We start from the raw sequence: 72,089 nt of genomic DNA, 5'->3' as shown, positions 1-72,089 counted from the left end.
ACTACATCGTATCGTACGCACCGGCTCTCGGCAAATCCGTCCACGTTTCTCGGATGAGCAACTTTTCCTATGCGTGCGATCATGGCCTTCTTTAATAAAACAATTTTAATTGGTCAACTGTTACTATTATGGTGTGTCACGTTCAGTGTCGCGCCAAAATGGCAGACGGAAAACTTATTTCGCTTGTAGAAAATTGCAAAGAATATATAATTTAATGCATTTCCATTATAGTAATTAAGTCGTTTCTTACATATATAATATGTAACCAATATTTCTTTCGTTTCTTCCTCTTCAATTAAGACGCATGAAGGAATTACAAATTCTTATTCGCTAACACTCATAAATAATAGCCCTAGCCTCAAACTCCTCTCTTTTCAGTAATGTCAATATCGTACGACGTCATGTTTTAAACAGCTGATAGGGGAATCCGATGAGGCGATAATATGGAGCCGTTACAGTGAACGCACTGCACCTAAAATATCCGTTGCGTGCGATTCATACGAGGAGTGCGATACGATGTACTGAACGCTTACCTTCATAGGCTGTTCCTTCATCCTTTGTAGAACAAAATAGTCACATATTTTGAATATGTTTACTTCCTTTTTATGTTGTGGTGTTCTCAAAACATTATAGGTCTACTCAACTTATTAGTTATTACCAGGGAAAGGATTTATATGTAAATACATATTTACTTATAAAGCTAATATAATTTATATTTTGCATTATCTTTATGTTTCACAATGTGTAGGGTTGAAAAATCCTACTTTTATTTTCCATATTTTTCCATATTTTAGAGTTTAGTACATATTTTCGTTAATTTCCATATATTTTCCATATTTCATATAAAACAGTCCATATTATATTAGGTTTAACAATAAAACAAAACAAAATTCCATTAACTTTTAAAAATACATTTCAACAATAGAGATTTAAACACATGTTCAGTAATCCCTTTAACATCAGAGTTATTTGAAAATTAGCAGTCCTATCAACAATGGGAAAGTAAGTTACAAAACTGTATTAATTTAATTTAAAATTTTTAACAGACTTCAGTTGTGCAGCTCAACAGTTAAATGCCAGTCAGAGTACACATAGGTTCAGTTTTGTAAATCATACTATAAAGACGGTAAATATGCCAAAAGTACGTCATTCAGTCAATTTAAAATCAAAACTAACAAGTTACATTTCAGAATTTAAAGAAGATGGTTTATCAACTGACAATAAAATATTATTTTGTAATTTGTGTCAGTGTGCAGTATCATCTACACAAAAGTTCCTGGTGCAACAACACATTACAACTAGTAAACATCAGGCCAACAAACAACTAAATTCCAAGCAGAGACAATTGTTTTTAACACAACCAACAACATCGAATGTAAGATCTGAGTTTAACATCGACCTGTGCCGTTCTCTCATCTCTGCTGATATTCCTCTCTACAAACTAAAGAATAAGGTCTTCAGGGAATTCCTTGAAAAATATACTCAACATACAATCCCGGATGAGTCAACACTTAGGAAGACGTATGCTCCATCCATCTACGATGAGACAATACAGAAGATAAGAGATGAAATTAAAGATAGTTCAATTTGGGTTTCCATTGATGAGACTCCCGACAAAGAAGGTAGACTTGTTGGTAATGTAGTTATCGGTTTGTTAAGTGAACAATATTCTGAACGAATTCTTTTACATTGTGATGTTCTAGAAAAGTGCAATAACAAAACTATAGTTAAACTGTTCAACGAAGCTATGGGTATCCTGTGGCCAAAGGGTATTATGTACGATAATGTGTTATTCTTTATTAGCGATGCTGCCCCTTATATGGTCAAAGCTGGACAAGCATTATCTGTTGTATATCCTAAATTGACTCATTTTACTTGTGTGGCGCATGCATTTCATCGTGTGGCAGAAGTGGTCAGAGACAATTTCCCTAAAGTAGATTTGTTGATTTCATCAGTGAAAAAAGTATTTCTCAAAGCTCCCAGTAGAGTTAACGTGTTGAAAGAAATGTACCCTGAAATTCCATTGCCACCAAAGCCAATTTTAACTAGATGGGGTACATGGCTAGAAGCAGTTGAATATTATGCCGAACATATAGACTCTATTAACAATGTTCTCCTTGCATTGGACTCTGAAGATGCAGTCTCAATTGATACTGCGAAAACAGTTACCTGTGACATAAGTGTGAAGAATGACTTAGCTCACATTCAGCATACATTTTCATGCATCATAAAAACGCTCAAAAGTCTCCAAAATAGGCACCTTTCACTATCTGAAAGTTTTGAAATTATAAATAGTACTGTGGAACAACTGAATCGTGGTAGAGGTAAAGTTGCAGATGCAGTAAGAGCTAAGGTGGACACTGTACTTTCAAAAAACCCTGGATATGAAGAACTACAAAAGGTTGTTGCTGTGATGAGTGGTGAATCAACAGTGAAGATTAACTTGGACTTATCCCCAGCAGACATTGTGAAATTGAATTATGTACCAGTTACTTCTTGTGACGTCGAACGCTCTTTTAGTCAGTATAAATCTATCCTCAGAGACAATAGAAGAAGATTCACTTTTCAGCACTTGAAAGAAATGTTTGTAACCTATTGTTATGGTAACAGACAATAAAAATTGTGTTTTGTTGAAACTACATTGGAAGATAAGGTACGTCCATTATATTTTTTGTTTAGTTTGATTAAAATGTACCAATATTTAACGTACATAGTCATTTTTTTATAATTTTAAGTCCATATTTAATTCCATATTTTGGTAAAAATCCATATTTAATTCCATATTTTGGTAAAAATAACTACATATATATTTACATATTTCATATATTTTTAGTCCATATAAATCCGTTCCCTGGTTATTACATTCTTACATGGCAACAGTAATTATGTTTAGACTATTAACCCTCAACTGGTATCTATGGGTCAATATAGACCCATATGGATAGGTATCGTTAACGTACATTTAAAAAGCAATACCAGTTGTGGGTTAAGAAGACTGGAGAGACCATTTCTCTGAGATATTTGAAAATAAACAAAGGAATGTTTGTCAACATCATTTTTGATTAGTCACAAGTAACGTACACTACGTGATTTCTTGTTACTATAATAATGTTGACCAAAATCAAGCTGACTTGTTGCCTGGACTTGGAGAGATAAGCGAGCAATGTTTATAGAAATAGCACAGTCTAGTACATACAGTCACGAAGCTCAATACGTAGGGAATATGCATCCAATGAGAGTTGAACTTTAGTTGCTAGCCATTATGATCGCTACTATCGCACAGTCAATTCTTCCAAGTACTCTCAGTTGCTAACCGCTTGGAGCATTGTATCGCGAGAAATGCAAAAAATCACCTCAAGCTTCGTGGCTGTATTTAGCCTACTAGACTGTGAAAATACTGTAGTATGTTTTGCGACAATCGACTGTACAGTGCTTGAAACGCAGAAGTGCTAGTTACGTGCAGAAATTACTTCAAATTTATAAGTGAAATATACCTGTAATATTCCAGAAATGTATATATAAAATTTAAAATTTAAATTGTAATGACTGTTTAAAATCCTCCCTTTTTGATATATTTTACCCTCTTCGTTGACAGGCGTAGGCCTACTATCCGCGGGTTGGATCGTACGATCGTACAAAATATCAAATTATCGCATTTGTACGATCCAGATCGTAACACTGGTGCGCTCTGATTTCATAGAAACAAAACTGAATGTATTTGAAGACTTGCGACAGTGAAGTCTCGTGGAGAGTAAATTTTCATTTGAATAAGCTTTACAGCACACTCTAGCGTAGAACTAGTAGACCTACATGATCGTTCTGCTTGCTAGTCTAAATACTGACATGCCGAAAGAAAAAAGTACAAAAAAAGATTTATTGAAAAAATGGGTTTGTGAAGACAAATGTGTTTCTATAGATGGGATAATAGTCTTCTGTGCAATAGGGCTTCTTAACACATTACTTTAAACAATTTTCATTTATATCGTATTATTAAACTTCTAAAATGTATTTTTACTGCATATATTTCAATTTTTAGCGCATATTTCAACGGGTTTTACTGCATAGTTGCATGCATAGATTCAGGTTTTTTTAGTGCATAAAGTTCCGTTGTCTAGTCTTCACTATCATCACTAGCCAGTAGGAGTATGCGCGTGACGTGATACGATGTCTGGGAGATGTCAAAACTCCATCCTTTTGTTTACCTAAATATTTTTATTATCAGGTATTCAATATAAGTGAAGTTGCTGTTTAATTGCTTAACGGTTAATGCTTACCATTATCCCATAGTCTACACGTCAAGGGAAAAAAAACGTATCGGAAACAAGCACAGAGGTGGCAAGTCTGTCTCGGAACGAGAAAAATAGAGAACCCAATCCTTGATTAATGTATGTATGTATGTATGTATGTATGTATGTATGTATGTATGTATGTATGTATGTATGTATGTATTTATTCACACTGCAATGGGTATATACCCGGTGGCAGTGGTAACTAATTGCACTCAATAATGACAATAATAAACTTATTAATTAAAAATACAATTAATGATAATACTAATAATTAATACTAATAATAATAATAATAATAATAATAATAATAATAATAATAATAATAATAACAACAGGGAATATACTAAATTAAATGAAACGATCACTTAAAATAACATTTGAAATATTCTAATTTGTATCTTAAAACTAAGATCGAACAAAAACCCACGAGTATATGTTCATATCTGCACAAGTACCTTTCAACATTACACTCATTTCGCTGTCAACTCACTCACTGCACTGGAACTACGACACATTTCACTGATTCTATCCTGATTTCACTAACACTTCAAAAACATTTCACTGTTCAAATACTTTGCACTGCCACTATAACCTATACAGCTTCACTGACAGGAACACGTTTCACTTATACAGCACACTTCACTGACACGACATACTTCTTCACTGATACAACACTTCAATAACAACATATCATTTACACCCTAGGAAGAGGAGGAGGAAGAAGAAGAAGAAGAAGAAGAAGAAGAAGGTTTACAAGAAGACATGACAGGAACTTCGGATAGCATTAACGGTATTATAGCACAAAACTGTTCTGTTGGAATGGAAAGCACTCAACTGATAGCTTTCGTGATATAATTAAATTGTATGCATTTATCTTTTATAGTTGCCGGCCAAGATTTTATGAAGTTCCTCGTTTAATGCCAAATTGTCACAGATATTATCTGAGGTGGTACTGAATTAATGAAGAATCATTTCGAGAACTGAATGAAATCGTAAAATTCCAAGTACAGACTGTGTTTAAGTTAACGATCTAAATGAAGATATTTTTGAGCGCGCAAAATTTAATGGTCTTCCGCAATAAAAAATACATGATCACTCGTATCATTACTACATTACTCATGAACACAGTTCTTCTTGCAACTGACGGTCGTAGCGCCTTTATATAGAAATATATGTTGCCATAAATGATTATAACAATAAACTTATAGACAGCTTTCTTATATTAGGCTAAGAAGGAGTAGGAATTTTCAAAAGAGACACTTCCTAGATAGAGTTGACTAAAGTGACGAGAAGAATTCAATCAAAATAGTTCTTCCTTCACGTCTATAGAAACTCCATCCCTTTGTTTTACAATTGACCTCGATAAACATTTATCACAATCTTGCAGTATTATTAGGGAGACAAGGTAGTCTAGTGTTTTCATAGTACGCAATGCTGATTTTAAGTGGTTATTTCTCCGAAAGTATAAAAGCTGTTATTTTAAAATTTTTACATGTTACTCTACATGCTTTCAGGATTATATTCATGGTTCGTTTGTTATATTAACTGCTATAATCGAGTTTTTAAAAAGTTGTATTCGAATAAAAGAAGAAAAAAAAACAAAAAAAAAAAAATAAACAAACAAAAATTGTTATATTCATGCACCATTCTCATGAAAACTGGTTAATATACATACATACATACATACATACATACATACATACATACATACATACATACATACATACATACATACACTGTGCATAAATATTTGTAATACATTTGTCTACGTTCACTAACAAAATTATAAATCTAGCTCGATTTTATAAAAAAAAAAATAGTATACTTTTATAAACATTTTACCGAAAAAAACCTGAAATTTCCAACACAAGAATGCATCTAAATCTTGTAATACATATTATATCAATGTAAAAATGCTACATTGTCATTATATGAGCCGTTCAGAACAAAAATGGTGTAAGTCAAAATTGGGTAATGAGGTTTAAAGTAAAAATTCTGTAAACTATAGCGCAAAGTAGCAATTAATATGTCCTTCGTGCTATCCACTGACTACTAATAGTGTAAATAAATTCAATATTAATCGCTACTTTGCGTTGTATTTTAAAGAATGTTTACTTCAACCCTCATTACCCATTTTGAACTTACACCACTTCTGCTCTCAACGGCTCATGTAATGCACAATGAGTGTGCATAATTTCAGCTCTGCAACACTAATAGTTTCTGAGATATAGATACATAAATACATAAAAAAGTTGTTGTAAGGAAACCGCGTTCAAAAATTAACATCACTTACAAATCTACAATAATTATAATATTATCAATACTATTTAGGCCTACATCATTACTGTTATTTACATTATCACTACTGGCATTTACACCCTGCACAACGTTTTCACTTTCATGCAGGTAGGAGAGTTTTCTCTTGGAGAAACTAGACACTGAAGGGCAGAGTTCCTTCCCTCCATTTGGATTAGTACATGGAATTTGGACATTATGTTCTTCATTATTCTTCTTAGTGTACGTACACGTTGGAGCAAGGATAAACGATAAAAGAAATTACCTAGAGACGCTTTGGTATTATCAAAGAATCAAGTGTTCATATCGGAGCAACGAGAACGAGGGAAGCGAACATTTTGATCTATCAGAAGAAGATATTCTATGCATCCACTTAATGAAAGAAGATAACTTATATAGAAAATATCAGCTGGTAGGTTCAAGGTTAATATAACTTAAATACGTACAAAATTGAACTCGATTCTCATCCCAAAGCTAGTATAAAATCATTGTGTTGTGATTGGTTCTTGTTATCACATAACGTATCACGAATAAATAAATAACTGATCAATTTACCAATATCTATGATAATTAATTTAATATGCCGAAATAATAATAAATCGATTAATATTAGGATATATTAATAACCACCGGTGATTATATAGACTAATATTGTCTTAATCAGAGATCATATGAAAGACAAGAGCGAAGAAAATGGAACTTTGCTTTTTCGTCGCTTTTATCGTGTATCTTCGCTTTTATCGTTACTCCAATATGCACACCTCAATGACAATGCATGCTTCAATTCTCTCTGATATATCAACGCTGCTTCTTTTATCGTTACAGAGCGCACTAACAGCAGCAATTTCATGACGTCACTTTATTGTCGTACAGGTGTAAATACGAGTACATTAATTTTTGGTTATAGAAATCAGAGTAAAAATCTCAATGTCATCTAGGAGCGTATTTTCGCCCTGACTCCTGAAACATTATACTTAACACGGAAAAATATTATTGGAGAGGCCTGATTAAAACACTAAAAACTCGGATTGCTATTGCAGTGGGCGGACTAAAATACCACTGTCGCTAAATAAAAGGATTTTTCAGATGGTTAATGACGAAAACGCGTCGATAATACACAGATTTAGCCTAATGTTAAAGTGGAAAACGACCCAACTTATACACCAGGGAGAAGTAACTGTAATTACCTAATATTGAAGATTTTACGGAGACGGTGTTGCTGCCAATACCGAAGAAAAATAATGCCAAGAAATGTAAGGAGTTCAGGACTATCAGCATGGTATCGCACTCGGTGAAGTTTCTACTGCGAATACTGAATCGACGTTTATATTCTAAGATGGAAGGACAGTTGGAAGAAGAACAGTTTGGCTTCAGAAAAGGAAAAGGTACAAAGGATGCAATTGGACTACTACCAACAATCGGCGAAAGATACCTGGAGAAGAATAAAAAGTGTATATAGTATTTGTAGACCTAGAAAAGGCGTTAGACACAGTAGACTGGAACAAACTGGTGAACATCCTGAAGAAAATAATTGTGGATTGAAAAGACAGGAGACTGTTCAGTAAAACACACACACACAGATATATATATATATATATATATATATATATATATATATATATATATGAAACAACGAGTCAAAGTCAGGATAGGAGAAGAAATGTCTGAAGGAAGTGAAATAGGGAGAGAACTACAAGCTTGCCCTTTATCATTTACCATGTTGAACATCTACTGTGAGTATTTGGTGAAAAACTGTTTTCAGAACATGAGAGGGGTAAAAGTAGGAGGAAGAAGAATAAAGTGCATAAGTTTTGCTGATGATATGTCGTTGTTAACAGAAGAGGAGACGATACTAAGGGAAATGCTACTGGAGCTAAATGATATCTATGAGCATTATGGGATGAAGATAAATGCAAACAAGACGAAGTCCGTGGTCATAGGAAGAAAAATAAGGAAGGTAAACTTTCGAATTCTACATGAGACAGTAGAGCAAGTGAACAGCTTCGAATACTTGGGCTGTATTGTAAGCAGTAACATGAGCTGCTTCCAGGAAATGAGAAGGAGGATAACAATGGCAAAGGAAGCTTTTAATAGAAAAAGAAGCATCTTCTGCTGACCTCTGGAAAAAGAACTAAGGAAGAGACTAGTGATGTGCTTTGTGTGGAATGTGACATTGTATGGGGCAGAAACATAGACATTACGACGAAATGAAGAGAAAAGACTGGAAGCATTTGAAATGTGGATATAGAGAAAAATGGAGCGTGTGAAGTGGACAGATAGAATAAGAAATGAAGTTGTGTTGGAAAGAGTGATTGAAGAAAGAATGATGCTGAAACTGATCAGAGAGACAAAAAGGAATTGGTTGGGTCATTGGCTGGGAAGAAACTGCCTGCTGAAGGATGCACTGGAGAAAATGGTGAACGGGAGAATAGTTCGGGGCAGAAGAAGATATCAGATAATAGACGACATTCAGATATGTGGATCACATGCGGAGACTAAGAGAAAGGCAGAAAGTAGGAAAGACTGGAGAATGTTGGGTTTGCAGTGAAAGATCTGCCCATTTGCAGAACACTTATGTATATTCGTATTGCTTTTATTTCTCGAATAATTTTTATATTTCTTGGGAATTATTCTTATTTTTATAAGAGAAACATTTTTAAATTAGGTAATAAATCGGGAAAAACAAGGAAAAAGTTTCATTATACGCACTTAAATATGCAAAATAAAAATATATATGCATTTAAAAGAGAAAACCCTCGAAATATGTATTTATGCAAAATTAAGTTGGCTTCAATCGAATGTAAAAACCACGTTTGGCAAAGATCCACTTCTAATTTTACAATAGGTCTATCCCAAATCAGTAAAAACATGCAATTGCATGAAGTTCCGCGGTCTAGATATGACTCAAGATGCATTGGAGGTGATTTTACTCTGGAAAACTAAAGCATAGTGTTAAAGTAACGTTACAAATGAAACATTGAAACCAACAAAAATGCAGTTTTATTGTCGAAACAGGGTGATGTAGTCTACGTCCGGGTGTACCACCCATACAATCCCGATTTTTTTTGTAGTTTTCTTCTTTTTTGTCTTTCGACCAATAATTGTTATACTCTCACTGAGATCTCTATTTCTTGTAAAGAAATAGTTTACTAATTCTCTTGATTCTTTCAGTTGGAGTCCATTCAAAAACTATCCTAGGCATTACTTTTTCAATAGTGTTTCAACATAACCATATCACTGAAATCTGTTGCATTATACATACATACACACACCGAGTATATTAACTCATTTATCTTAGAAATTAATAGTTTAAAATATTTTATAACAAACTACTATAGTCTAACGTTGATGAGAAAGTAATAAAACCGGGAACAGATGCAAAACCTGAACACCACGGCGGAGAGTAGAGGCGTCCAATTCCAACTTCGCGTGAAGGAAAGTGACAAGGGTAAGGTTATCTAAGTGGAGCTAACGCAACAAATCATGTGCGAGCACACGTCATTTACGCACAGCTCGATGAACACGGTGATGATGTAATATGGGAAGAGGATAGTCCGGGGAAGGGGTTGATGAACCTTGTTACTCTTATAAACACGGAAGGATCGTCAGTTTCGCAAAAATCATACCTTTCATCCATGAAACACAGACATTACACAATGTCAAGAAAATTGGAAGTATTTTGTGAAAATGGTAAAAAGTAGACAAGTATATAAAATGGAGCATACTTCTCAGTTTATACGCGCTAGTTTAGAAGCTATAAATTAAAAAAAAAAAAACATTGTAGTCGTCGTCACCACCACCACCACCACCACTACCCCATCACCATTATCCATCTTATGATTGTCATAATTTTAACATAAGCGCATCAATCGTCAGCATTATTATTTCCATTTCTAAAGTTTTGTTCTTACGATCCATTTAAAACTGGTCCTACGCTCTTCATGCGAATTTTCCACTACTTTGTTTTCATTCGAACTTAAGACAGAAAGATTTCATTAAAACATCAGCCCTCCAGGGAGCGTGACCACAAGAATCCTGAATACAGAGCAGTTATATTTTTTTAGTCGTTAGTTAAATAAAAAAAAAATACTAACTTTTGAATTTGAGATTGAAACACGAAATAATATACGAAGTAACGTCAAGAAGATGTGAGGTAAAGTCATGGTCCATGTATATAATGCCTGAAAATAGCTATTGATCCTTTGCATTTTGTTTTTAAAATAATTTGTTTAATCTGTAACTACAGTCAGTGTATTGTTATTAGTATCTCTTTGTTGTTATCTATTGCTTTAAAAAGAATGTGTTTAACTTGCAATTTTAAGTCAATTTTTCTACTATTCCTTTACTGTACTGTTTACATTTGCTTTTAAATCTTTTGTATTGCCCCTACTATTATATATTGCCCTTCAAGAATTTCTTTATTTGTTAATTGTAAGTCATTACTTGTCTTATTATTTTAATTATTGTACTTGTTCCTGAATCACTTATGTAACTTGTAATCTTAAATCATCGCTTGTAATGTCCCTTTATTACTCTTAACTGTTCCATTGTTCATGAATTAAGTATTAATTTGAAAGTGAAAATCGAACTTTGTTATATTAATCTACTATTGATTATCTTTTTAGGTCGTGTATTTACTCTGAAATGGTTAGACATTCTTGTATATTTTTGCATCGATTACTCCTCAAACATCTCATTAATCTTTAACAGGATCCATTTTTCATTAAGTTGCATTCTTCTATATAATTCATGTGAATTGTAAGTGTGACCACTATTTTATATTACAACTTTACTGTTGTTTATTGGTTATAAAATATGTATTTTGATGCCAACTATAACCCTAGTATACCTCAGAGTGAAATAGGGTTTATTAAATTGGATAATAATAAAAGAAATAAACTTTTGAATTTAGGATTCGCTTGATGCCAAAATGCCATATTGACAAAATTATCTTTCTTGACAATATAAATGATATTGGATGATGTGTAAAGAGTCCCTAAGAATTTGTAATAGGATGCTTTTCATTTGAAAGACTTAGAATTTCAATTTCACTAATAGTTTGATACTTTGGAAGGGAACATCTCGCTCCTCTGACGACCCAATAATTAATAGGTATGTTATATTTCTGGAGTCGATTTGCAAAACGGGACATGTCCAAAATAACAAAGTGTTGGAAAATCGCAAAAACTATAACTAAGTTAACCAAGTGAAATGTACGTAAATTTTTTTCTAATTAGATCACTATGGATACATACATTCACGATCCATGAATATTTTGATTGTCTAAGTATGTTATGTTTTTTTTTTTTTTTTTTTTTTTTTTTTTTTTGCGATTTCCCAACACTCTGTTATTTTGGATGTGTCGCCTTTTGCAAATCGACAACAGATTTAGAAGAGAGAAAAGCTAAGCATGGTCCATATATTTCTTATTTTTCTTTGTTGGCTTAGTCCGCTTGTGGAAGGTTTCTCTCAAAACGGGTAGTTGGATCTAATAACATGCCCTTATCCTTAACCCTGTCGACGGCTATGATATCCTTACGCGCCTGATGGAATCTGCGTCCGAAATGCAATGAACATCTTCATGAACCTCCCAGGACTTCTGCAGTACTTGTCCTCATTATATGATGTCTGTTGTTCTGTAACAGCTCGCTTTTCCTGCAGGATCCCAATACGTGACCAGTATCCCATATCTAGTAATTTTACATAATCCATTCTACACGCACGCACCCACAAAAAAAAAACACACACACACAAATACTGTCGTCCGTTTGCCTACGTCGCATCCCGGTTTCCCCCACCCGCTTCTGCTCGCCCCTCTGTAGAGGTTAGTGGTTGGGCTGTCTTAGCTCTTTTCTGAAAACATTAATTTCTGTTAGGAATTGGATATCTACGTAATATTATACAACTGTTTAAAATAACTTAAATAAAAGGGTCTCGCTAAGTAATAAACTGTTACGTGATTTTCCCACTTTCTACGACACTGCGACAAAACAACATGGACGGACAGTAGATAGCATCTCTGAGTAATTTTATCTTTTCGGATCAGGCAGAAGTGAAGGTTGAATTTACAGTATGTAAGGTATTCTTTTATAGAGTAGGTACAGAATTATTTCAACATGAGTTACTAGTACGAAGGAAGAAACTGCTAATTGGAATTAGGTACAACAGCATATAGTGCGATAATATGCACAAAGGAACTGAAGCCTGTATCGAAATGAACGGTCACCATTTTTTGAAATATCATTTTTTAAATATCATATTATGATTATTTTTAAATTAACTTCATTCTCTATATTGTACGCTAATTTGCTGTAGACAGTAGGCCTATAATATGCACTGCATAATGAATACGTCCGCATGGACAGCTCAGTTCGTGAGTAAAAACAGTTATTGTTAATACAGTACTGTATTTTGATTAAACAAAAACCTAATGAAAATTATCAAACTCAAAATTGCGATACTTCCTACTTTACGTGAACTATTTTTCTTCCCTCCTATACCTAGTAAAGTGATTTGTTTGTATTTTACGCCAGTATCATCGAACTCCAGTCGTAGAAGGAGGTAGCAAACTTGTGTCCGGTTCTTAACCGTTAATCCAAAGGTATAGCCAGGTTAATATTATAAATGTTAGTAAAAATAAAATGATGTCCCTGTATTATGCAGTTAACTAAAGCGGCGCACGGAGGTTTACGGTAGTGAAGTGCGCGCTCACCCGAAGGGACTTAGAAAATGTTCACTGGTTAAGAGACCGGCCACTTTCATTTTGACCAAGTGTACAATCTTCGGAATTTTCACACTATGAATTAAAAAAGAGACCAGTGTTCTGTGTATCTGTTTGCGCTGCTGTTCTTTATGTAAGCTACATCATGACGCATTTCTTTTAAGGCAAGATAAAATTTGTGATAGTCATATTACAGTCCATTTCAATTAAAGTATCGAAATGAATCTTATATTCCATAATTAGAATTTAATCCAATATATTTCACTCTGCATATACTTCTACCTTCAATGTGTTGAATAGTATTATCCAAGTGTCTTTTAAAAAGATAAAGCTGTCCGAATTCTCGCGAATCTCGAATTACTGAAGTCCGAATTAGCGGGATTTCACCGCGTGTGTATAACTTGAAGTACTGTAAATATATGTACACCTATATCTACAAATGGCTGTTTAAAAGTGAACTCCCCAATTTGGTTAATCTACATTTTAAGTTGTTTAATTAATTTTCCGTCGTACAATACTACGTGGCATGTCCCATTATGTATCGTGGAAGAGGAAGTAGAAGTAGGAAGGAAACAACACATCTATTTAATTTGTTACTTGTCTTGTATACAGTTACTCCTTCCCGCAGAAAGATACTAAAATAATTAAACATTTAAATTGGCCATGAAATTGGACGGCCTGATAAGAAAGGAAACTTTGCTGACTTATGGAAGCGGTCGTAGCAGAAACTTATCTGCGTTGAACCACAGCCAAGCTGTATAGTTTAAAAGTCACTTCTACAGTTCAAACCTAGGTTTCCGCAACATAATACGCACAGTATTTTTCTTCATTGTAAGTATTTTATCCTTATCACACCGCGTCTACTGTCGGCCGTATACGATAAATAAGTAGCTTTGAGTATGAGGAAAGATCAACGTCCTGACTTGCATGTGTAGGCTATGTAGTCTGTGTCAATTGTCATTTCCTTGTATTGTGCAAGTGGAGACATTTCGTTGATCTATCTCAATGTCACACAATTTCTACCATGTTTCTGAAAGCTTTTATAATAATAATAATAATAATAATAATAATAATAATAATAATATTGGTTTATTTAACCTGGCAGAGTTAAGGCCATACAGCCTTTTGTAACACTCAACCAGGAGTAAAAATGCGATATAAACAACATTACAAATTTATAGAATACTAGTGGCTTGTAGAGCAAATGCTGCAAACTAAGTTCATTAGACGTTCAAATAAACATTTTTCAGATTTATTTTCAATGAAGAATACTAGATATATTGAAAGTTATTTGCTTCCGTAATAATGAAACATACTCCATCTAAATGTTTTCTTATGCCAAATACTTTTTCTTGAACCAATCCACCTTCAGTTTTTGAGTTCCAACGCGAAAACGCAAGTAACAATGTCAGGACGATTAGTGTGTTTTTCATACGAGAGTAAAGAAATAGCTATTTAAGGTCATTGTGGATTGTAGGTGAAAGTTAAAAAAGTGTCAGGTTTGCTAAGTTTTCGAAAATATACATAGCATATTGGTATATCTGCTGGATGCAGAGCTTGAAATAGGCCTATACAGGGTAAAATCATTTTATCCTGCTAAGTGATCCTGTTGAAATGATCGGGAGACTACATAATTTCGTAGGCTTCTTATTTTATCATTAAGCAACACCTTTTGGTCTTTCCTTAGGAACTGTAATTTTTGCGCTCTCTCGAGGCAATACTGAAGAAAATGACGCATATAAATATCTAAACCATGCCGCCATTAACCCTTTCTTACCTATAGATACCATATGTCACTAATTAACTTTATAGCATTTATATACTTTTGTGTTACATAATAATACGAAGGTAAATTTTGCTATTTCAATACATTTTCATCAATATAGTTTTGTTTCAAATGTTGCCACTCCCGTAACTTGGTCACTGAATTGGTCCTAATACAGCTATTTGTTTCAACATGGACTGCTTGTAAATTTAATTTGGGTTAGAAAGGGTTAAGTATATGAAAAAGACCCAACCCCATATGATTAATAACTGTAAAAATATTTGATTTGTAATGATTCTCTTACGTAAGTTTTGTAGTTATATATATAATATAGCCGCCACTCAATAAATTATAGACATGAAGATCTAATTTAATATATCCTCCACATCTACTTATATAACCCCAAAACGTTTTCTTTCATATCATCAATGTACAATTAATGAAAAATAGTAACATCGTGGCATTCACTATAATAATATTTCATTTCTAATGGTAATAATATCATCAAACCACCTCAAGTTTTGTAGGTTTTAATATCCAATACACAACTGTACTCAGAAAATTACACATTCCAGAATCAGACCTGTAAATTATTTTCAGTAAATTTTGAAGTTTTTAATAACCAATTGAATTTGAGCTCTACAAAATTATGCCAGCAATCCTGCAGGTCATGGCCTTCGTGTAACAGCCTATTGTTTATTGTAGTGTGTGTTTTGTTTTATAGTGAAGTTCCGGCCGACTTGATGCTCGCTTCGCTTCTGCTTTACAAAGAAGAGAAGGGAGCATCAAGCCGGCCGTGCTGAAATGCAATTAGTTCTCAAAACTGACGAAAGATGGATTTTGGAAAATAAGAAAATTATGTAGGAAAACTAACGCTTCACCGAAAGTTACTATTATTCTGAAAATCCTTGGATGCCAAGCTTCAAAATGACGGGTCATTCATTAAAATCCGTTTAGCCGCTTTCCCGTAATTTCCATTAGCAGTTCAAATTATACATATAGATAGCACACAAAAAAGCTGAAGTCAATAATCGCAACGCAATATAAACAACAGGAAGACGGTAGTCTGTGTACAGACCAAGAAACAAAATTCAGGTGGCCCAAATTTTTATTTCTGGGTCTGTACAAAAATTAAGTCTGTAGCTTAAAATTTACGTACAAAGAGAAATTTAACCTTCACCCCCTTAACAATAACTAGAAACATTAAAAAAAAATTTGGATAGAGCATTTAAGAAACACACAGAATAAGAAATGAAGCTGTGCTAGAAAGAGTGGGAGCTACTAGCGTAGCTCAGTCGCCTAAGACGCTTACTTGCCGATCCGGAGTTGCGCTCGGGCACGGGTTCGATTCTCGCTTGGGTTTTTTCCGAAGTTTTTCCCAACCGTAAGGCAAATGTCAGATAATCTATGGCGAATCCTCGGCCTTATCTCGCCAAATATCATCTCACAATAACCAATCTCATTGATGCTTAATAACTTCCCAGTTGACACAGCGTCGTTAAATAACCAAGTAAAAGAAAAGGAAAGAGTGGGTGAAAAAGAATAATACAGAAAATGATCAGGAATAGAAAAAGAAACTACCTGGGTCAAGAGTGAGAGGAAGTTGCCTACTGAAGGATGCAGTAAAAGGAATGAAGAACGGGAGATAAATTCGGGGCTGAGGAAGGTAAAGCCTATCAGATGACAGCAACATAAAACTTAAATGAATCGTATGCGGAGTCAAAGAGGAAAGCGGAAAATATGGAAGACTGGAGCTTGAAGAATGCTGGATTTGCAGTGAAGAATCTGCCCTTGTGCAGGAAACTATGAATAAATTCTGGCAATCCGCACAGTTTTTCAATGATGAGGATATTAATTATTGGCGTAAGAAACATGAAATTCGTGCAAACGTGAACAGTTCGTGGTAACTCGTATAAAACTTATAACTAGGGAACGGAATTTGGAGCAGTAAAAGGTAGTATTGGCATCTACACAGCCATTTGTTTACAACCCTTTATACCAAGTCCTCCCCTCCATGACATGCAGATCTCTGCACGTCAACAACAGGTGAACGGGACAGTTGTCGCATAAGAACTTCAACATGCAGGTTTGCAGTTCAGAGTAGTGAAGTGCAGGTACAATGCCGAAAGTGAAACCAACTAACAATACATAATTGAAAGACTATATTTGTAAAACCTCCACATCGAGTATCAAAATTCAGGGAACAATTCCCTAAATTGTCGCTTCCCCCATGTCCAGTTCTTAAGAGCTTGGGGTCATGATTAGAAGCTTGCAATGATTACGCACATCACCTCCAATCTGTGAAGAAAGTGGTCCAGTCTTTCGTTCTCGATGACGCGGCTGCGATTCAAATTCGCCAGGAACTGCTAAATGATAGAGTAATAAAAAAAGAAGTCATGGATATTAAGTCAAATTTGTTATATTTACCGGATGCCATTAGAAAAGTCAGGAGTAGAACTAGTTGAGCAAATAAATATTATGAGGAATATTGTAAATAAACTGAGTGCAGCAGATGGTGAAGTAGGAAAAGGTGTCTGTGAAAAAATGAACAGAGTTTTGATTAAAAATGATGGGTACAGTATTCTTAGTCGGATTTCAGATATACTAACAAAGACGTGTCCCAATGACGTCATTCAACATGTGAATTTAATTGACTTATCTTGATTCAAGTACTTATTCTCCAATTGTCTCTGCAGATGTAGAGCGGAGTTTTTCCATGTTAAAACATTTTCTTCCTTGCAACAGAAAATTTGAAAATAATATTTATAATTTATTATAACAATGAACAGCAGGAATAATTGTTTCATCAACAAAACATAGCATTAATTTAAAATGCCATTTCGTTTGGTTGTACATATTCAGAGGCGAGTTCCATACTGAAGACAATTGTCTATCAGCCATCAATATTTCCACGCGAGGATGCAGAGATTGATATTTAATTATGTATATTTGTAATATTGTTTATTGGTGTCTTCATTTTTTTATTCTGAAATAGGTTTACACAACATTGTGTGTAAGTTTGTATGAAGTGGACTGTACTCGTCCATGCTCTGTGACGCAGCTCGCTTGACAGTCACTGAGCTACAAATATCTACACTACGTTTCACCATTCGTTATAATACTCCAAATCCCTTTCCCTGTTTGTAACACAACTACAGTATGTTAGTCCCATTAACAGTAGGAGGCGGAAAAAATTTGAAATACCACGTAGCAAATTTCTACAGACAAAATATAACCTATATAGATGATAATATTCTCACTCAAAAGAAAAGAACATATTAGAAATCTTTAAAAAGAATGAACCAACTTCTGAAATCGTGATAAGTGCTTTATTTAATCCCTGAGTGAAGGCGAAGGGGAAACGGAAGTATTCTAACGATTCTTTACCTTATATGAGATATTCAAATTAAATCCGGACTTTAATTTCGTTTTTTATCCCTATGAAGAGCATGAATAAAACTTCTTCATTCCAATGGAGGACCGCCTTCAGAGGAACGGTTGTCATGCAATAAGCTTTTACAAAACGTGAACAGAACAACACTTCGTGTATTATACTCAGCCTCATAAAGTTGTAAGTATAGATGGAACGAAAAGAATACAATAAGAAGTCGGCAGTGAGGAAAAGATGCAATAAAACATGCAAACGAAATAGAGAACGGAAAACGACATTTTGTAACTTTGGTTTGTGAAAACTTATCTTATGAAACTCTTGAAAACCTATAATAGTAGAAAAAGGCAAAAGAAATAGCATATGTGTGCCACACTATACAATGCAGTGTGTCGGGTTTAATTATTAGGAGAATTGGCTACAATTCAGGGGTTTCCAACTCACGGTCCCCGGGCCACATGCGACCCGTTGACCTATTTTAAGCGTCACGGGATAAAATATTGTTAACTGGTGAACAATTACGTTTATTACATGAAATAAATAATTTAACTAGGTATATAAACTGTGATGTTATTTTGCCCGATTGATTAGTCTCGATGTAATTTCAATCATTATCTGAATTGCAGTGAGTTCTCGGTCTATCATCTGGCTTCCTGTTACGGTTGGGTGTATCCATGACTGGTAGATTTTAACGAAAATGATGTGTGTTCTGAAATTTATTTGAGTGTAGAAAATGTGTTGTCGGTGTATTTTTGTGTGTCTATAAATTTCGTATTGTTCAAGAGTATCAAGTTTCTGTTTTTTTTTTTTTTTTGGGTTGAATATGTGTAGTATTTTCATGTCAATTTTTCTGTTGCTGCACTCGTACTTATGGTTGGAGTTTGTTATATATTGTGTGTAGGTTGAGTTCCAGTGTAATTTAGTTAAGTATGGCTGTGATTCATTATGTTCTTTATAACATGACTGAAAAGATCTTCAGTTTGTCTTATGCAAAATTATTACGACAATTGTATGTTAGTTTGTATACACCTGTGAGGTTATATTTGTATTGGAAGTTGCAGATCAACATTAAAAGATAAGTTCTTAAGAAGATCTCTTATTGATTTCTATTCTGTTTACGTTTCTTCAAAAAAAATATCCTGAAGTATGAAGAAAAACAAGACGAAATCTGCTGAAGCTATAGAGCTGACGTTTTTTTACAACATATTATGGGCACATATATTTTATTTATGATGCAACAGTAGTTGCTTTGTTAATTCATTTCCTTACAAACATTTTTCATGGGAATATTTTCAAAAATTTCAATACACTATATCTTCAGTAATACGGATTTATGATAAATTACATTTACGAAAACATTGTTTCAGTACTTTAAGGCTAATAAATAAACATATCTGAAAACTTCACTTTTCTGTAAAAAAAAAGATTGATAAAATATTCCTTTTAAATAAAAGAGAAAAAAATGAACATTAACATTAAAACTTACATTCTTATAATGCACTTATACTTCTCAGGCAAATATAAAAATTAACATGGACACAGTTTTAATAAGTTCTCTTCTATTTATCTATTGAATCAGTGCTGGCCATCCCTGTATATAGCTTGGCGAAGCGGCATATACTACCTCTCTCGTCTGTCTCTTTCCTTTTCGCTGTAATGCGCTCAGGCTCTCCTGAGCTCTAAAGCGCGCGCTTATGCCTATGGGCATCTTTTGACATGATTGCCCTAGACCATGCAACTAGGTTACAGGAACTTGACTTTGATTAAAAGTTAACATTAGTGTATTTAATGTTGTGACCGAGAGAGTGTATAGATCCTAGTATTGGAAATCCTCAGGGAGGCGTGATTGATTCTTGTTTTTATCTCAACTTTTCTACATGTTTTGTATCTGTAAAAATTTGCCGAGATGAAAATAAATAATATCATATATAATTATCCTTCCTAAAATCTCATATACATGTACTTTTAAAGTGTTTCATGGACGAAAATCATAATCCGTAAGTTTACATATCTTGTATAAATAACTTCTTAACCATACGACTGTTGGTATAGACGTTGTGGATTAAATAAACGCAGAATGAATCTAGAAACATAAACTGCAATTGCTAAACATTAAACATGAAACATACACCATATATACACATGTTGTTTTAGTGCCGAATTGACGTGTGTGAAGATCCCGGTGCTGTATATACTGCGTCTCCAGTTCAAAGTGTGTCATGGCTCGCTGTATACCGTCATGTGGCTAGCAGATGAGCCTAGACAATTCAATCTTCCTACACTTCCGCAGAGGCCTTTTACCTATGTGCCAGAGGAATTGTCTAGCAAGTACGGTGTTCATTCTGAAGAGTACTTACTGATACGTACGGTAACGCCGGTAGTGGCAGGAATGTGAACTGTTTGGAAACACGTACTGAGGTGAGTTTTTTCTTACTCTCGGGATACGGGGAGAGGGTTAAGACGATTATTTACGTACAGTATTTGTTGACATTAACTTCGACGGTCAACATGGACACGGAGCATTTGATTTGTGTTGTGGAATGTTGCCGTACGCAACCGATGATAACAAATACTCTGCGTACGACTTTCCCGCGCAAAACACAGTTTGAAAAAGGTTATGGTAGCACACAGACCGTACAGACCGCCATCTGTTGCTACGACGTTCAAGTTTTACCGTACACGTTCTCAAGTTCAGATTGAATGTCTTGATTAATAGGCAACTTCTCTGAAATAAAAGTTGAAACTCGCTTCAAATCGCTGACTCACAACAGTGACGTCATAACACACTTTGAAATGAACATCCAGTAGTGTGGTGTCCCCTTTAAGCCCATATAAATTGCATCATAGCGTGTTTGAGGATAGGTAAAACATCAAGCAATATTTCAGTTTTACATAAATGTAATGGAAAGAATGTGAAAGTATATACTACATAGACTTCATACAAACGTTGAAAATACGGTACGGTACCTATACTTTCTTTCGGTGTCTTTCTTTGAAGAAAACATGTCAATAATGCCCTTAAAGTGGTACATTCACGAAGAAATTACTAATTACGTTTATAACGTACATACCAAGAAAGGAAACTTATACTGGACGATTATGACATAAGTTAAATAAGTAACACAGGAGCGCCATGTCGTACAACTTACGAGAAGACCAAGAAAATTAAAGAACGTATATAAAAAAACGTGATGTGAACCTTTTGGCACCTATGAAACCACTCTCACCTAAAATAGATACCTTTCTTTTATACGAAAATTTAGGGAAGGAGACTGATTTTCACGCCAAAACTTGAGTGCTGTGATGTCAATTTTTTCAGTGCTATCAACTTATGAAGAATATAAGCAACAACGTAAATATGCATGCAACAGTCATACCGAGCCACGGTAATGTGTGCTTAAACCGTTTTAGCACAAACATGTAGTGAAAATACTTCATTATTATTATTATTATTATTATTATTATTATTATTATTCCATTGTTTTCTCCATTGCTGTTATTTATATTTGCTACGTATTTTTATATTGGTTGATTGGAAGAGAAGGCCTTATGGCCTTATCTCAGACTTTACGTCATTCATGACGTAACGATAGTCTATGCAAAAGTAGCCTAATATCCTCATGTTATGGTATAAATTCCTACCTTTAGTAATAAAATTGTAGTCGTACGATGCCCGACCTTGATTCGTTCATCCCGTGTGGGCAAGCATCTGAAGCCCAGTAGGGCTCTGTAATGATGGAGCCTGATGTACTGCATCTGCTCGACATAATCAAAGTGTTTCTCTCAAACTCTAAAGGCCCATTCACAATGAAAATTAAACATAACCGTAACATAAACACAGAAGTTTGCGCCCAGGCTACCAAATGGGATCATTCACAATGATTCACATAAGCATTTGACATAAACATTGCCGTAAGACGTTAACATGAAAGTTTGCAAACTCCAAATTTTCATGCTTATGCTTACGTGTTTTGCAAACAGAACACAATCGTGGAACGTTGATGTATACAACAGAATATGAGGAAATGGCGTCGTTGTTATGTTTCCATGGTTATCAAGTATCTTTGCGGTTATGTTTATGTTCCCATCGTGAATGATGGTATGACTTCTTGATTTTACTGTAACGTTAAGTTAACGCTTACGTTATGTTTAATTTTCATTGTGAATGAACCTTAAGTATTAATACCCTTTCCTTAGACCAGCGGTCGTCAAGAGGGTGCACGCTCGTGCTAGCGTCTCTTACCCTCGAGCCCTCTAGTGCATTTATGGGAGCGGACGGGTAAGCAATATTTCAGTGGCTGCTTTTCGTTCGTACCATTAATTACGTAACTCAGTGGAATTCAATATTGCTAATAGTGTAATGAAACACCCAATGTTCACGTGAGTATTTAAGTAAGCATATTTTACGTACTGTAGTTAATAAATAGTCAGGATTTCCGTTTTCAATGCCAAATAACTTAAAAAAAAAGTCACCTATGAAATTGTGGAGTCCAGTCAAAAGAGGAGACAAGCCACAAATCCTTGTATTTCACTGGAATGTGAGGAAATAATTTCTCTGGACTAAATTCTATGACATATTCTAATGGTAGGTTATATTTAAATTGTATAAAATTTGGAATTTATGAGCACACATGGCAGAATAAAATATATATCATTAGGAGAAACCTAATATATAAAGTTTTTTTATTCGGTTATTTTACGACGCTGTATCAACATCTAGGTGCAGGTACAGGATGAACAGTCTATCCACCACTAGCAAGAGCGTCTGATTGATATGAAGGTGATAATGCCGGTGAAATGAGTCCGGGGTCCAGCACCGAAAGTTACCCAGCATTTGCTCGTATTGGGTTGAGGGAAACCAGGGAAAAAACCTCAACCAGGTAACTTGCCCCGACCGGGATTCGAACCCGGGCCACCTGGTTTCGCAGCCAGACGCGCTGACCGTTACTCCACAGGTGTGGACAATATATAAAGTACAGGAAGAAGTTTGAAAGAAATTTATGTAGCCTACTTATAAAACCAAGTACATAAATTTTTGGGTTTGGAAGATGAATCGTACAAATTTCAATTTATGTGATCTTCTTCTTTTAAACGCATAAAATAATCGATCATTATTACGATTTTATTGTCGGTTGCTATCAGGTCGCAATTGGGAATAGCAATGTATGGAAAACGAACTACGTACGTCGTGGCGAAACTCTGTTCGAGACTGTCGACAGTTCTAGAAAGACCGAAACAGTCTTGTCCAGTATCAGACGGTCCGAGACGAAACTTGTCTCGTCCAAGACACGATGTCTGATGCAGTAGTCTGCGGGTCCAGGGAAACGTTCTCTGATTAACTGCACATCAGTATCGGAATTATTAATAATAATAATAATAATAATAATAATAATAATAATAATAATAATAATACCTGTCTTATATTGGTGTTTTTTAACTGCTCCATCATTTAGATTCTTTCGTCGTCTTTTGATTTCTCGTATTCATTAGCATGACAGTTGTCATAGTGACGCTGCAGATTATATTTTCTTATCACATTGAGTACCTTACTGCAAATTAAACATCTTGCTGCATTTTCAAACTCTGTAAAAAAAAAATGCCTCCTCCCATGAAGGGTTAAACAACGTAGGGGTGGAAGACCTACAGTAATTCACTATTTGAACTTTCTGCCATCGTGTACGTACACAAACCACTCACAAGTGTATAGTACTTACTACTCTAGTCTCCACTGATCGTCCGCATCACCTAAGGCCAGATTCCTCCCTGTCCCTCCCACGAAGCATGCACGGACGTGCAGGCTTCCCTGCTCTCTATACCCAATACCCATTTCAGCGAGTGCTGACGACCACTGCCTTAGACTATGACAACTGTCATGATAATATATTACATAAATCAGTAGATCCTGCGGAAAATACACATAGGTGACATGTTGAACGAGACAGAGAAATTCATAGCTGCAGGACACGCAATGACTTCTACTTTTCCTACTAAGTTCAGGGAATAACCACAAAACAATACAATAGTATTTAAGAAGTCCAGTAAATAATTGACAAAAACAAATTCAGTGTGACAAGACAAGAGTTTGGTAAAGTAGGCAACCTTTCTTTATGTGATAAACCTTGCACATAGCGAATTATTACATTATGAGCCTCATCAGGAGTCGAATCAACCGTAACGGAGTAGAATTTAAAAGTCTTTATTTTATCAATTATCTGATTTTGTATCATCTGTCCCAGTAGGTTCACAATTTCTTCATATACCGAGGTTGAAAAATAATTAGTATGCACAATTTTTGTGTGTGTTTTTTTTTATAGAATTTGGAAGAAACAAATCACATTCAGTTATCAGTCTCATAATACCAAGAAAGTTTCAGTTTCTCTGTTATCCGATGAATTCATTGTCACCTCTGAATGTTATCCCACGTTCTAAAATGGACTCTATGATGCTAGCAAACTCCATTCCAACTTTTCGCCAATAGCCAAGTATCCTACTTCCTCTTTAGTAATTCACGGTCAATGCGCCCTCTATCTAAGATTGTTACTAACTAATTCCACATGAGAGTTAAGGGTCTCATGCTCAGCTTGAGATGAACTTGCACAGCACATCAAAACGGAAGCCAACGCTTTGAGACGGCAGACGGTTCATGGAAACTCTTTGAGATGAACCACCAAGCTCACCGAGAGGAAAGCCAATGCATGTAGAGTTACCTCAAGAACTTGTAAACGATCTATGGGGACTTCTCCTTCCGTGTTTTGGGTAACTTTCCAGTTCTGCGAATGCAGAAATTTCCCTTCCACCTGCGGTAGGTCTTCCTAAATCTCTCCATCCTTACGGAAAGTAATATAATATGAATACCACATAGCAAAACGAAATCTATGGCTATGGAGAATAAACACATACGAAGCTGTAATAGTAATAAATAATAACACAATAGACCAAATTAAGTCATTTAAATATTTAGGCATCACCATCTCGCTACAGAAATGTAACACATATGTAGAGGAATATATACAGAAATACAACAAACTAAACGGATGCATACAAAGAAATTTTGGGAAATATGCGAGTGAAGATGTAAAATTAAGAATGTATAATGTACTCTCTAAATCGACACTTATGTACAGAAGTGAAACATGGATAATAACGACTAAAGAGAAGAGAAGGTTGGAAGCGGCACAAATGCCCTTTATGACATCTATCGCAGGTTTTACTCTGATAAGGAACCAGATCGAACAGGGAATATTTGAGATGGCAGTACTTTGGAAATAAAAATACCCGTGATTCGGCTTTCTCTCCCATAGGTCCCCGTTCGGCCGACAAAAGCTTTTTTTTTTTCTCACAATCGCATATTCCTTTTTTCCTAGCTATTTCAGATTTTGCATAATAAAAGGATGTGTAAAACAGTATATGTTTTGCCTCTTGAGATATTCTCCTAGACGCGTCTAATCTCACAAAAAAAGAAATAAAAACTACAAACGCTTGGTTTCTTCCCAACACTTGATATGCCGTACCAAGAGGTGCACATTATAGAACTGTTATGCACACAGAACCTATACCCAACAGCCCAACAGCCAACTCGCTGCACGGCGCTTGTTTATGCTTGCTCATGTTTAGCTCCGTACAATGTATACAGTGTACGGCAGCCTTGCGATGGCGACTAATAATTGCGGGCGAGAGCTATTTTATGCCCGCTGCGCGCGCGCGGAGCTCTTTTAACTGTAAACATTCAACGAGCTAGATAGTACAGAGAGGCGGAAGACCTCTGAAAGTTGAAGAAAATTGAACATTTGTCCGCCATATTTTGGTTAGTCAAAACAAAGGGGCGTGGCTCGGATGTTGTAGGAAATGACTGTGATGAAGTTGGTATTATTGTGAATTGAGTTACATATTAAGATTATGTTAATAAGTAAAAAGTAAAATACACACAAAACTTTACGTTTTATAACAGCTGTAGACCTATGTTTTATTAGTTTCACTAAATATAGCCCAGATATTAAATGACAAGCTATACTCAATGCAACCAAAGCAAAGCACCTAAAGACGGATGAATGTATTCCGCAGAAGAAAAATAAATATTTTTTTTTTGGCTTCGTCACAAATCTAACCTAATATGAAATCATGTAATTCAGTGCTCACCAGGTGATTTCAAGAGAGACGACGTATGTAATTAATAGGAGTAAAATATAGGAAAGGTAGTGGCGAAAATTAAAAAAAAAAAAAAAAATCCAATATTTAAGTTATTGAGAAAAATCCATTTGAAAAACACAGAGAACTTTTGAAAACTGCAATTATTAAAACTGCAAATAACCTCTTAGCATACAACATAATAATTAAACAATGACACTAATAGAAAGTTACTCATGATCATAAATCACCAGATTTATTGAAACGATAGATACTTACGATTAACATTGTTATCAGAAACAACAGGAGCCACAGCTAGCTACACTTCTTTTCGCGTGATGGAGACATCGTGTAGTCTAATATAATTTTAAACAAATATTGATCTCACACGTGTCTCGCAAATAAGCAGAGGCTTTTTCAGAATAAAACTGTTCTTACATTATTTTGAACAATAATGACAAATTGTGTGTGATTCAAGTGCTAACTTTCCGCTTTGTTAACAAAAAGAGCCCTACACATTAATAAAAAGAAAATTGGAGTAGGCCCTATAAACACAATAAATACTAAACTCTTGATGGTACAAACTTATTAATACAGGTATTTCGCTTATGCTCAGTCCGTCTTATCTTACAATTCTCTGGGGCAATGGTACCTATATTGAGAGGGTTTAATTATCAGGAAACGAATATTATGATTTACGGTACATTTCATTTAAATCCGAGGGAATGACACATTTTTGGAAATTTTAAAGTCTTAATTATTACTTTTTCATTTATAAATCAGCTTTTTACAAAACCTATAGTTTTTCCGGGGTTTTCCCTCAACCCAATATGAGCAAATGCTGGGTAACTTTCGGTACTGGACCCCGGATTTCTGAGTTATGGCCTTCACAACATTGAAATTCACCGGAACGTTTTTCTTTCTGCAGTTCGTTGTCATTACAGAAGATGTTCAAAATGTCCACCTCCTGCTTTAATACAGACCTCACATCGATGTCTTATTGACCTGCGAACACGATCCCAAACTCCAGGAGTATTGCGTATGTCCTCAGAACCTGCCACAATTCGATTCCGAAGGGATTCTAAATCAGACACCGGAGACGAATAAACCAATGATTTTAAATGGCCCCACAAGTAGAAATCGAGAGGGTTCAGATCAGGTGAGCGTGGAGGCCAAGCAATTGGGCCATCTCTACCTATCCATCGATCAGGAAACCTTCGATCCAAGTACCGGCGAGCCGTACGACTGAAGTGTGCAAGAGCGCCATCATGCAAGAAGTGAATGTGTTGACGATTGATCAGTGGAGTGCCTTCTAAAACATGAGGCATGGTGTTTTGTGTACGCCTGCCTCGTAAGTCTGTTTACAAGTACATGGGGTCCAACTAATCGATCACCAATGACACCGGCCCACATGTTGAGGGAGGACCGCACCTGATGATGAGATGGAACAGTTGCACGTGGGTTTTCACACGCCCGTACATGCTGATTGTGGAAATTTGTTATCCCATCTCGTGTGAACTGCGCTTCATCTGTAAATAATACTAAGACAGGAAAGTTCGGATTTACACCACACTGCTGCAAGAACCACTGATAGAACCTAACTTGTGCAGGGTAACCTGCTGGTGACAGGGCCTGTACACGTTGCAAATGATAAGGGTACAATTGATACTCTTTCAACAGTCTCCAGACAGTCGTATGAGGAACATTGACTTGAAACGCTATCCTTCGTGTACTGATAGAAGGAGTCATGTTCACAGCCTCCAGAATCTCCTCCTGTACTTCTGGAGTTGTAGATCTTGGTCGTCCCCTTCCCAAACCAGGAGAGTTAAATTTTTCCATTCTCGCACAGACGGTAATGGAGACGTACAAATGTCTTCCGATCTGGACATTGTCGCTGTGGGTACCTCTCCTGGTACAAACGACGAGCCAGCGCAGCATTGCCGTCCGCCTTACCGTACATGAAGTGTATCTCTGCCAGCTCTTAATTTGAATACATGCCGTACAGTCTAACGCCTACACAACATTGAATGTAACCTTCGCCTCGGAATGAACTGTCAGAGTGCCCTCTTAATGTCTCCTTTGACGGCAACGACCTGCGGAAAGAAAAACGTTCCGGTGAATTTCAATGTTGTGAAGGCCATAACTCGGAAATAAAGCATTTCCGGACACATGTTGTAATGAACTATTTTGATTGTCTACATGTGGGAAATACATACCTGAAATTATGCCCCGTATTTTTTAAACATCCTGTATAGTATCTAACTCGTTGTAAACATTGATAAAGGATGTACAGATCTTAGAACACAGCGCATCATGACGGAACGGAAGCGCTTAAAGCATTCAAGGAAGAGTGGAAGACACAATATTTATGCTTCGAACATAGTGATGAAGTCCAGTGTTTGTTGTGCAAAAAAAAATCATTTGCAAAAAAAAAAGCAACATAAAACGGCATTATGAGAAGCAACATGAAACAAATATAGGCATTATTCAGCAGAAGAGAGAAATAAATTCATTTCGGAGTTGACATCGAAGGTAAATTAATTTGCATTTGGGTCAGTAGATTGTATCTAGATTCCTTTTATTTCTTTATTTTAAATGTATTGTTGATGTTTTATTTGCTGCTTGTTTCTGAATATTTACTTTTATTAGACTACGTGTATCTTTAATTCAGAAATAATATTTTACCTTTGATTGCACTTTAACTTATACTATTACTAAGCTCAAAATGCCAATTCACTTTTATTCCAATAACTATTTTCAGGATTCTTAACAAATATGAACTAAACATTTTGAAAATTTTGATGGAATGTACTTTCAAAACTATTAGACCTAATTGGACCAAATTTTGTACAGATGATATTATTAGAGATCTGTTTATGTAGTTTAAATTTCACAAATTTTAGCCGAAATTGTGGAAGTTTTAATTTTTTATTTTATTTTATTGGGTTATTTTACGACGCTGTATCAACATCTAGGTTATTTAGCGTCTGAATGAAATGAAGGTGATATTACCGGTGAAACGAGTCCGGGGTCCAGCACCGAAAGTTACCCAGCATTTGCTCGTATTGGGTTGAGGGAAAACCCCGAAAAAAACTCAATCAAGTAACTTGTCCCGACCGGGATTCGAACCCGGGCCACCAGGTTTCGCGGCCAGACGCGCTGACCGTTACTCCACAGGTGTGGACTGAAAGTTTTAAAAGTCATACATATCCCCTTAAATGATTGACCCCAAAAATTACGATGGCTCTCAATATCTTAATTTAATCAATTTGTTTTTTTCGTGTTACGTGCATCTCACAAATCACTCTAAGACAACTCATTACATAATCACGACTGGACCACATTTTCAAAATCACACAATCAATATACTCTATTTCAATCAATATTGCCATTATTATTTTTTCAACAAATACTCAAAAGTACTTCCAGATCACACACTTCCAGCAAGTAGATCCTATTAGTTTCTCGTAACCATAATAATAATTGCTTTTAACAATAAAATGGTTTACATACAATTGACTTTTCCTATTTCTCTTTTTGTTCCTAAAAAACCCTTCCCTTTGCGATTTGTTTATATATGTACATGTATATTAAATAACTTAGTAATTAGATCTATTACATAGCCAGAAATTTAGTAACGCAAGATATTGTAATAATTGCTGCCTTTATTCCATGTGCTGTACAGGCATGTACAGCTGTCAAAAGAAAAAGTGGCCGCTCTCCTGAAACAAAGTGCCCTTCGGGTATCTTCGCCACAATTCGGAGACAGGCGATGTTACATGTTGTTGGACCACGTTGCCTGATATCTACAGTTATAATTGAAGTATTCTGTGTGTTATCGATAGCATAATGGTAGCGTTCAGGCCTCTTATTCATGAGGTCCTGCGTTCGACTACAACCACGTGCTTTTTATGTTCTTTTTTGTTCTGTTTTTGAGAGAGACAAACTATACATAATGGCTCCTTTCTCTTTTACGATTATTTTAGTAATTAACATCAGGTTCATTAATATATTATGCCATGACTTTATCATAATGATATTGTGGCTGCAAATGGAAAGAAAAAAGATTTTATTCTCAATAAAAATATCTTTCGTGGCATAAATAAAACAAATTTACTGGCGTCGGTCTTAAAACATTCAAACAATTAAGCGTTCAAAAAACAAAACAAAAAGTCACAATTCAATATTTAGTCTATCTTCCTCTTATCTCGATCATCTTGCAGTCGAGTGGGCATGGAATCCACTAGTCTTTGCAAATAGCGACTGTTTTTAGACACGATATTCCAGGCATTCTGAACATTCATACATAAGTGTTCTGTCCATGGGCAGGTCTTTCATTGCAAACCCAGCAATCTCCAATCTTTCCTATTTTCTGCCTTCCTCTTAGTCTCCGCATATGATCCACATATCCTAATGTCGTCTATTATTCTTTTCAACCAGAGACCCAACCAGTTACTTTTTATCTTTCTAATCAGTTTCAGCATCATTCTTTCTTCACTCACTTTTTCAAACACAATTTTATTTCTTATTCTATCTGTCCACTTCACACGCACCGTTCTTCTCCACATCCACATTTCAAATGCTTCAATTCGTTTCTCTTCATTTCGTCGTAATGTCCATGTTCCTTCCCCATACAATGCCACACTCCACACAAAGCACTTCACTAGTCTCTTCCTTAGTTCTTTTTCCAGAGGTCCGCAGAAGATCCTTCTTCTTCTATTTAAAGCTTCCTTTGTTCATGTTTGCAGTTTTTCTTGGGAAGGATAGGCCTAAATGCGGTAACATCCCGTTGCTTTCCGCACACCACTATCTCTTTCGCATCTTATTAAATTCCAGGGGGCCCAAGCGTGGAGATGAGGAGAGTGGATTTGACTAATTGGGTCCTCCGGACTTCACCGAAAGTCACGGCAAGGGTTAAATATTAATTCTATCAGGATGTTTGACCCTATCGGAGATCGGGAAATCTCAATTAGCCTTTGCCCCCGGCATCCTGGACTAGCTTCTACGAATCATCAGAAAATCTTAGAGTGTGATTGGGCCAATTTTTCCGAAAATGTTTCCACACTTTTGCCCTCGTAGCTCAGCGGACGAACGTCGGAATTTAGATGTCAGCGTCTCAGGTTCAATTCCTCGTTACTCCTTTTCATTTTATTGTAGTTCAAGATAGTATAATGTAATAATACAAAAAGAAAAACTAATAGCAGTATTATGCAACTGGATTTTTCCAAACCTAATATTAAATTTATATTATTTATATCGCTAAAGAACGATTACAATATAAATAACTTGAATATTATTTATACAGTATCACTAAAGAACGATAACACAATATAAATGATAAATATCGGTTTGTTTAATTAATATAAGATATTATATAATACGTATTTAATTATCTAAATAAAATAACCTATTTTACAAAGAAAGATGTTTATTTGTGTTATAATAATTACCTACATAAAATACAGATTATTTATATTGCGAAAGAACAATAACAATATAAATAACTTGAATATTATTTTATAATGCTAATGAAGGAAAACAATATAAATGATAACTTGAATATTATTTATATCGCTAAAGAACGATAACAATATAAAAAACGTGAATGTTATTCATATCGGAATTTCACAGATTTATTACAGATGTATTTAAGAAATTGTAGAAGAATAGTAATTAGTAACAGTGTCCTATTTATTCTTCTTGGAGCCAAATTTGTAACTTTTAAAAGTGTGGTTACTATGTTGAAGTGTATGTGTTGCAACGGATGCTTGATTTATTATGTATGTGAGTCAGTTATGGGATGCTTGATGTCGTCGCAGTGTCGTAATTATAGTTTGATTGTGTTTGTGTGACTATTGTGTATTAATTTATGATGTATGGTACGGAAAGCTGCATATTTTTGTTATAGAAGTGTTACGTATGTGTGTTGTTAATGTTTTTGTATGTTTCAAATTGATAACTGATATTTGTTTTGCAATCGCAATGCCTAATTTACGGATTGTTTATGTTTTGTTTACATCGCGTAAGCTAATTTAATTTTCTTTTCCATTTCTCTTTATGCTTATTTTTTTGTGTATAAAACTATAGCCCTAACATACATATATAAAATAGGGCTAACCCCCATTGGAGATACTGTAACTACAATAGTAATAATTATTATTCATATCGTTATAAAACGATAACAATACAAATGATGACTTGAATTTTATTCATATCTCTAAAGAACGATAACAAAATATAAATAACGTGATATCCATAAAGAACGATAACTGGATATAAATGATAATTTGAATATCATTTACATCGCTAAAGAACAATTAAAAAATAAAATGAAAACTTGAGGAAGGCGCGAACCCAGAACCTTTGAATCATTAAACAAGCACTCTACCGCTGGTCTGCGAGGATCAGATATGGAACACTTCCATAGTTCCGGAACTGCTTGTACAAGCACATGCATCGTGTAACATCGCCGCGACCCGAAGTGGACTTTGAAAATATTCGCTGTTCACGAGTGCGGTCACTTTTTTTTTTGACAGCTTTACATCCTTGTTGTCTACGTTACGACGCTACGTAGTGGATGCGCTATGCGCCCGTGATCAAGGTCGAGCTCTTCTACCATGATTGGGAGCTAATATCGTCTCATCCCTGGTGTACGGTATGCAGGAAAATCGTTACATTTCACTTCCTGTCTCATTTTGGATTTTGTATGGTGTGGTTGTGTGTCTGTGTTCGTCTTAAAATATAGTATTCGAAAGAAATATAATATACAATAATCCAATTGCTGGATAATCTATGCACGGGGACAAGATGTTAACTGATAGCGAAAATTACACAGTCTGTCTGATCAAGAAAGAAAAGATGCAACAGGAGCAGTCCGATATTTTCATGGTAAACATACGTTAATTCTATTTTGTAATATTGTAAAATAAGTACATGACACTACATATAAAATAACAACTCATTCCTTATTTATTTACTTACACTAAATGAAAACCCTATCGTTGTAGTACGAATATATAAAAATATCATTAACAATTATGCACTGTGTTTATAATTAGACAGTGGATGCGGGATGACTTATCGTTGAATGTAGGTGCACATTTACTATAGGTTACATTTTTCTTCATTAAGGACATTGGGTCAACACGTTTTAAACGTAAACAGACGACGTCAACATGCTACTGTATCTCCGTACAGTCAGAAGGAAAAGAAAAATGAAGTACTGTAGCACATACCTAGTCATCACTGATGAAATTACTACCGTTGAAGTAAACGATTATATATTTTCGTAAGTTATCGAAGCTGAATCGTCTTCGCCTATCGCTTAAACAGTTTTTGTATCGAGAGAATTTCTGAAGAAAACCTCTAAAATGGGGATCACTCAATTTCTTTAGAGGAATATCTGCACTGAGCATCATGTTGCATATGTCTTTGCAAAACGTTTCGTTTAGACCCGCACAACTAAATTATGGTGATGATGATGATGATGATGATGATGATGATGATGAAGATAATTTGATATTGATGGTGATGTAGACGGTTCCTGAGATTTCATTTCAACGCATTTCCTGTGCGATGTACTGTTTCAATGTTTCTCTATAGCCTGAGTTCTGGTTTTCATTTAATTTTACATACATTATACACGACATTGTCTTCGTTAATACATAAAATGTCACTCCCATACTTGAGCGAATTGAACGTTTTGCCTTCGACATTATGAATGAATCAGAACAACACTACTCTACGCATACTAAATACTTGAGCAGGATAACACAACTGCACACTTTGCGTTGCAATGTTACTATGAACGGACCGGGGGTCCTTCGTTATGTACGCTGCTGTACTCGCCAGGTACACAAAAGACGGATGACGCGGCACGTGCCATATACTCTGATACGAAACAACTTCACCTTTCCTTAAGTCATCCCGCATGCATTGTCTGCTTATAATTGTTTAACCTCTATTTTTAGATCGCTCTCAAGCATGAGGATTATTGGAACGCCAACTAATGCGGAAATAACTATTTGCTCACAACTGACTGGGGAGGAAGTTATTCAAATGTTTATGGAAACTTTCAACTTCAGGTGTAATGAAACTGAAGAAATGTTTCACGAAAAAGAAGTTCATTCCTTCGCAGAATCAACCACGAGTGAATTAGAAAAACAATACCTCATTCTGATGAAAGTTCCACTCCTTCCATGGAAACTTCCTCTCCGTCTTCCAGCCCAGTGCGGGTAAACAACCAAAATATGAACATGTTCCCCTTGACGTCAAAATGAAGGAGGTGAATATGACCAACTGGAGCCTGACCACACTGCAGCATTAAATTATAAATGTCTTTTAAGCATATGGGAGTAGGAAATACAAACAGGAGGAACTCGATACGACAAAATAAATATGATAGACAGTTGAGTGTACGATGGATTTGTGGAGGCGAAGGGTAGAAATGAACAGGTAACGACTAGGACATTACAAGAATGAGAACTAGCTGCTGCAAATCAGCATTTGTCATCTAATTTCGAATTTATTATCAATGATATAGTTGGGCTATTACCTTAAAAAAAAAAGTCACCATATCCGACAATGCAAAGTGACAAATCTGGTTTCCTCCAAGGAAGTCTGCTCTATGGAATAAATACGCAAATCTACGGATCGGTTCCAGAAGCATACAACCGCTTTGATTCGTAATTTTGATAAAAATTTTATTACCAATACGGACCAGAATTGTGGAAGAGAAGGCATTATAGCCTTAATTCTGCCAGTGAAAATAAAACATTCTATTATTATTATTATTATTATTATTATTATTATTATTATTATTATTATTATTATTAACGGTTGCTCATACTGAAGTGACATAAAAAGATCATTAACGAACACAGGTGAAAAAAGATGTGCTATACACAGGGGCATGTATTTATAGAGATTAATTTTGTCATTTGTGTTTTTTAATATTTGGGTCGGCGGATATTGTTGGAGTTTAATTTGTACTCTTGGCGGAGATTAATGAAAATTTTGGAAAATACAATTATTTTGGAATTGGAGTATTAACTCCGTAGGAATATTAGTTTCCAAATAATTAACATTAAAGTTTCGTTGGATTCTGGTAAATTCCCGGTATGGCCAATAGAAAATATTTGTTGGATTGAGACTGTATTTAACACACATTCTTTAAAAAAAAAAAAAAAAAAAAACTTGCAGCCCTCAAAATAACTCTTTCAAATTATTAGTGAAATATTGAATTCTCCGTCTTCTGAGTTCACTAATGTAATCAGAACACCTATGTAATGTAGTCTACTTGGATATATAACAAATTCAAGTGAAAAAAATTCCGAAAATAACTCAGCATAAGAAATTCGCTATAAAACGACGCAATAGTAATAATTCGCGAATGTGTTCATATTTCGCTATTAGAACTCTATTTCGCGATTTGTAGCGATTGTTTTATCCGCGTATTATTAATCATAATCAATTCGTAAAGATTAGTAAAAATCTATGTATATCTTTTATGTCGTGATTTTCGCGATCTCCATAAATACCCGGCCCTGCCTATAATTAGCTGCAGTTGGAGACGTGAATACAGTTGCTCATTCATATACGGCACAGTATTCCATTACTGCAGCTGGTAGTTTACTGCATAATATGTTTCTTTGTCTGCAAAAACCTAGGGGTGAATTCGGTCCAAAAATTAACGTTGCTGTTAGTGCTCTTGAGGCAAAATGCAATCGTCAATTGTTATATTATAAAAAACCAAACACTTCAGCACATAAAAATTCACCAGTGTTAAAAATGTGTTCAAATTTCAATGAAATATGTAAAATATGACATCTAGATTTCTACATTTCTTACATGGAATACAAACATTTTCTTGTCAATATACTGAAGGTAGTTCATTTTATATAATATTGCTATTTGTTACTCTGTAATTTGCCAATTATAGCTACATTTTACATTTTTGGCTATGATATCTATACTTAACTATTTTTCACTTATTATTTTGTATTTTTCATTTTTATTCATATCTGTAATATAATATTGCTATTTGTTACTCTGTAATTTGCCAATTATAGCTACATTTTACATTTTTGGCTATGATATCTATACTTAACTATTTTTCACTTATTATTTTGTATTTTTCATTTGTATTTATATCTGTGTCTTTTATTTAGATAGTATCTATTTGCCTGTTTTTGTCCTTTTTTCTTCCATTTCTCATTTTTCATTTTAATTTGTATTTACACTTGTATCTGTTTCGTCTCTTTTTTCATGTTATATGCAATTCAATGTTTTTTAAACGATATCTGTACTGTCTATAGTAATTGGGGCTTTGCCCTGTTATAGGAATAATAAATAAATAGATAAATAAATAGAGATAGACAGACAGGATAGATAGATAGATAGATAGATAGATAGATAGATAGATAGATAGATAGATAGATAGATAGATAGATAGGTAGGTAGGTAGGTAGGTAGGTAGGTAGGTAGGTAGGTAGGTAGGTAGGTAGGTAGGTAGGTAGGTAGGTAGGTAGGTAGGTAGGTAGGTAGGTAGGTAGGTAGGTAGGTAGGTAGGTAGGTAGGTAGGTAGGTAGGTAGGTAGGTAGGTAGGTAGGTAGGTAGGTAGATAGATAGATAGATAGATAGATAGATAGATAGATAGATAGATAGATAGATAGATAGATAGATAGATAGATAGATAGATAGATAGATAGATAGATAGATAGATAGATAGATAGATAGATAGATAGATAGATAGATAGATAGATAGATAGATAGATAGATAGATAGATAGATAGATAGATAGATAGATAGATAGATAGATAGATAGATAGATAGATAGATAGATAGATAGATAGATAGATAGATAGATAGATAGATAGATAGATAGATAGATAGATAGATAGATAGATAGATAGATAGATAGATAGATAGATAGATAGATAGATAGATAGATAGATAGATAGATAGATAGATAGATAGATAGATAGATAGATAGATAGATAGATAGATAGATAGATAGATAGATAGATAGATAGATAGATAGATAGATAGATAGATAGATAGATAGATAGATAGATAGATAGATAGATAGATAGATAGATAGATAGATAGATAGATAGATAGATAGATAGATAGATAGATAGATAGATAGATAGATAGATAGATAGATAGATAGATAGATAGATAGATAGATAGATAGATAGATAGATAGATAGATAGATAGATAGATAGATAGATAGATAGATAGATAGATAGATAGATAGATAGATAGATAGATAGATAGATAGATAGATAGATAGATAGATAGATAGATAGATAGATAGATAGATAGATAGATAGATAGATAGATAGATAGATAGATAGATAGATAGATAGATAGATATCGCCTTTGCATTTAAAAAAAATGTGGCAATCACGTGCTGTACATCTGGCAAACTGACCTCTAGTTTGTTCGAGCAGTATCTTGATACTGTCCTCAAACCTTAGGTATGTAGGGACAAATAAATGCCTCCTTCTGATTGATTCCTGGCGAGTACAAACTAAGGGAGCACTGTATGATAAGTGGTTTGTCGATGATAATAATATGCCAACTTGCACTGTGAAAGTTGTTCTGCCTATCATTGTGTCAGCCTTGAGATGTTCATTTTTACAGGCAAGTTAAACATTTCATTTCTCGTCTGCACAACTGTACTTCCTTGTTGCAACAAAAACAGCAAATAACATCGAGGGAAGATGCCATTACAATTCATTCTCTAATTCATAACCAGCTGTCTGCCAATAAGTTTAATCATAATCATGCTTTAATATGAATGGTATACCTTAAAACTTACACAGGAAAGAAATTATGTGTTTACGAATGTGCGTAAAGTGTGTAACAATAATATATGTTGACCGAGGCACTGAAGGAAGTAGGGTTTACAGTCCATTAAGAGGTGCAGGGACTAGCCATACAAGGAAGTGTTCGGCGAATTCATATCATTGGCATTAAGAACAACTCGGCATACATTCTCGATCCCACCGTCAGATTTGATAAATATAGCCTGTCCCACATTGATGTAATAGGTCTGATGGTGGGAGCACGAGGTACCATACCCTTTTTCTTTGCCAACAAATGTAAAAACCTGGGGCTAACACACAGCATTGTGAAGGAAATAGCCATTAGTGCCCTCAAAGTATCGGTTCAGATATTGAGAAGTCATTTATATGGGAGTGATAATGGAAATTTCAAGATATCTTAACCGATGGCTGTTGATTGGTTTAGATATCAATGCCAATAAATCCGTACTATTATTTTTCTCGCGGTATATGACATTCAAATCATTCTAACCTATCTGATCATATTTTTTCCCCCTTTCTTAATTGTAAATGAGCACGAACGCTACTTAGGTGTAAATTTTTCTGACATTTTGTATATTCAATTTCCTAACCGTCTGAAATGTATATCATTTTACCTTTTAGGTGTGTTTCCAAATTATATGTAATACGCTTTGTCAGATCTGGCAACTTTTTCATAAGGGAAGCTAAATTTATTATTATTATTATTATTATTATTATTATTATTATTATTATTATTATTATTATTATTATTATTATTATTATTATTATAGTCACGATATTCTGCATTTTGTCCGTACTTGTGTATAACATAAGTGGTGAACATGAAAAAATCAATATAGCATTAACAAAGAGTTCCTGCATCAAGTAATGAAATATGAAGTGGACGTTAAGTTGAAATTTAAGGCAAATTATTACAGCTTAAGGATTATATTCTACTTAAATTAATGTTATATCGACATAATTATTAATATATGAATAGATCTTGGCAACAACGAACAACTTTCCATATCTTCAACGTGCTTCCCTTTTATTAAAAGCTTTTCGAGTACCTACATCCTGCTCTTTGAAGCTTCTTAAGTTGTAATTAAATATTTACCATCCTTTTATCATGATTTCAAGAGCTTATAACAAGCACTTCAGGCAACTGGATCTGAAATCATCCCCAATAAATTGTCTGGTATATGACATGGTTGTAGGTTGTCTAAATGTTACACACATGCTATTCATTTTGTGCTATGTTGCAGAGTAGAAAATTGTATCCTGTGTTATTATATGAATCTAAATTAATTGAATTCGTTCCGCTGTGAATTTAAATCTAAATGAACAAAACGTTCTGCGCAAATACTCTGTTACACAAACCGCTCAAACATATTGTCGTTGGTAAATACATACTCTGTTATAAATTTTTAAAACTTGGAGTGTAATTTCCGATAAAATATCTTGTAAATATAATTAAAATTCTTTTTTTCTTCCTTAAAGCCTCATTTCTCGAATTTCCAATCTCGAGATCAATAACGAAGCTTTTCTTGATCTCAAAAAGATGGTTAGATAGTGGAATATCTTACCTGAGGTTAGTTCAACACAAACACTCGCCTTAGATAATAATATTAGCATGGGTGCGCAACTCGTACTCCCAAGGCGCTAAAAATCTTTGCACAAAAAAAGCACACACCGAGGCAGCCGCTGCAGTTACAAGCCGCCAATCACTGTAGACGCAAGCGAACCAACAACCACTCGTGTTGCAAGGCCCTCGTACACTGCAGCTAGCACAGAGTTCGTTCTACCTGACTGAGTTTGTTCACAGTTTGAGAGCGCGAGTTGCCCACCCATGAATATGAGTATACTGACACTGTACAAAAGTAAAAAATGCAAGCTCTAGACGGACTCCAACTCACGACTATAGTTACCAGTAGTTACCATGTAGAGGTAAAAGTTGCATAGTATCTATTTGGTACACTATTGTTGAAAATTGTTTATGAGATATAGAATATTAAAGGCCATTCAGAGACGGCAGTGGAGTAGTGGTGGAATGAGAACAACAGGGAAAACGGAACTCGGCCAATTTGGAGGAAATATGTCATACATCGTGTTTGTTGAACATACAGGGTGAATCATGAGGAAAGGTACATGGTGTGAAGAGTAATAATATTGGTGATTCTGAACAAAAAAGTTTATATGAACATATACCTTGTTCTTAACAGTATCTGACATACAGCTGTTTGAAAATCACGGGCGTCAGTCTTATTCCTTCATCAGCACTCACATGCGGACGAAACTAAAACGATATTAGTTGTAGTAGAGTCAATGAAAGTATCCTGGGCGTTGGATCGGTCGCGGTGGAGTCATTTCTTGGCCACCGAGGTTACCCGACCTTACTCCATTTGATTACAGCTTGTAAGGTTGGCTTAAGAGCGAAATCTACAAGTGCAAAGTGGAAACAAGGGAGGAAATTCTCGCTTTCATTTTACATGCTTGTGCTCAAATAAAGGAATGTCCGAATCAGCTCATATCAGCAACACAGCAGCTGTCTACAAGAGCTGCGAAGTGCTTGGAAGTTGACGGTGGGCTTTTTGAACATGTTCTGTAAAGAAAAGTATACAATTAAACATGACATAAGATAACAATGTTTTAATTTATTATCACCTGCACCTGCACCTTTTCCGTTTCCTATTGTTTCCATTAGTTTTGTCCGAAACCGTTAAGAACAGGACATTTGTTCATATTAACTTTTTCGTTCAGAATCACCAATATTATCATCCCTCAAATCATGTACATTTCCTCCTAACTCACACTGTATATCTCTCAGTGACCCAATTCACGTACTCCTAGGTAAGAGTCATAATGTCACTAACAAAGTTGATTTTCTGAGAGCTTAGGTTTACAGGTGAACGAATTTCTTATGCAATACTCCCAAGACTTGATATTTTGTTTGTTGCTTTTCTGTCTGTTTATAGATCAAGTCTAGTGTTATAAAGAATCTATAACAAAGAGAGTCAGCCTCGGTAGCGTAGTCGGTATAACGCTGGCTTTCTGTGTTCGAGGTTGCGCGTTCGTTCCCGGCCCAGGTCGATGGCATTTGAAGGGTACACGGGAATAACGATCAAGGTCCATTTTAGAAAGTTTCGAGAAAAACTAATTTTAAAGTTTAAGCACTTAATATTGTGTATTTAATAGAAATTGACGTAGTGGAATGTCAAGAACGATGATTTCTTACTACTAGATAGACCACATGATAGTATTCCCTTTCCAATATAAGAAAGCATTATTAACTCAAGTTCGATTTTTGATGGACCTTGATTGTTTTTCCCGTGTACCCTTCATTTAAGTGTGCTTAAATACGACAGGCCCATGCCAGTGGATTTACTGGCATGTAAAAGAACTCCTGCGGGACAAAATTCCGATACACCGACGACGCTGATATAACTTCTGCAGTTCCGAGCGTCGTTAAATAAACCATGATTTAAAAAAAATCTATAACAAAGATAATATTCAGGGGTAAATGAGATGCAAAATAAACATCCTTTCCCTAGTCGTGCGAACCACTCTCTGCCAGAAGATGGACATCGACAAATCCACGCTACATAAGATAGGTCATTTCTTTGTTCCTTAGGCTGTACATGTATTTTCATAAAAAGAGTTTTTATTATGAATAAAATTATAAGTTTGTCCTTTGTAACAAAGCGGAGCGTTAGTCAAACATCTACAACATTGACATTTCACAGATATCATAATTCAAAATTCGGCAAGTGGATGTTAAAATTTTAGTAGACGAAGACAGCATTTGAGTCACGGGATACTATAGTTTCTCTACCAGCTCTCTATTTTTCCATTAATAAACATCATTAATATGGTGTAAATAATAGAGTTGTTACCGGTTTGGTTTACCGAAGTATCGACACGCGAGACCTCGGCGAGGACTGCGCTTGTGGCCGCCAGAATTAGTACCGTAACAGCGCAATTAAACTACATCACACTTACATTATAATAGATGCTGAAAATGTCTACCCTCTTTCTCCACGCAAATGGAATATCGCGTAATTAATATGTTATTTTTCACTCTCCTCAGTTCCTCCGCTGAAATTATTGTAATTTCTCACTCAATGTTACCTCTCAATTCCGTAAACCAAGTACAATAATTCACTCCAAAAAGTGGATCACTGTCTTTAGAGCATGCATTGGGGTGTTGTGCTAACTGGTAAGATTTAAGATATAATAAAAGCGTTGCGTTTCTTACAGATGATACAGGCAACCCAGATATGAGCTAATTTTTAACGACTTTATGACGAACATTCTTGAATAACGCCAATGTCAATTAATCTGGCCTCTGTTAAAACTGACCTGTTCCTAGGATTATATTTTTCTTAGTGGCTTTACTCCATGTTTTACATATATATTGACACATATACCAAAGGAGAAAGATTCGATCCGGTGCTGTGGATTGAGTCTCGGCGTAGCTCAGTGATTAGAGCACCCAGTGCGCATAACTGGGGGGGTCCCGGGTTTGATCCCCGGCGCAGGAACGAATTTTTTTCCATTAATAACCAATGGTAACTATAATAGATAATTGAAGCCTGCCCTCAAAGAACGTTCTATATCAGTATTTGGACATGCTGAGATTTTTATAGGAGAACATTGTAGGTCGTTGATTAGCATTTTCCACAGAATGACGCAGATTTTTTAAAGTTGAAAGTTGCCTCCCCTACAAGAAAGTTGTATGTCAACAAAGATGGGGGATGTTGGGAATCTGAGTGCGTCACCAAGCTCAATGTTAACGTTGAATAAGACCAGAAAGAGAAAGTTTAGTCAACTGGATGGAAGGAGAATCTAGGCAAACGATTGAAAAATAGCGGAAAAAGCTATATATCAACGTCAGAGCAGTAGTGAAAGAAAAACAGCGTCCAACTAAGGTAAGGGCAGAACGTTGTATATCACAAACGAGTTGTTTTTCGAATTTCCATAGCAGTGTATCACATTTTTACAGTCACTAAGCGTAGCATACTAACGTATTGTTGTAACCTTTGTTTCCGATTAGGTCCGGATTTGCATTCTCAAAGGTTGTTTTAAGAAATGTTGTGCAAAGATTACTGTGGCGAATGTAATGGTCCCATCTCAGTGGAAGCATGCAGTAGCTGAGTCATGTATCAAGAGACCATTCATTGATGGATCAAGAAGAATTTTTAGACATTTCTGTGATAGACAAAAACTTGAAACATGATCCTACATTAAAAATCACACAAGTTATCTGGATAAATTTTTTGGTAGATTATCCCCAGGCAATCATTGTCAGAAAAAGTCATAATTTAGTACAACCATGGGTAAAATATTATATAATGAAGAGAAGAAGAGGTAATCAGCCAAGAATTAAGCTGCCTGTAACATAAATTCAATTCACTCAGCTGTATCCTGCTTTGATTTCACTCACACTTGAGAAAAAAAAGAGATTTGCTTAACATGTGTCAATATCTGCAGCCACAGGGCAAACAATTTTATGTGGACTTACTCTCAATAAAATGTGGAGAGTGAGGTTTTGCACTTGTACTCGTATATTTGAAGATTTTGTTTTACTTACATGAGACACATTCTGTTTTATTTATTCAAAATTTGTTACATATATGAATCGATGATTGCAAAAACAACATGAGTCAACATTTTTACGAAATTGAGTTAACGTCATTATCCTACTCGTAGAAGGTACACATATGGTGTAAAAGGCGCATGAGTCTGATTAGTCGTTGCTAGAATATTAAGCCCTAATATAGGTGAGTGAGAGCAAAAAACACACGAGTCAATGACTCATGCTATTTTTGCACCCAACGAGTATTATGAACTTGCAGCTATTTAATAGCAAACGTTTTTCAGTACGTTACCAGTACTGCATTCATTTCACGTTATTCGACTCAAGGTCAGACACTTGTAAGACGTCTGTCATTTCAGTGTTCTGTGTTCAGTAGCACAGTATAAAATGTCAAGTAGTGATGATTAAAGTGTTCCAGAGTACTCAGGGAAGAAAAGAGAAAGGAACGTGGACATTCATTCTAACCTAATGTCAGAGATTTCGGTGCCATCAAGAAGAAGCTGAAGAAGCATGATAGGATCTACGTTCCTGGAGAATACAAAACAGTCATTCAAGGAACATGCAAAAAATTTTCAATTGAACATCTGGCAGCTGAAGATATATTCGACTTCAAAGCCTGGTGGCCAGGTCATTACGAGGGGAGATGTCTTTCCAATGAATCATATGGAAAAGAAGTTCCAAGACATTCGAAAATTTCATTTGCACCATCTCAGCTTATGACCTTCAAATATGAAGCAGAGAACAAGGGCACTGTTGTTGTACAGAGCTATATCGACGGTATATCTTCACATACTTTCAAGTTAAATAAGACCAATACCATTTTTGCTATGCCTATCGGGAATTCAAATCCGTTAGGAAAGGTACCCATCAAGAAGTCCAAACTTCAAGGTATTGAAAAACTTGTCTCATACATTCCTCATGAGTTCCAGCCATGGTATGACGACCTAAAACAATGGCCGTCGGAAGACAGTGAAGAAGAAGAGGAGGGTGATGAAATATTCTGAGAAGGAACTGGTCAAGTTTGAACACAGATTTCTGACAATAAGGACTAGAAAAACCACAGATTTCTTAATGTTTGAGATTTGTATTTATTATGTCGAGTTTATCATTGCATTAACAAATTACATTAAGTATATATGCTATGTCAAATAATTTTGTATGCTATGCATTAAAAAGGCAATGTTTAGTTAAAAACAAATATTCAATTCAGTTGATTAGTGCAAAAACCACATGAGTCACAAACTTATTAATTCAAATTCCTCTCTACATTAGTAAAATACATTAACTACATTGAACTCATCTTGTAAGGATGGTTATTTGTAATTACATATAAAGTGAGCAGGTTATCCTCGAAGCAGCAATATGGGTACAAATCAGTTTATTGCTTCTCCTGTAAATTTAAGAATTGGCCACTCATGTGCTTTTTGTAATCATCAATTCAAACAAAATATCTCATGACTTCTTGATTGTAATAAATGAAGTATTATATACTGCGTTTAGAGGACTCCTTTGCTACAAAAGTACCCACGATCTTTCCTTTATGTATTTCTAATAAAGCAATATATGTATTTAGAAGATTCATGTATTTACAATAAATGAAAGTGCAGCAGAACTTGTGATAATATGCTAAACAACGTTCTAATTCTGTGGTTATATACAATTTTCTTCCATGGAGGTTCCCGTTTTCTCATTATAATCCCTGCATGTACCACGTAACAGTAAGATATTCTTGTAACTATGGAGGAGAAACGATAAGTTTTATTTACAAAATGACTTAAACCAAGATCAACATTACATAAGAACAAACTATTTTTTTTCATTCCTGTGAAGTTGCCAAATGCAATGTACAACGTTCTTTGAGGGTAGACTTCAATTCTGTAGGACCAAATAATAATCTTTACGTAAGTTTTTATTATTTTTAATGGGTTATTTTACGACGCTGTATCAACTTCTAAGGTTATTTAGCGTCTGAATGAAATGAAGGTGATAATGCCGGTGAAATGAGTCCGGGGTCCACCACCGAAAGTTACCCAGCATTTGCTCCTAGTGGGTTGAGGAAAAACCCCGGAAAAACCTCAACCAGGTAACTTGCCCCGACCGGGATTCGAACCCGGGCCACCTGGTTTCGCGGCCATACGTGCTGACCGTTACTCCACAGGTGTGGACTTTACGTAAGTTATAGCGAGTTAAACATACGAGCATTTTCGCTTCGCGGACTACAATATTGCGTACGCAGAATGACTTAACTTTTGCTTGTTAAAAGAGAAAGAAAGGCGGATTCTCAAAGAAATATTTGTCCTGATTTCAAATCAGTTTACAAAATGTTTCTATTGTTTAAGGTTCTTGAGTTAATCGTGACTTTTGAAATTTAGGGCCTAATTAAAATATTTCTATTACATATATAACATATTCCGATTAAACACTACTGTGACATACTTTAAAACTCAGAGCGCTGCTTCAAGTTCTTAAGATTTAAAGAAAACCTAAGTAGTCTGAAACTGCACCAGTAGTCAACTTCATCAACCTCCTTTTACTGCGTTATGGCGTCTCTTCATCTGAGTCTTCTCCTCCTTTTAGAAATGTCTGTCTCTAGGGGAGATCTTAAGCTTCCTACTTGAAATGCTGTCAAGTTACTTTTGCCACTTAACATCTTCCTTGGCTAAACTGCTGAATGGTCACGTTTCAATTACCTACCATTTCTATAGTATAACTTAATTTATGCAACATGAACTATCACTTAGATGTTTTATGAAGCGTTCGATTTAATTCAAGGAGTCAGTATGGGTGGCGCAGTCGATAGAGTGCTGGCCTTCTGTGCCCGAAGTTGCGGATTCGATCTTGGCCCAGGTCGATGACATTTAAGTGTGCTTAAATGTGACAGACTCATGTTAGTAGATATCCTGCGAAACAAAATTCCGTCACACCGGCGACGCTGATATAGGCTAATCTCGGCAGTTGCGAGCGTCGTTAAATAAACAATAATTAAATTAATTCAAGGAGAACTGGAAGTTACTTTATTTCATGTATATAATGAAATTGCATCAAGAAATAAAACAATCGTTGAGATAAAACTGGAAAATAGTTTGAAATCCAATATAACAGATAATTTATTAAAACAAAATAGAATTAGTTCATACACACATACACACGCACACACACATAGAAGTAACTAAGACCTACCGGTAAATATATTTTCACGCAAAAGATTACACCTTCTTTCAGTTATTGTTTCGTATTACGAAAAAAGATCGAGCCACACTTCATTCATTCATTCATTCATTCATGCACATAGGTCTTTCACTGCAAATCCAGTATTCTCCAATCTTACCTATTTTCTGTCGTCCTCCTTGTCTCTGCTTATGGTCCATATATCTTAATGTCGTCTATCATTTGATATATTCTTCTCCCGTTCATCATTCCTCCCAGTGAATCCTTCAGTAGGCAGTTTCTTCTCAGCCAGTGACCAACAATTCCTTTTTCTCTTCTTGATCAGTTTCAGGATCATTCTCTCTTCATCCACTCTTTATAACTCGACTTCATTTCTTGTTCTCTTTGTCCATTTCATACGTTCCATTCTTCTGTATATCCACTCTTCAAATGCTTCTATTCACTTCGTCGTAAAATCCATGTTTCCGTGCCATATAATGCCACACTCCACATACAGCACTTCACTAGTATCTTGCTTAGTTGTTTTCCACACTACGTGATATCTTCTTATAATATCTGGAATGCCCGTTTCGTTAGTAGTTATAAGAAAGTTAACGAGGGGGAAAAATAGTACAAAATATGAGAACAATATTAAGGTTCTTATGGAATATGAAAATTTTAGCAAAATATTATAAAATACAATATTTACATTAATTGCGTTTTATATATCGTGAATCGTGAAAATACTTCTTCGCACACGACTAGCAGGAATGGTTTAGATTAAAAAATTTCATTTTCTGCATAGCACTAATGATGACAAAGTTTGGAGTAGAAACACCCCCCTCCCTACAACAGAAAAATAAAAATTCCAGGCCATTGAATGTAAATGTTGAATGTATTGCTTCGCTACTCTAGCACCACTACTGGGTCTACTACTATTGTTACATACAGAGCGGTCGAGAAAGAATACATACTTGTACCTCGTATATTCGATAATAAATTATCGGTATTTAATATTAATATATTTGCTTAAAAATCACAAATTAAGTGTGCTATGGGTCTCTGTGTTCACCATCACGCATTCCTACAACATTGCATAATTAATTTGTAATGTAATGACATGCAGACGAAGGCCTTATGATTCCGCACAATGAATTGTTAGGTGTGATAAAGTCCGGGTTTCTTGGTGGCTATTAAAAAGAGCGGTTACGCTGAAAAATCACGACCAATCCAGCAGCCTGGAAAAGGTTGATTAAGGGACTCGCGCACAGATAACGAAATGAGCAGGTATCCCTTCAAGCTGTAGCAATATATGTTTCATGATACCGTTCTCTTGTTTCAAACATTTGTAAATAAATGTCCCCATTACAGTCTTCTTTGTTGGTAGAGCAAGTACAAGATTGAAATATTTGTGCTTTCCATCCGCTTCCGAGTTTACCCTGCCAACTGTGCACAGTTATTTGGTTCAGAACAAGAAAGGAAGCTTTTCTCTTGCGTTCACAGCTGACAATACTATACTTGAAGCCAAGAAAGGGATTCTAATTCCGGAAGTAGGGCAATAGCAGAAACTGCATGCCATATAGACCTACTTCATTTACAGAAACATGAACTCATTCCAACTTTCAGTCAATGCTTAACAATACGTTAGTAATAATTAATTTTCCTCCAGCGCTGTGTGATTAATTTTCGTCGAAAATCATGCACTACGCTGGGAGATTAACTATTGATTTATTCCATAATGGGGCATCTCGCTGACATCTACTACAGCTAACAGCAGGATACAGAATACGAAGCAAAAGTTAACTTAAAAATAAAATATAATTTGATTCGATTTGCGAAGAAATATGAGACAAACATAACACAAAAGTAATATGAAAAATATTTTAGTTGGTTATTTTGCGACGCTTTATCGACATCTTAGGTTATTTAGCGTCTGAATGGGATGAAGGTGATAAAGCCGGTGAAATGAGTTCGGGGTCCAGCACCGAAAGTTACCCAACATTTGCTCACATTGGGTTGAGGGAAAACCCAGGAAAAAACCTCAACCAGGTAATTTGTCCCGACCGGGAATCAAACCCGGGCCACCTGGTTTCGCGGTCCACACGTGTAGATGAAAAGTAATTGGAAAAGAATAATTACACATATATTACATAAGTCTGGTGTTATGAAAGTTATTATGTAAAATAGACAATGAATATCTCAGACCTTTGGACAAAACTTTTTAATATTCTCATTAGAAATTTTAAGACAGGATAAAATCCAGCAAAAGCTACGAGAGATGATAGCACCGGTAGAATGAAGACCAAAAAAACTTGGAAATAAGGCATATTTACTGTTATGGTCAGTCTTAGGAAGTTCGTAACAAAACATTGTTTTCAGGTTGAGTGGAGCAGACGTAAGTCGAAAGTTATAAGCAAAAATAGTCTGGAAATGGAATTGTAATTTGGCAACACGTGCCCTCCTTCCCTTAACCTTTGGAACAGTCGTGGAAAGATGGTGTGGGCCGGATGTCTCCTGCATGGGTACTAGACCCGATACAATCTGTCAGCTTGTCTTCTGTTCCCATTGGCACATACGTGTTCGAAAATCAGGTCTGCTTATTCCGCTGTCGTGTACTCCTCCATTTCACTAGTACTGATCGACTGGACACTGCATCTTGTACACATACACTGCTGTCTACAGACGTGCATATCAGGACCGACCATGTCCGTTACACATTGCGCTATCTGCATTGCTTTAGTGTAGTTTCCTGTCCCCACCCCTCAGACAGCGCACTGAATGGAATACTGTTAGTAGACAACGTAAACAACGTCAGATGAATATAGTATGTGAAAGATGTATAGATAAATACTCATAAATAAGGTGTACAGAGGAATAAAATTATTTCATTTCCACACAACTATTTTTGCTTGTAACTTTCGACCAGGTCATTTCCGGACCAGGGTTCCTAATCTGAAATTGATAGATGTGCCTTTCGCCATCATCCCTGAAAATTTGTAACACCCACTCGGAAACATTCTGTAGATCTATTGCACTAGCTTACAGTGTACCGGTACTCTTTTCATATAAACAACTCACAGTACATCCGTAACTATGGGTGAATGACTTGAGCTACTACATTAAAATAATATGCTCAATAGAGAAGCACTAAAGTTCGCAGTGGAGTTCTGCAATTTAATGAACTGTTTTCAACGTGACAGAACTTAAATCCTCCAATCACAAAATGTTGAATGCAAGATTTCAAGAATTGGCTGGTAATGTAGTAACAAATGGAGAAAAACTTTATAGGAAATTACGAAATGTGTAAATTTAATCTACAAAACGAATAGGAGTTCAGGAACACTTTGTTATGAAAATACATGTGGAATATCTCAATTTATATGGAAAAAACAGCTATTAAGAGAAACCGTCTTCTTTAAAGCCTGAGTCAAGTATACAACATAATTTTATTATTTTCGATATAGGCCTATGTATAATATTGGTATATTGCAATGTCCTTTCAAAATAATTGAGTTGCCTATAACAGGCATTCTTGCAAACAAGAAAGGACTTTCGACTAGTGAATGGATATCTAGCCTGAAAATGACAGCAAATTTAGCAGCTGTTCGTTCCGTTCCCGGCAGATCTCTCGACGGTATCCGGTGCAGACATGGCTGCCCGGAGATTGAAACTTTAGCACACGTCTTGGGATTCTGTGAACAGAGATTGCTCTTGAGGAACCCTAGACATCATCTTGTAAGATCCAAAGTTGCTGCCGCATTAAGAAATAAGGGCTAGATAGTAGAAAAAGAAATCTCCTGTCTAGCTGAAAATGGCTCAACGAGACGAGTAGATATTTTAGTGTACAATGCTGACACTAAACAGGGCATCATTGTGGACCCCAAGATACGTTTTGAAGTAGAATGTCATCAGTCAGCCTAGGTCCACCTTGAGAAGAAGTTGATCTATGAGCCTACAGTCAACTATTTCAAGCTGAAATATGCCTTAATTCACGTTGAGGTATTCGGCTTGCTCATAGGTGCTCGAGAGACTATACCAGCTTTTTTCGAAGAACTTCGATGGCAGTTTGCTCTGCCAACATCTCTGAGGGATGACATCGTGATAATTGTGTTAAAAAAATCCTGCCAAATCCTAATTAATCACATGGTGCCACATTAATAACAATTGTAATTTTTCACGCCCTTTTCTTTGTTTCCCTTCTTTAAAATTTAATATCTATGTTTACATATATATAGTAATTTTTTGAGAATATACTGAGTCCGTAAGGACTACCCTCAATGGGGGGGGGGCAGTTTACTATTATTTTTTTATTAATATAGAAATGACTGAAATAGTCAGATATGCCAAAAAAAGTATTGTTCAAGTATATTAAGAATATTTACTAATCCACAGAAGTCCCAACAGCCATTAAAGCAAATATGAAAAATATTGTTGAAAAGAATTATGGGTTTTAATATGATGTGCCACATATGAAATGTACTATTAGATTCACAAGGCTACTGTACACATGATGATATTATAGTCTAGTAAGGAATATTGTTTTATATGTAAGAATCACTCCAGTCACGTCTTGTGACGTAGAAGGAACATTTACATAGAAATACTGTAGTAAGAGTTCGGGGCAGAAGAAGATACCAGATGATAGACGACATTAAGATATATGGATCATATGAGGAGACAAAGAGGAGGGCAAAAAATAGGAAAGACTGGAGAATGTTGGGTTTGCAGTGAAAGACCTGCCCTTGGGAAGAATACTATGAATGAATAAATGTGTTTCTTGTTCTATGACCATGGACCATTGACACAAGAACAAGTATGGTTACCACCCGAGCGTATACGTTTGTTGTGCTGGTTTGTTGACGTTGAGAGCTGCATTGCTACTGTTCATTCTGTAGAGATATAGTCCGAGCTCACACAACTTAATAGTTTAGGTATCAACTTCATAGCTCTAGTTATGACAGGCAGGAACTGGCTAGAATATCAAAGCCACAGATTGCCTTGAATATTGGTCATCAAAAAATGTTATTAATATTGGAAAACTATACGCATATATACAGAGTTATGTGCTTAGAAATAAACCCATAAATATTTCATATAAGAATTCTTATTTTGTCTGAAACTGGCTTAAACATTAATCAAGTATTGCTAGCAGTAGACAGCAGTGGCGGCTGAAGTCACTTTATCTGAGTAGTGCGAAAACATTCAAGTCAGAAACGAAAAGTAACGATAATGTATCGTTTTATATCGTGAATATTTTATATTAATAATAATAATAATAATAATAATAATAATAATAATAATAGACCAAGTAATAAATGAATATAATAAATTCACGGAACTTTGAAATTCTCTAAACTTTTCTATATTTGAATTCTATTTTCCTGTAATTTTCAGCAAAGAGTTCAATAACTTTCTGTCTAAAATTGCGGATCTTGTTACCACAAGTGAACTAAATCCATCAGACCTTTCTTAGAACAATGCCAGATGCATTCAAAAAGGACACGAGGGAAACTGAAGAAATAATTTTTAATATGACATCTAACAATCTATTCGTTTCTTGCACAAACAATTTAGCACATTTTATTTACATATTTATGTTCAATCTAGAGTTAGTCTTTCCATATGTATTTACTTTCTGCCTGTCTTTGTATGACGAAGAAAGTGTATTTTGTAATGGAGTATTTATTTTATTCATAATTTATTGTTTCTCATCGACATAGCACAATAACATGCATACTTATATGACGCCAGATACCGCACCGCTTTCCCTAAGCTCGCGCTCTTTTCAACAACGTATTTGCCGGGAACAGGGTTGCCAGATAAATGAAACGCAATCGTCGTACCAACTTATGAAAAATGTCGTACTTTAGCATAAAATTGTCGTATGTACATTTGTCATTTTACTATTTTAAAGCTAGTGAGCACAAATATATTTCACATAACACCCATAAAAAAGTGGTTCATAGGCCTATAAATTTATATTCATTCTTTCATAGTGTTCTGTCCAAGGCCAGATCTTTCATTGCAAACCCAGCATTCTCCAGTCTTTCCTATTCCAGCATCCATTTCTTCATCCAATTAAGAATTTTAGTAATTTTAGTTGATATCCACAATGGCATTTAGCATTCAAATTACCATTTCTTCATCAACACTGTCATTTTCGGTAAAGCATGCATGATGGGTCATCATTGATGATGCTTGGTCGTAAACAACATTATTATATTGAAAGTCAGCAGAATCTTTATCTTTGGCCGGCGCAACGGCAGATATTTAATATCAATCAGTGCGGCAGCTGATGATTACATCAAATTAATCCATCTGCAGTCGACTCAAATCCGACACCGCTAAAATGTCAGCGCGTCTAGATTTCTTAATCCTAGCGCGGTACTATTTCATTCTAAAAAAAATACTTCCATTTCTGAACATATAATGAAGTTAGCAGATCTCTGAACTCGTGTTGTTTTGATATAACCGCACAGTACATGAAACCTGGAGCTCAAGGTGACGAATTCACGATTTGCATGGCAAGTGTAGTCACCATATTGATTTTCAAAGCATCTTTTATCACTTTAAAACATATATATGTGTGATCAGGGATATTAGTCAATGACATACTGAATGAAGAAAAGTTGTCTAGAAAAGGGGAAATTAATTGTTATTTTTTAAAATTATAGTCCAACATTGTGAGTTCCAAAATAATTTTGTCACTTCAGTAAAATAGTCGTACAAAATTGCGTGCGACTTAGAGTTCGGTCGTACCTCGTACAATTAGTCAAAATAGTCGTAAGCGTGCGACTAGGGGAGAGTTGGGTAGTATCGGACATCGGGTAATATCGGACAGTGCGTTTCTTTCATCTACCACAGATGGTAGTACCTGAATGACGTGGTTACGTAAGTGTATGCGACATCACAGAAACGTAACCATGTCATTCAGATACTATCATCTGGTTGTAGATGAAAGAAACTCACTGTCCGATATTACCCGATGTCCGATACTACCCAACTCTCCCCTATAGTCGTAGGTATGGCAACCGTGGCCGGGAAGAAATTCAGCCCTGGCATGGAACAAATATTCGTTATTTAGTGCTGTCACCTCGAATCGAGTTGACAACTGAATGGTACAAATAAGACCTTTCCCCTTGCTCTTTGCACCACCTTGAAGCTTCATCGAATGGATTACAAAACACTTCTGAGTATGCTCATATAAAGGTAGTTGGCAACTGGCTCGAATGACAAGGATATGTACAGTGTACAGCTATACAGAAACGCATGAGCGGGCGAACGGCATTGTCTCTGACTGACACTGCGCGGCGCGGTAGTTCAAATTTGTGTTCTGCTCGAATCACTCCTTTATAAAGCCATATTTTTTATAATATTTATCATTTTATAGCGCTGTGAATGTAAGTTAAAAATAAGATTTAATTATATTTTATTTAGGTAGTGCCATGGCACGAGGGCACTACCCTAAAGACTAGTAGAGAGACAAATTTGTTATTCACTCATGCTTGAATTACAGGCAGGCATTTCTGACAATCACGCGCTGTCGACACTGAGGCGTGGGACGTGACGTACGGGAGAGAATTATTCACTCGCCGACACACAATTGTGGTGGCCGTATGCCAAGACCATTGTAATAGCTCAGTGAACTGATTAAAATTCAATAAATTAAGGAACAAGTACGTATTTACGCCTCCACGGGATTACTTCTCTGGAAGTAACTAGGATGTGGAGCAGTGAAAACTTGCCGTGAAAGCATCAGTTTCAACCGCTGGCGATCCACATTTTTTCCATAGAGTCTTGATTACATTAATGTACTCTTTTTTAGATGTGGTTGAAATGAAATAGCAACACGTTATTGTCTTTCTTATGTACGTATCGTACATTCGGTTCTGTCAGCAATGAATCAGTGTATAAGGCACATCTAAATTATTACTGACATTGAGTCTGCCGTGGTATGTCCGGTCCCTGACGTTCAGGTTTAATGTGCCAATAGAGCATGATTATGTTTTCTTAGGTGGACAGCAATATCTTGTCAACCCCTATATGGAGGCACGACCAAATATCTGTCTAGCATCAAAATGGGGAATGTATTCCACGAATCAAATTAGTTCAAGGTTATTAATGTAGTATTGTCTTGTATTTATTTATTTCCTGTACAATCTATTACATATTATAGGTTCGTCATTACGCACGTGCATACACACACAAGAACAAACAAAATACAATTTTTAATATGAATTTCATTTTAACATACTTAAGTTCTTCAAAGAAATAGTTCCTTTTTCCAATGCCGCCAGGTTGTCATTTGACATTTCTAGTCTCTCCTGGCAATGGCTTATTTGTAACCCACTTCTGAGGTTGGGGAGACTGGAAGGTGGAATTACGCTCCCCCGAAGATGATGATGATGATGATGATGATGATGATATATTATGATAGGATGATTATGAAACGCCAGGAGAGGTCTTAAACTCAAACCTAACCTAATTTGCAGACCATGGACGAACACAGGAACATTCCCCTTAAAGAAATAGTAAAACTACCAAAAGATACAATAAATAACAAGCAGTAGTAGTAGTAGTAGTAGCAGGAGCAGCAGCAGTAATAATAGAGTTTTCATTTAGGACGAACAAAGCGGCAAACGTGAAAGTAGAAAGTTTGTGGCAGTTACAGATCTTTATTCCTCATCTACAACATAAACTTATTAGGCTAGCCCACCATTTTAAGTTTGTGTGAAAGTAAACCCCCTTATTCATAGTAACTAGAAACCATTGTAGTAACGATAGTAGTAGCTGCAGTAGTGAAAATGGCAGTAGTAAGCCTCTTAATAGCAGGCCTAGTAGCCTAGTACTAGTACTAGTAATTAATGATAGAGTATTTTCTTTCCTTGTTACGAGGGAGGGAACATCCCACGCACTACGATCTGAGGTCTATTGTACACCCCCTATAAGGGATGAGTCGCGTGCTCACCGATCCTCTACGCGCACCGACCTAACCACTTGAATTTCTTAACGACCGGTCCCTATAGCCTACAGAGTCCATGCACCACTCCTACTTCGGCAACCCTACCCCCAAGGCTCCCTTAACGGTCCGAGGCGGAAGTCCTCCCCCGAGAAAGTCTGCCCTGGGTTGTGTTGCAGAAGCTACCCATCATATGAACACAATCCACAGAGGCCGGTCGAGAGAGCCAGGAGCTTCGGAGGGCCACTGTAGAACGATCTGAAAACCAGAAGAAGTAACAGGATGATGAATGAAAGGATGATAGGGGAGGAAAGGAAGTGGTGAAGATGGGTGGGGTTCCAATCGCCTGATAAAGGTACCTGATATTCATCCATAGGAGTGAAAACCTCACCCAGGCAACTCGTCCCGACCGGGGATCGAACCCGAGCCCGCTGGGTTCGCAGTTAGAATCGCTAACCCCTCAAGCCACAACGGTGGACTAGTGGTAGTGTTGATAGCGATAACAGTTGTGAGAAGGTGATGCTAGTAGTTATAGTGGTAGCAGTTGTAATGACAGTAGCAGTACAGTTAGTTGTAGCAATGATAGTAGTGATAGGAATTGCCACATAGTCATAGTGAAAGTAATGTAAATAGAACTAATATTGATAAAAGTACTTATCGTTCTATACTCATAGACATTAAAAACTAACTTCATTTTATGACATAAGTTGTAATGCTACACTTGAAGCAGAACGCCCTTTCCTGTACATAAATAGGAAATTATGTAAGGAAAGACTGTAGTAAGGGTGAGGTACTTTGTGCATTACCTACAATTAAAACTTCAATTTGTTGACGGTAATATAAACACAAATAATTTGAACGTATTATTTTAACTCAGTCGTTCAATGAGCGTTATTTAGTTACTTATGAATAGGCTCCGTATTCCAGCTACCTATAAACTGGACTGGAGGTGCCTGATTCAAAGTATGTGTGACTTCACAGCGCAGGTACAGGTACGTTCGTATACAAAATAGTTACGCATCCTCTGCCCTCTTCCTCTAGAAAGCGAAAATCGGGACGCAGTCATAATGAGTAATCTTATCGATCACTGCCCTTACTAGTCGTATTAGGGCTATTTAAATAACTAAATTTTTGTGGCTGATTGAAGGTTCATTGTAATATTGCGGGGCATAGTTGAGGATATTTTAAATAATATTTTTACTGTCAATATAGGTAACATTACATATACAGTGTGTAAAATAAATGTAAAAGTGACAAAAACAGTGTACTGAAAGACACAGAAATACCAAAAGGCACAGAAAGTGTGTTGAACGTAATAAAAAACAACCAGTACCATAAACATCTCAATATTATGAAGATATTAACTCCAAGTTTAGCATGGATTTGTGTAGCCTACCATGATGTTGAATGTCAACATCCCAATTAATAAATTAAATAATCTCCATTTTAGGGAATTTATAGAAAAGTACATAGAAAATTAGTGAGTTTTCAGTGATGATCGAGATGCAAATTCCTAATGAAACACGAAAAAATATCACACAATAGGAAAATCTTGTACTACATCATGCACCAATAACGTCATGTGCTATTGAAAGAATTTCTTGCAATATAAAATCATTTCAAGTGACATCCACATATGTTCAAGTTTCGTAGCTTACGAATGCACATTATTATTCACTGCAAAGATCACGACGAAAATGAACATCACGGCTGAAGCACGTGTTTACTGGTATAGCTTCAGAATGTCGGGAGTTGACTGTACTCCACGAACACGTAGCGACGATGTGTTTGTTTATATCCTTATCCGTTGCATCATCTGTGTTCAGCGTCCTATATACCCAATGTGTCTTTAACTTCAGTCTTTAAGTAGTTGGAATACGATGCTTACTTATGAATATCATGCTCTTATTTCTGCCAAAATAAAGCGCTCTTACCAATTTGGCGATAACGATAAATAAAGTTCGCCTTCATTATGAAGTGTTCATGCCAATTAAAAGTTTACAATAGATATGGAGCGATTTTAAAAGGCAACTCTTTCTTATGGTTATATAAATATATTATACATGATCACGACATCATCTAAATTAAAGGATTAACGTTAAAATGAATTCGTACGAGTAAAAGTATGTTCAAAATATAATACATAACAACAAGTTATGAAGTTTAACTATCCGCGAAGCAGTAGATAGAAACACACAAATCTAGTGAGAAGTTTTTATAAACTATCGGTTCGCAAGTAGGCCGCTTTCCGGCGCGACCTCCTCGCAACCGCCGGCATCTCCTTCCGTGAACTCATGGAGCCACAACACTTTTCTATTTCATACATTAAGTAAATAAATACATTAATTAATTAATTAATTTTCACTTACCTTTCTTACAGAAGGTACTGAACGTATCGCCTATTTTTTGTGATGTAAAAACTACATCTTCTTAAAAAACCATAATTTATGTGTCTGTTTTAGCACTAATGCTCTTATCTAACCTGACGTGTTCGTTTCTTTTTGCGAACAATCACAGAACCTGATTCGTCAAATATATTGGCTTAGCCTCAACTCACACGGACCACAACTTTACGATTATTTTGCAGTTTTTGTGTGGTTGTGCTGTCGGAGGAACCGACCACACGCGGACTTCTTTTTGTGGTCGTTTGAAGTCCAAATCGACCACAGACAACTATCCCGCAAGCTTGTTATTTGCTGTCGTTTCCAAGGATACGGTGTAAAGCGTCTGTCATTTTCAAGGATACGGTGTAAAGCGTCTGTCGTTTCGAAGGATACGGTGTAAAGCGTCTGTCGTTTCCAAGGATACGGTGTAAAGCGTCTGTCGTTTCCAAGGATACGGTGGAAATCGTCTGTCGTTTCCAAGGATACGGTGTAAAGCGTCTGTCATTTTCAAGGATACGGTGTAAAGCGTCTGTCGTTTCGAAGGATACGGTGTAAAGCGTCTGTCGTTTCCAAGGATACGGTGTAAAGCGTCTGTCGTTTCCAAGGATACGGTGGAAATCGTCTGTCGTTTCCAAGGATACGGTGTAAAGCGTCTGTCGTTTTCAAGGATACGGTGTAAAGCGTCTGTCGTTTCCAAGGATACGGTGTAAAACGTCTGTCGTTTTCAAGGATACGGTATAAAGCGTCTGTCGGTTCCGAGGATACGGTGTAAAACGTCTGTCGTGTCCAAGGATACGGTGTAAAGTGTCTGTCGTTTCCAAGGATACGGTGTAAAGTGTCTGTCGTTTCCAAGGATACGGTGTAAAGTGTCTGTCGTTTCCAAGGATACGGTGTAAAGTGTCTGTTGTTTCCGAGGATACGGTGTAAAGTGTCTATCGTTTCCAAGGATACGGTGTTAAGTGTCTGTCGTTTCCAAGGATACGGTGTAAAGCGTCTGTCGTGTCCAAGGATACGGTGTAAAGTGTCTGTCGTTTCCAAGGATACGGTGTAAAGTGTCTGTCGTTTCCAAGGATACGGTGTAAAGCGTCTGTCATGTCCAAGGATACGGTGTAAAGTGTCTGTCGTTTCCAAGGATACGGTGTAAAGTGTCTGTCGTTTCCAAGGATACGGTGTAAAGTGTCTGTCGTTTCCAAGGATACGATGTAAAGTGTCTGTCGTTTCCGAGGATACGGTGTAAAGTGTCTATCGTTTCCAAGGATACGGTGTAAAGTGTCTGTCGTTTTCAAGGATACGGTGTAAAGCGTCTGTCGTTCACAAGGATATGATGTCGGCGGCGAGTGGTCGGCGTATCGTACTGTGTGAATTGCGCTCGATCACCAACAGCGACAAATCTGTGGTTGTTCTCTGGGTGATACCGACCACTCACGACACAGACGTCGACAATGACTTCAGTTTCTAGCCCATGTGAGTTACCATCATCTGTTTCCATAATAATTCCATACTAATTTTTGACCGCCCACAAGTGGACCACCGTTTTGTGGTTGTGGTGTGGTTGTGCTGTGGTCCGTGTGAATTGAGCCTCAATCTAATATTGCTTTTCGTGATGGGATTGAGCAGTCAGGAAATTTACATATAAAATTTTGCCTTGTTCCTCCGCACGATTTTTTGCACTTTATGTACTGTACGTCTTCAAAATGAACCGGGTGAATCACTCTATGAAGTCGTCAGTAAGTTGAGTTGCCTAATATGCTGGGCGTTTGAACATTGTATTTCTACAAATAACACATTGGAGCTGGACAAATTTAATATGTAATCTAAGATTGTGTAGCACACTTTTACTCCACAAGAGAGTAAACATAAGTAGGCCACTGCTAATTTCTTTCTAATCAACAAATGTGCAGAAAGATATTAGTTTTCAGGAACTCGGAGCGTAAAAGGAAACATAATAAGACGGAACGCCACTCAGCTCCTTGAAGAAAGACTCCCCGCCCTCTTAGAGCAAATAGAATCGGTAAGATGGCTTCGTTCGTGCTAAGAACAAAATAGCCACCCTACGCACACCTCGCTTGCTGTTCGCGCAGTTTTCAATCGGAAGTATCACGAAAGCAGGAATGATCTCCACGAACGTCTGGTATAAATCCAATGGACTTCTTCTTACGGGATTATGTAAGTGGGCAGAAATGATCTAAATCAAATAATCAGAGTCGAATTTAACTCAGTAAATCAAAGAATGCTGTCTCGAATTGGTGAATATTGCATGAGACAGAAAATCTTTTGTGATGAGGAGCAAGATGGACATTTTTGCACTTTTGATACAAATAAAGAAAGAAACAAATATGCCGTAGGCACCGGCATAGAAACATCATTATGTTCCCTTTTAGTGTTCTAGTTCCTGAAAACTAATATCATTCTGCTTATCCGTTGATTAGAAACAAAGGAGTAGACCTATTGCCCATGTTATCTCTCTTGTAGAACAAAAGGGAACTGCACAATCTTAGATTATATAGCTGTACATTTAATTTGTTCCGCTGCAAACCGTTATTAATAGAAGTGCAATGTTCAAATGTCCAGCACATTAAGCAACCAAATTTACTGACCGATATAAAAGTGATTCATTCGGCATATACGATGACGCAATGAATATTTAACCATTACACAACACAATACATTGCTATACTGCCCCGAATGAAACGTGACTCTCGACTAATTTGCCCACAGTTCGAGATATTATCTCGAAGGGAATGTTGGGTAGTGCCAGTGAAATACCGTTAGCTCAGACAGGAGATTCCGGCGGTTGCAATCGGTCGACTTGCGAACAGATAGTTTTAAAATATTCTCACTATATTAAGCGCTTCGTGAAGTTTCTTTTCATAAGTGGAGAAAACTTCCAAGTAAAGGAAAAAGGGATTGTTTTCTATTCCCATTGGAAAAAGGGAACTTTTGAATTTCTGACAGAGTCAATGGACACAAGCTATTAGCATGAGCTGAAATGTGATACCTTGCGCTTTCTCAGGGGCAGAATCACAGGCACAGTCCTATCCCATGCATTGTGCTTTTGCCGTCATGGAGAATTACTTCGCATCAATTGCCACAGCACAGCTCGCTCTTTGATTGCTGTGAGCCAGCAAATTCTAATTATGAAGTCTATTAAGAAGTTGACTGTCTTCAAGTGACTGCTTTTCACGTCGAGTGGATATCATTGTACTAGATTGCCAGAAATGTTTGGACTTTATTCTCGACACCACAGTACGCTTCGAACTGAACGAAAACGAGTCCAGCGAAGTTTCCCGTGAGAAGCAAGACATTTATGAGATTTGCAGTTAACATGTAACCAGTAGAACATTACCACTAGGTAGGTTATTGGCCTTATGTATGGAGCAAGAGAATGTGTTTGAAGTATTATTGCATCATCAATCTTGAATTTATTCATCATTAGCTATCATTAGTCTTAATTTATATTCTCCAATAACTCTTTTCAACCATTCTTTCTCAATTTTTTGACATTGTTCTTATCCCGAATTGATAAGGAGACCGTTCTTCTGGAACCATATTGGGGACGGCTATCTTTTATATATAAATTTTTATTCCAATACAGTTGCGACAGAATGAAAGGATCTCTACTGTGGAAGGTTAGAAGCAAAAAATGCAATGCTCTAGCTTACCAACGTATCCTGTAACCCAGGGATGCTCAATGTTGACTCGATTGAGTCACAAACACCACCCCTCCTTTTCTCCTACCACTTCGCAGCGCAGCCAGTACAGTTGTTTGCAGCGGACATAAGGAGAACATCATAAATATTCAGCGCCGGATTCATCGTGGTAAGTCGATCTCGACACAATTTCCATAATGAGTGGAAAGTGCAATTTTTTTTTGTGCAGGAAGAAGTGTATGAGATCCGATGCTTAATATGTAAGGCATTAATTAAATCGTTCTCCAGTTTCAAAATTAAAAGGAATTTTAGACTGCATGATCGTGATTACGGAAGTCACGTTTTGCTTGGTAAGTGTAGTCATATTATCCGCAGTAATTTATTATCTCTGAACGTTATTAGTACTATTTTAATTTATAAATTTACTATGATAATTAGTAGACTTCGTTGAATTGCCACACGCAACATGGAATCAGGTTGCCGATGTACGGTAGTATAGAGGAGGTGAGCGACCGCCCTGTCTCGTAGTATAAGCAGTTCATGTTAAGAGATGTGACCGGTCCAAATAGATAAATCAGCTACAGCTAATGTTTACCTGTGTAAGCACTTGTTTTTGCATTACTGAGGTTGGAATAGTCAAAGCTTAGCATTTGTTCAGTGCAGACAAGAATTCAATCAAACATACTACAATGAGTTGTTGCTGTTCCAAATAATTTCCCCTGGAATACCCTTACCCCCGCACCCAGTCTTGACCCGTTGGAGAACGTGGTTGGATGCTGATAATTTTTATGTAGAACATTACGGCAAAATAATGGAGGTAATTGATGCATTGAATAGCACAGACAGTTCCGCTGTTGCAGCTGTAAAATCATTGCCTTCTGAACAGCTATTGGAAGATATTCTGTTCACTGATTCTAATTTTAAAATTGTATCCAAAAGCATCATTCTGTTAGAATCGTCTAAACTACAACTCTCAGAAGCCCTTAATATAGTGGATAAAGTATCACAAACCGTTATCCAAAACAACAATTCACTAATTTCAGAAAAAATAAATGTAAGTTGAGAAACATTATTGCTAAATAATTCTGCCTATTCACAACTTCGTACTATAAATGATGTACTATTAGGTCACGACAAGACGTCTGAAGTTGATGTACTAAAAAGTACTGACTTTCCGTTCTTCAAATATGTACGTATTACATCGTGTGATGTTGAACGTACATTTTCCCAAAATAAAAACTTTTTAAGTAACCATCGAATGAGGTTACTTTGCAGTCGCTTAAAATGTACGTAACTCTTCACTGCAATGCACATATTCAAGGATGACATGAGTATCTTACATTAAATTTTAAGAGTTAATATATCTCACTACAAAATAATTGTGTATTTACATGTTTAGATATTTCCTACTTCAATGATCATTCATTACATTTCTTGAATGCAGGATACATGTTTTATTGTTACTGCAGTATAGTGCTCTGTGCTTACATCAGAGGTAAACTCCATCCGTTGCACGCTCCCTTCTCATACAGTCTATACCGCGTGTGTGGTAAACCTTGCGATTCTCGTGGCAATTCCATGAAGTCTAATTATTAGTATACGCCGAAATACTGTTGTTTTTGCTACTGCTATTGGTAATGTTACGTCGTAAATCGAACACTGATGGCTTAGTGGTGATAATAATAGCTATAAATGTACATATAATAGGATAATAATAATAATAATAATATTAATAATGATAATTATAATTTATTCTTATTATTATTATTTATTTTCTTTAGGAGAAGCGAGGATAGGGAAGCTAGAAGATCTGAACTCTGAGAATGCTGACACCTGTTCTGATTCAGTACCGATAGAAAACATTGCCATAGCTAGTTATCGTATATCGGAGCTAAATGCCAAATATATGAAACCGTTGTGGGAGGGCGAGTTTAGTAAGAAGTGTCTCATTGTTGCAGTGAAAGAAATTTGCCTCGAAAAATTAGTAATTTGAAAATATAATATGTCTCTCGATGTAGCTACTCTTACCAGGAGAATAGAAGAAAGGGGGGGGGGCGATATTTAAAACCAACTACAAAATAAATTGAAAACATTTTCATCTTGTTTGCCTTCTCCGTCTTTCCTTACCAATACATGAACCTAACAACAACAAACTTATAAATATGGAAAAGTGGCGTCTATGTTCCAGTGAGTGTTAGGAATATTAATTTATTTTATAAACAGATTTAACTTATACAATTTGGAACACTTCTTTACGAGAGAGAGAAAAAACAGTTAATTTTCGTTATAGATAGCTTCTGCCCTCAGGGCGAATTACTGCGAATTGACAGACATAACACAGTCCGCTCAATAATTGCTAACAGATTAAGGGAACATGGTATATGAGGAAGTTCAATGTCTTTCTACGGAAGGATCTACACGGCGTGCTGACATCATAATAATTGACCGAGATAAAAAAAACTGGCCTCATTCTTGACCCCACTGTAAGGTTCTAAATTAATGAAGATCAACCAAAGCAGGTACATGAAGAGAAACGCGCTATTTACCTTCCATGCTGTGATGACCTCAGTCATAATTATAATATTCAAGATTGGAATGTCATTGGACTTATGTTTGGTGCGCGAGGAACAATTCCCAAATTTACATTGGAGATCCTCAGAAAATTAAAGGTTCCTTATAAGACTCTTCAGACAATTGCATCAACCGTTTTAAAATCTTCAATGAACATCATCAATCACCCTGTCTATTCATCTTTATAATATTCAATGCATATCATTTATTGTCAATTATTTTTGTCGTTTTGATAGCCACCACATCTTGTCGCAGAATATTTCTTTTTTTTTTAATTTCATTAAGTATTTTTTTAACATTAATTTACATTTTCTTTTTTGTTAATTTGAATTGATTAGGATGGCGATATTTTAAATCCATGATTTGGACGGCTATCATTTCGATGATATTCTCTCTTATTCTTGTTATTTAACTGGGACACCATCTGTTTAAGTTTGAGAGATTAGAACTATTATTATTATTATTATTATTATTATTATTATTATTATTATTATTATTATTTTGTTGTTGTTGTTGTTGTTTTGAAGCTATTTACAGTATACATATGTTCCTTAGAAGAAAACTTGTGCATATTAAACCTACAGCCTAAGTTCCGTTCAAGTAGTAAGCGGTTGCTTTGCTACGTATAAGAGGGGTTGGGGGCACCAGATACTTCCCCTACCGTCTGCTTGTGAGCATGCCTGCTATAGCCTATAACTCAGAGTACTCAAGCCATAATTATTGGACATAAGCGTTTAGTTAACTCCCTTAATAACAGTAATCTTTCAGTTGTTACCCTTAACAACACGCTAATCCCTTATTCATCTGTCGTAAAAAATCTTGGCTTCTTTTTTGATAATAATCTAAGTTCGAATTTTCAAGTTAAAGAAACGATAAAAAAAATCTGTTCCTCCATTCACTCTTTGAGTCGCTTGAGAAACTTCTTGCCCCAGCAACTAAAACTTACCCTAGTACAAACCCTAGTAATGCCGCACTTCGATTATTGTGACGTTTTGTTAAGTGATCTAAGTTCTGAACTGTCAGTCAAGTTACAGCGAGCTCAGAATATGTGAATCAGATACGTGTGCAACATCCGACGATATGATCACATATCACCGTCCTTCGCAAGTCTCTCGTGGCTCCGACTTAAAGAACGCAGAACTTTACACTCTTTGTCTTTACTCTTTCGAATTCTGCACACCTCAACACCAAATTACCTTTCGTCTCGTTTCTCTTATCTATACTCTAACCACGACGTAAATACCAGATCACTTATCTGTGGCACGCTAAGTATACCTCTTCATAGAACATCTTGTTATTCCTCATCTTTTACAATATCCACCTCGCGTCAATGGAATTCCTTGTCACAAAGTATTAGGGGCTGCAAGACAACAAACACCTTTAAGAACAGCTTACAAGATAACCTTATTAGCATTTCACTCCAATCATACTGATTTAAAATATTACAGACTACACTGTTGCTTTTTTTCTTTAGACATCATCCTGATTGTGCTGCATTTTCAAAATTGTCTCATAATAATCTCTTTCTATTATCTAATATAATTTGAAATATATTAACATTCTATGTATTTTAGTTTAATTCTGCTACACAGTTTATTTCAGTGTTTAATTAATAGTTCATAGTATTTTGTTGTTTAATTCGTAAATAACTCTTGTATACATGTAACTCTCATCTAAATCAAATTGTTGAATTCTTTGTAAGTTCATGCATATGTATATACACTTTTTGCTGGTTGTGTGGAAGAGAAGGCCTTACGGCCTTAACTCTGCCAGCTAAAATAAATCATCATTATTATTATTATTATTATTATTATTATTATTATTATTATTATTATTATTATAAATGAAATTCCTTAGAGAGTTGCTGAATACAAATTAGATGATAACTTAAGAATGAAATGAATAAATTACAAACACAAAGAACTTGTATTTAAAGAATGAATAGTTAAAGGATAATAACGCAATAATGCTAAAATACACACCTTATATAAACAAGGATCTATTAAAATAGAACGATCCATAAAGCTTTAGCGTTCTGGAGCGGGAACGGCTATAACGAGCTTAATCCTTGACAGATAAAGAAAATGTTTGGCTGAGAATTTAACTTCAAGCACTTTATATAGGTACTTTATTACTTGCGATCATACAGAATTATATTTATTATCAAATACGCTTTTCTGTTTGGAAGTTCATAACCAAAAATGTCTCTGCAGGAAGATGGAGATTTATTTACTGCAACAGGAGGTCAATGTGTGTTTCTTCATTCCACACAAAAATCAAGCTACAGACCTATTACGAATTTATTATCCAGTTGTGTTAATATTAACACATCTTTATATATTATTATTATTATTATTATTATTATTATTATTACTATAACAGTCACAATTCTTACCCTTATTCGTATAATAATGATGTTGCATATTATTATTACTATTATTATTATTATTATTATTATTATTATTATTATTATTATTATTATTATTATTATTATTATTATTATTATAAACTGATTCAATATATTTTGATTTCAGCAAAGCTTTTGATGTAGTTCCGCACTATATCCTTCTTCATAAGTTAGGAAATATTGGCCTTTCTGTAAGCTATGTACAGTGGTTCGAAAATTATTTAAGTAATAGAGTTTCATGTGTAAGACTGTTTAATATACACTCTTATTCTTATAATATAAATTGCGGAGTCCCGCAGGGATCTACTTTAGGACCTCTCCTATTTATTATATTCATAGATGATATATGTAAAAGAATAAGTTCTGACTGTTTATTATTTGCAGACGATTTAAAAATTTTTCGTACAATCAAAAGTAGTACTGACTGTCAATCACTTCAATGTGACATTAATTCAGTCGCTAAATGGTCGGAAGAAAATGGTATGAAAATTAATGTATCCAAAACTAATGTAATGTTTTTCTAGAAAAACTTCTTCACTGAAATTTAATTATTATCTAAATAATGTACTAATTAACAGAACGGATTGCGTAAAAGATTTGGGAATATTCTTTGACAGTAAATTGTATTTTCATAGTCACGTTGATTACATTTACAATCACACAATCAGAATGCTAGGAATAATACGGTCAATAACTTATTCTTTTTCCACGTTCGATTCTCTTTTAATGCTATACTATACATTGGTGCGATCGGAACTCGAATATGCATCTGTAGTTTGGAACTCGATTACAACTACGGACTCGGCTAAATTAGAAAATATACAAAGAAAATTTATATCCTTATGTTCATTCAGATTTCTGCCCATTAATTCCTGGTACAGTTATGAGAGAAAATGTGAATATTTTAATTGTCAAAATCTATATGCTAGACGCCATGAGCTAGAGTATCTGTTCTTTTCTAAAGTCCTCAAAGGTGATATATTCTGTGACTCTTTCCTAAACAATATTACCTTACGTATTCCAACAAAAGATATGAGAGCCCACAAACTTTTCTATATTAGAAATTCGAAATTTCTTTCACCAGTCTCCAGATGCATTAAAAATGCCAACATGCATGGCTGCGAATTCGATCCCTTCAATGTATAGACTTGGCAACGATTTATCATTTATGTATTCTTTTAGGCATTATACTCAATTATCATTGTCTCATAGTATTCTTAGTTATCCATTCATCTTCATTATTGTAATTAATTGTAATTATATTTATGTGTAATAATTATTTTTGTTTTATGTTTTTGTTATATTTGTGCTGAACTGTAATTGGCCACTGGCTGTTGTACAGCACATTAAATAAATAAATAAAATAAATAAAGAAATAAATTATTATTGTCTGATGACACCCAGAAATCACATGTCTTAATTTTAAAATTTTCAATGAAGTTTCCTGAAATTCATAAATTTGCTGCAAAGATTACAGCCATGTTCGGTTCCACATATCTGTGTAAACACGTTTTCTAGAAAATAAATTTGAACAAAACAAAGCACAGAAGTCGCATAATTCTTCAACAATGTCATGAACTTATGAGAGTTTCTGCACCATATGTGTCGACGCCTAATTTGGATATATTGGTCAAGAGGAAAAGGTATCAATTTGCATCGAGAAAAGAGTGTGTCCAGGAAGGCAGCTCATCTACTTCCTGCTCCACATGCATCACATTGGAATAAAACAAAGATTGGTGGATGTCATCAATTTAAAAATGTTAATTAAGGTTCACATATTCAAATTTATTACACTGTGTATTTTCCTTTAATTTTATCTTAATTCTGTATTATATATGGAAGAGATATTAAGTTACAGGTCAGTTTCTATCAGATGCGTTTCCAATTCACGGTGGGCTAAAACAAGGAGATGCACTATCACCTTTACTTTTTAACTTTGCTCTAGTATGCCATTAGGAAAGTCCAGGATAATAGAGAGGGTTTGGAATTGAACGGGTTACATCAGCTGCTTGTCTATGCGGATGACGTGAATATGTTAGGAGAAAATTCACAAACGATTAGGGAAAACACGGGAATTTTACTTGAAGCAAGTAAAGAGATAGGTTTGGAAGTAAATCCAGAAAAGACAAAGTATATGATTATGTCTCGTGACCAGAATATTGTAGGAAATCGAAATATAAAATTGGAAATTTATCTTTTGAAGAGGTGGAAAAATTCAAATACCTGGAAGCAACAGTAACAAATATAAATGATACTCGGGAGGAAGTTAAAAACAGAATAAAAATGGGAAATGCCTGTTATTATTCGGTTGAGAAGCTTTTATCATCCAGTCTGCTGTCAAAAATTCTGAACGTTAGAATTTATAAAACAGTTATACTACCTGTTGTTCTTTAAGGTTGTGAAACTTGGACTCTCACTTTGAGAGAGGAACATAGGTTAAGGGTGTATGAGAATAAGGTGCTTACGAAAATACTTGGGGCTAAGAGGGATGAAGTTACAGGATAATGGAGAAAGTTACACAACGCAGAACTGCACGCATTGTATTCTTCACCTGACATGATTAGGAACATTAAATGGGCAGGGCATTTAGCACGTATGGGCGAATCCAGAAATGCATATAGAGTGTTAGTTGGGCGGCCGGAAGGAAAAAGACCAGGGGGGAGGCCGAAACGTAGATGGGAAGATAATATTAAAATGGATTTCAGGGAGGTGGGATATGATGATAGAGACTGGATTAATCTTGCTCATGTGAGGGCTTAAGTGAGGGCGGCAATGAACCTCCGGGTTCCTTAAAAGCCAGTAAGTAAGTAAGAGATATTATGTTATTAGTTGGTATTCCAAAAAGAATGTTCTTTGTATAATACTATGAATACGTTTTTCTTTTTAAACTCGAGAACACTACCCATTTTGCATTTATTGTTTTGTCATTATCATTTATATTGATTAAACATTAAATTCATATAACGAGTGTTTTATTGAATATTTGAGCTTAGAGAACGAGAGTGAGTGATAGTTATGTATACAAGGACAATAATGAATAATGCGCCACTGCTACATTCATTTGTTTCCGCTATTTTCTCTCTCAGCGCGTCGTAACTGGACTCACGTAAACAAAGACTGACTCCGTACCTCGATTCACTTGGGAATCCCTCATTTAGAACGTCCATCAGCCTGTCACTTTTTCTCAGTTTATTACTCAACGTTCCGTTTGTTTTTATGTACTTTTCTGTATAAATGTTCTTGGTTAATAAGAATAAACCATGATGCAAATTCTGTTGTCAGATATTTTTAATCCAACCCTCGAGCTTTGTGTCAGCTACATCATCAGAGCAGTCGAGGAGAGAAGGATCTACTGTATGTGCTGGAAGCAGATCTAGCAGACAGGTTACCCTTTTATTTCCTTTCCCGCTTATGTGGCTAGCCAATATATGGTTCTGAAACTTTACTGTTTTACATTTGTAACAGATTGCAGAATCCCCAAATGCATTCGCAAAAATTAAGTAAAGTGAAACCATTATATCAGCGTTTCTCAAGCTATGGTCCACGGACCACTTGTGGTCCTCGAGGTCTGCCCTTGCGGTCCTTCAAAAAATACAGAAGAAAAAATAAAATTCAAACGAATTGCGTATCACATTATACCTGAAAATCTCAGAGTTTGTAAGTAACACATGGCAATCGCCTTTCATTTTTTCTCCCAGTACTGACATTTTATGAAATTTATTTACCCTACCCGTCTACCGCCTTCCCACTACTCTCAGCAACAAAAGAGGAATTTAAAGCACTATGAACGTAATGTTTCTCGCCGTCTTTTCCCTGCACATCTGGCGCTGTGCCTGTAACCCAGCTATTGACCACCCGAATTCATAACAGGATCAAAGTAACGAAACTTTTCATGCATCTATGACTTTGTTAACAGTTTTGCTGACACCCAGTCTGCATATTCAAATGGTCACGTACTGTACGTCGTACACCAATAATAGAACATGCAAAATTGCATCTTTACTTGTTGAAAATCGGGCACGTTGCTGCATTATTTTTTTTTTATTTCTGTTTTTGCGAACGACGATATAAGAATTTTTTTCTATTAACATTACCTTAATTAGTTAATACTAATATAAAATTAATTGAATTAAATTAATTGTAATTAATTATTTCTACATTAAAATATAAGTATACTGGTACTAAAATATGCTACATAAATGATAAATTTGCTTTCAAATGGAACAAGAGTAAGGTGGTCCGCGGAACTGTTCTGACTTTAAAAAATTGGTCCCCACTTCAAAATGTTTGAGAAACGCTGCATTAGATCATAAAGTAAGTGTATTACGCTGTTCTAAAGTCTATGCTTATGAGTAGACTTCGTATTCCAGCTGCTTAAAGACTGAAATTAAAGACAAATCGGGTATATACAGTGGCACCAAAAAGTATAGGCATACTCAATATTTTCCCTGTCATTGAGTAGTAAAGGACGAGACAGATGATATCAGGGAACTGCTGTCTCCTGTACTGCTCAATGACTGAATCACAACTGATGTGAAAGCCGACTCCGTAGAACTGATTGTAAAAAGAAGAGACACGATATCAGGGGACTGCAGAAGTCGCCCTCAGCCCATTTTGATTACGCACCGCGAAGCGGGACATTTTAAATCGAATCGATTTTTAAACTTATTTTGTATCGAAACAATACATTTCCGGACATGGGTTCCTAATCAAAACTTCATCTATTTATTCCCCCTCTACAAGTCCTAGAAATCTGTAATAGAAATTGTGAAACATCCTGTATACAACATTGCCGGTGGAGCGCCTGTATTGTACTACTGTCTAGTATATACAGTCGCGAAGCTTGAGTTGTGAGGGTGCTAGGAACAAAAGACTGTGCAGGTACTATTTCGCATTGTCTGTAATGAGGCGATATTAGCGATCCTAGTGGTTAGCAACTATCTATGGATGAATATTTACTACGTATTGAGCTTCGTGAC

The sequence above is a fragment of the Periplaneta americana genome, chromosome 13 (genome assembly GCF_040183065.1).
Source record: "Periplaneta americana isolate PAMFEO1 chromosome 13, P.americana_PAMFEO1_priV1, whole genome shotgun sequence".
NCBI lineage: Eukaryota > Metazoa > Arthropoda > Insecta > Blattodea > Blattidae > Periplaneta > Periplaneta americana.
This window is presented reverse-complemented; position numbering follows the sequence as displayed.